The 71,739-nt window shown below is 46.5% G+C and overlaps 3 protein-coding genes across 4 annotated transcripts; 2 read left to right on the forward strand and 1 right to left on the reverse strand.

Moving 5' to 3' along the window:
- Window positions 1-29,549: 29,549 nt before the first annotated feature.
- LOC117863143 (uncharacterized) lies at window positions 29,550-33,521 on the forward strand. Its single transcript, XM_034746743.2, has 3 exons — window positions 29,550-30,439; window positions 32,920-32,976; window positions 33,096-33,521. Exons 1-3 carry the CDS (start codon window positions 29,609-29,611, stop codon window positions 33,129-33,131), a joined length of 924 nt encoding a protein of 307 aa, XP_034602634.1. The 5' UTR covers window positions 29,550-29,608; the 3' UTR covers window positions 33,132-33,521.
- Window positions 33,522-40,060: 6,539 nt separating this feature from the next.
- On the forward strand, window positions 40,061-43,675 carry LOC117847738 (protein MIS12 homolog). Of its 2 annotated transcripts, none has more exons than XM_034729014.2 (7): window positions 40,061-40,353; window positions 40,494-40,560; window positions 41,201-41,320; window positions 41,883-41,972; window positions 42,058-42,196; window positions 43,075-43,215; window positions 43,314-43,675. In XM_034729014.2, the coding sequence occupies exons 1-7, from the start codon at window positions 40,214-40,216 to the stop codon at window positions 43,370-43,372; spliced, it is 756 nt and encodes a 251-aa protein (XP_034584905.1). In that variant the 5' UTR covers window positions 40,061-40,213; the 3' UTR covers window positions 43,373-43,675. The 2 variants fall into 2 exon arrangements, with proteins under 2 accessions (XP_034584905.1, XP_034584914.1); XM_034729023.2 differs by having other exon boundaries at window positions 40,061-40,341.
- Window positions 43,676-44,576: 901 nt separating this feature from the next.
- Window positions 44,577-50,243, reverse strand: LOC117847751 (protein DEHYDRATION-INDUCED 19 homolog 4). Its single transcript, XM_034729032.1, has 5 exons — window positions 50,052-50,243; window positions 49,066-49,205; window positions 46,597-46,674; window positions 46,209-46,492; window positions 44,577-45,079 (listed from the first exon to the last, which is right to left on the reverse strand). Exons 1-5 carry the CDS (start codon window positions 50,149-50,151, stop codon window positions 44,968-44,970), a joined length of 714 nt encoding a protein of 237 aa, XP_034584923.1. The 5' UTR covers window positions 50,152-50,243; the 3' UTR covers window positions 44,577-44,967.
- Window positions 50,244-71,739: the final 21,496 nt, after the last annotated feature.

Below are 71,739 nucleotides of genomic sequence, written 5' to 3' on the forward strand. Positions count from 1 at the left end.
TTCGGACTAAAAAACGCAGGAGTAACCTATCAATGAGCCATTCAGATGTGCTTCGAAAAAAAACTACATCGCAATGTTGAAGCTTATGTGGACGACGTAGTCGTCAAAACAAGAAACCAGGAGGAACTCATCGCCGACTTGGAGGAAACTTTCTCCAGTCTACGAGCTTTCCGATGGAAACTCAATCCTACTAAATGCGTCTTCGGAGTACCTTCTGGCAAGTTACTCGGGTTCATCATTAGCCATCATGGCATTGAGGCCAACCCAGAGAAAATATCTGCCATTACAAACATGCACGCACCGGTGAGCATCAAGGATGTGCAGAAACTCACAGGCTGCATGGCAGCTCTCAATCGGTTCATCTCGAGACTTGGAGAACGGGGATTACCCTTCTTCAAGCTTCTCAAACGACAGGACAAGTTCAAATGGACAGAAGAGGCAGGAGACTTGGAGAACGGGGATTACCCTTCTTCAAGCTTCTCAAATGACAGGACAAGTTCAAATGGACAGAAGAGGCAGGAGACTTGGAGAACGGGGATTACCCTTCTTCAAGCTTCTCAAACGACAGGACAAGTTCAAATGGACAGAAGAGGCAGACAAGGCATTGGCGCAACTCAAAGACATTCTATCAAAGCCTCCTGTACTCACTGCTCCATCTCCAAACAAGGACTTGCTCCTATACATAGCAGCTACTACTCATGTCGTCAACACGGCGATAGTAGTTGAATGGTCTGAACCAGACCATGTTTACAAGGTCCAATGACCTATCTACTTCGTCAGTGAAGTACTCTCGGACTCCAAAACTCGGTACTCACCGATACAGAAACTCCTATACGCAATTCTGCTCACCTCTCGGAAACTGCGCCATTACTTTCAAGAACACAACATCATAGTCATTTCTAACTTCCCGCTCGGTGAAATTCTCCACAACAGAGATGCCACGAGTAGAATTTCCAAATGGGAAGTTGAACTAGGAGCTCTAACCTTGGACTTCAAACCAAGGACAACAATCAAGTCTCAGACTTTGGTCGACTTTGTGGCTAAATGGACTGAGAATCAGGTGCCAACACCAGTCGAGAGGCCAGAGCACTGGGTAATGTATTTCGACGGATCCCTCAAACTCGAAGGGGCCGGTGCAGGCATACTCCTCATCTCCCCAAAAGGAGACCAACTCAAGTACGTATTGCAAATCTTTTGGGAAGCATCAAACAATGAAGCTGAGTACAAAGCACTGCTACACGGCCTTCGTCTTGCAATCTCCCTCGGCATCAAAAGACTTCTGGTATACGACAACTCACTAGTCGTTATAAACCAAGTTAATGACGAGTGGGATCGAAACAAATACAACATGGACGCTTACTGCAAAGAAGTCCGCAAACTGGAAAACAAGTTCTCAGGCTTGGAATTTCATCACATCATCCACGACAACAACGTAGCCGCTGACGTGTTATCAAAAATGAGCTCAACTCGTACAGAAGTTCCAGCAGGAATTTTCGTACACGGGATAAAGACCGCGGCACTCATCACCCATCACCCGCGAGTTCCAGCGCGTACTCCGCTGGATCATGAGCTGCAAGATGAGGCGCGCGATGAAACCTCCTACGAGGATTCTTCTAGCATCGCGGCTATCCCTACGAGCGTTAGAGTCTGTGGAGGGAAGGTGGCCTCAACCTACGAGGAATCTTCTAGCACCGGTGTACTCTTTGAAGACTCTCTACACTCAAACAACAGCAACCGAAGGCAATCCATCGCTACTCAAAGCTTGATTCGGGTCGACCTCCAGGGCGGTCTATTTATAGCCAAGGGCTGCAACCATCAACCACCCAGGAGTTACTATGCGCCCGTGCTCGATGAGTCTGGACGATCTCTGACTGCCCACGTGAAAAGCATTCATGCCACAAAGTACAAAAGAGTACAGTACACCTGTGCACCTCCTATTCACCGAGTAACAAGGGTACTCGACTACATCGCGACTACTCAAACTCAGTCCTCAGAATAACTTCTGCCTACCCTGGTTTGTGCCCGTAGCAGATCCTTGTCTTGGGGGCCCTGTTGAAGTTCGGGGTTGGGCGATACAAAGCCTTACGGCAAGGGGTCAGGCGCATCCGACCCTGGGACCAAGGGTCGGGCGAGGCGGAATTTTCGTCATCAAAGGGTCGGGCGCGTCTGACCACGAGAACATGGGTCAGGCGAGACGGAGTAAACCGTTCCTTACCCATGACGGATCAGACCCACTTCAAAGAACAAAGTATGGACAAGTGTTCAACTCTCAGAAAAAATATCGTTCAAAGTACTCGGAAGTTTACAAGAGTACATAAAAATTCAAGGCTCCTACACAGATACAAATTCCAACATCTTCGACGCAATTGGCTCCGCCTCCTCGAGGTACTGCGCATAGGATTCCTCTGTGCAGTTACGAGCAACACCATCACCAGCCGCAGATAAATTTGTCCTCGGGTAGTATGACTTGACCATAGCAAGGACTTGTTTGCAAACAGCCTTGTAGGCCACCTTACCCGGAGCAACCTTCAAGCGCTCGACTAGTGATTGAGGTCCTGCGTCCTCCTCCAGAGGGGCAATGGCGTTCACCAAGTCTTGAGCGGCATCAGTTAACTCTTGGAGCTCACCTCAAAGTCTTCCTACAGTCTGGGCGTGGTCTCTACATGCCACCATGGCCATAGCAAGCATTACCCCATTCTGGATCTTCCTGTCCTGCTGATGCTCGCAGGCAACCTGTGCCTCCGTCAGCGCAGCCTGAAGATGTTCAGCTTCATCCACCACTCGATCGTGCGCATTTCTTCAATCAAGGAGTTGGCTACTCGCAGTAGCCTCCTTCCTCTTGAGTTCTGCAAAAACGGCCAAGTTCAAACACAACCGACTACAGTCGGACATACTCGGAACATCAAAAGAACTTACCTTGATACTTTTTATTTAAAGACTTGTAGCGGCTCTCCAACTTCTGCTGCAAGACTTCATGATCTGACCGTTCCACAGCAAAGGATTTCACTCCAGCTTCATGAACCTTCAAGGATTCAGTAAGCCGGGCACACTCCTGCTCCAATTGCTCGTTTCGTTCCTGAAGGGCCCGAGTGTTCCTTTGCGTCTGGTCATACAGACCCTGCAAAGCAACGCAGTCGGTCAAGTCCCTTAATTACTAAAATCTGTCAGACAAGCAAAGAAAACACACCTGGAAGCTTCAAAAAACATCGACAGCTCTCTGGAACTTTGACTCAGTCGGTAGCCCGAGTACTGGACCTTGAGTACTCTTCGTAAGATGAGGAGCTGCACCCAAGGAAGTACCTAAGAGATTAACATCAGTCACCTCAATACTAAGACTACAACACCAGAAACACGGTTACATACCTGGAGCAGCTGGTTCCTTAGATTTCTCCACATCCACCACAGCCAAAGCTCCGCCAGTGGATGCTGACAAGGTTATATTCCCATAACCCGAGGCAGCGGAGGGATCTTCCACCGAGCGGATCACTTCTTGGAGCATAGACATGGTAGCTCCAAGACGACTAGCATCAACTCCGGATACTTCTTCGACAATCAAATCCTCCAAAGGAGCAGAAAGAGTAGTCGAGGGACACGACTCTACTCCTACCTCCACAGGGATAGTCTCCTCCGCATCCCTACATCGAAATTTAAAGTCATCACATCACTTCAAGGAAGCTCAAAAATTCACACCAAGGATAAAAAACTCACCAAGTTGATCGTGGCAGCAATCGCACACGCTTCTTCTCGACAACAGGCCTGGAAAAAATAGGGTCAAGACTACAGCAAATTTAGACTAACAAAAAAGCAGCCTCTGCCGCTGTCTTCTCGCCAAGACCTGGAAAAAATAGGGTCAAGACTACAGCAAATTTAGATTAACAAAAAAATAGTTGGGACGAAAGCTCACCACTAGCAATCATGTTGGACAACAAAGACCCAGTAGCAACTACTGGCGATACCCCCTTCGCAACGTTCGCCCCCCCAGCAGGGAAAACCAAGACTGCCCGGTCAGGGACCGGCAGCGTAGCAGCCGATGGGGCCTGGACTGTCAGCTCAGGGGCTACTCCAGCATCTGCTGGTGGCACCTGCTCTGGCACCTTCTCAACAGATGCAACATCGGTGCCCGGAGCAGTCATGACTACTTCTTCAGAAGTAGCCTCATCATCACCAAGCATCGCGTCGTCAGCCTTTTTGAGATAGACAAGAGTGATCAAAAAGATTACAAGTTAAAATCCATCAACTACGAGTACACAGCTACATACATTGGTACCTTGAGACTTCTCGGGAGGAGAAGTCAAAGCAGACTTGGCAGCAGACCTCTTGCGGACCACTCGGCATTTCTTCATGGGAGGGGAGGGCTCATCCTCTGACTTTTCAACAACAAATTCTTCTTCTGATTGCGCTAGATAGCCAGCAAGAACTCGGGACTACAAAAACAAGTCGATATTCAAAAAAAATATCCCAAAAGTTCAAAAAGTACAAGTCAAGTGAAAGGACATACCACTTCTAGCTCGTACCAAGCATCATACTGATGAAGAGCTGAAGGAATAACTAGTACTCCTTGATAGTTTCTAAAGAACTTGGCCAGCAGCGCCTCCACATCATCGTCAGATATATCCTCAGCGGACATACGTGATGGATCATTAAATCCCGAGTACTCACCCCCCGAGTGAGCCCGTTTCTGAAGAGGCTGAACCCTTCTCCTCAGAAAGTTGGCCGCCACATTAACCCCTGTCAAACCGAGTGCTTTCAACTCGGTAATCTGATGCAGCAAATGGTCGAGCTCCGGGGTATCTTCAGGCTCGCTCACCCAATTCTCTGCATGCTTTGGCGCATGACCAGTAACCACCGGCAAGCGAGGGTTGTGGTTCCCAATGTAGAACCACCTCTTTTTCTACTCCCCATGGGAGTCAGTCAAATTGTAGTCAATATACGCGCCCGAGTTCCTGAGTTGGAACCCGGCACCACGAAAGACCTCTGTCCTAAGTGCACTAGGCTGAGGTTTATAGCGAAACAACTTCCTAAACAGTTCAAGGCTAGGAGGAACTCCCAAGTAAACTTCACAAAGGTGCACAAAAATTGCCATATGCAGTACACCATTGGGGTTAAAGTGTACAAGTTGCAGCTTGTAATAGTCGAGGATACCTCTGAAGAAGTCGGAAGTGGGCACTGCCAACCCTCTCTCCACAAAGTGTGCAAGCATCACCGTCTCATTCGGATGTTCCTCGAACTGCCACGCATTTGCAATAGCTGGGCGCCACTCGAGTACCTTCTTTGGCTGCAGAAGCTTGGCGTCGACTAGCGCCTGAACGGCCTCCTACTTCATCACAGAATGATGCCACGTCGCTCCAAGAGGCGGTGGCGCAGTCTAGTTCGTCGGCCCCACCTTCGGTGCCGGCAACACTGGCTCTTTCCCCTTCTTCGATTTCGCGTTCGTCGCCGCTGGAGCCTTGCCCTGAGCCTTCTCAGGTTTCTTCCCCATCTTCTTGGTGCGCATCCGCCGGCTTCAACCTCAGCAAAATACACTCAACCTCAAATCTCTCTCAAGGGAGCAGCAATGGCGGCGGTAGCGCTAGACAGTCACGGAGAGGAAAACAGGAACTGAAAGTTGGGGGAAGAAGAGAAACAGATCTGCTATGGTGGGGCGTAAACCTAACTGAAAAGGGGACCTCCGGTTATATCTCCACCACCTCCGGATTCCAAGCGTCAGTTACGCAACAGACAGGTTTTTACACAGATTAATTGCCTTAAACACCTAACGGCTACTCTTTTCAACGGGTCTTGACCACTTCAACGACAAAAAATCGCCTAAGTGCTCGGGGGCTGCGGGTACCATACTCGATGGTCAGAATTTTCTTTTTCAGATTGCCAAGAGTAAAATAGCCAAGAAGCAGGATTGACCCTAAGCCTGACTCTTCAACTCAACCTAAGGCTCGGGGGCTACTCCATATGGAGTGCGATTGTCATCGCACTACCATATAAAAAATTCTTGGAATAGAAGAGACTCAAAGGAGCAAGAAGAGTACCTTCCAGCCACGCGATAGTACTCGAGCACTTTGGACACCGCAACCTCTACAAAAGAACTACTCGTATAAATGCCCACAGTACTCAAGACTGCGGCGCACGACTACAAATTACTCGGGGGCTTGTCGGGCATACACCCTAGGCCCACGAGTAGACCTTGAACGGCCCACTAAGGGACGTACTCGGATGTGATCAGGACAAGGATAGGCTTATTGTTGGAGGTATGCCCTAGAGGCAATCATAGAGATGATGATATTCCATTTGTATCCATGATTTGTATGTTGTGTTCATTGAATATCCATTGAAGGCCACTTGAATTGATTTGCAATTATGTGAATTGTATGTGAAACTCTTTACTTGTATGGTTATTCTAAAGTTGTCCCTAGTCGGAGTTCATGTGAGGACACACATGAATATTAGACTAGCACATGTATTAGTCGATGACTATGTTTCACAAGTCATGGACATGGAGATGTTGAACTAATAATGTGGACACATGTGGAGACATGTGCTAGGACTGACCCAACACGAGAAGTAGTTCTCTCTTTAAAATAACATATACGCTTTGTCCTTAGACCTGAGATTGTCGCATGTATTCTAGATGTGGATCGACCTACTTAGGGGCTATCAAACGCTACGCCGTAACAGGGTAGTTATAAAGGTAGTTTTCGGGATTGTCAAGAAGCATGCTATGAGACATGGTCAATCAAGATGGGATTTGCCCCTCTCTGATTGAGAGTGATATCTCTGGGCCCCTCGAGTGATCGGATCCGAAAATGCATGGCCATGCTACGTACGGTTAAGAGTTAACCTACAAAGGGATTCCGAATCACAGGATCGAGAAAGAGCGGTCAGCTTGAAGCTAGACCAAATATCGTGAGGCAAAGGGAATAGCATGTATATTATGTTGTGATGGTTCGTCTGATATGATCTTCGTGTGCGTATAGGAGTTGGCACGTCTTGCTAGAGGCCGCTACCGACTATTGGGCCGAGTAGGAGTACTCGGGCCATGTCTATACGTATCCGAACCCATAGGGTCACACACTTAAGGGGCTGGAAGCCCAATTCGGATCTGATCCGAGTTGGATTAGGTTTAGAAGTACTAATGGGCCTCGGATCCAGAGGCCCGTCAGGAACCTCTATAAATAGAGGGGTGGGGGGCGCCCTAGGGTTTACACCATTTTGGCGAAACACACCTGCCGCGCCTCCCACGCCCTCGCCTGTTGCAACTCGCGGATCTAGCAGTCCGGCTTGCGACGCTTCCTCCCTGCACGTGTGGATACCTTGGAGGTGTTGCGCCTGCAGCACTTGGACGAGCCGCCGACGAGCCAACGACGAGCCGCGGTACCGGAGGCGATCTTGCTACACGTGGACGAGCTGCTGAGGAGCTGCTGGACGTGATCGACTACGTACGACTACGTTGATCGACTACGTACGACTACGTGATCGTCTTCACTGCATCGACGCATATCTACATCTTCCGCACCAGTAGTGCGTCGAGTGGTAATCCCGTGATCCTTATACGGCAGTTCTTCCTGGTTATACGCGGTAGAATTTTTGAATTGCGCTAGTGTAGCCTACCTCGTATCCCAACAGTGGTATCAAGAGCCGTAGCTGCTTAGTTTTGGATTCAGGATGTGTGCATATGGAGATATGCGAGTTTTCCGTTTGATCTATGTCCTGGTTTCGTGCCCTTGCTGCAATGGTAGTGTAACGACATACTCCTACCGGTCGGTTTCCGCCATCGGAGTTAAGTGATACACGTAAATCCAGTTGCAGTGAGCGAAGATCAATATGATTGGTCGAATCGAGATCCAGGGTCATACGCCAGGCGCATTAGATGTGCAATAGTAGATGGGATCTACTGCCGGGGTCGGGATTTTGCCGTATGCGTATGCTTCGGTAAATCAGCCGTAACTTTTCGGTACGATCTCGGATCGGGGCGATTTTTATATGAAAATTGATCTACAGAAAAAGTTACACATGAAATTCAACCGCTTCGCCGTTTTCGGCGAAATTAGATTTCCCAAATTCGGCTTGGAAGATGGAGTTTCGGGCATCCGAAGTTTGGAAGGTTAGGGCGCCTAACTCTGTTTTGCAGGATGTATGTATGTATCTTGTGATCAGTATGGCCCCCTTGTGTATGTGATGCATGTGTGTAACTCATTCGTGACCTGCGTGTCGCGCGTACGGCAACACGGCAGGAGCCATATGTGTTGTCACTTTATTGTATTTAATGGTCTGCGTACCAATCTATGATGATCCAAGCAACTATGTAATCTTCATTACTAGATTCTTTACTAGCTATTAGGTGTAATAGCATGCTCTAGTTCTTGGAGGACTCATCACCAGGAGGATGGCGCACATGGAACATGGAGATGGAGATCACCATGGTGAACAGGTTCTATGGAGATGGAGATCACCATATGAAAACGGGCCATACTGTGTCACAATTGTGTGAATGCTATTCTGTTTGTGTTTTACTTTCTGCATGCTGTGATGTTAGAAGTAGAACGATCCCTCGCAAAGTTTAAGTTAGTATGCCAACTAAAACTTGCACTGATAGAGTCGGAGTGCCCGATCTTTCGGTGAGTGGAGATAAATTCGACTTGGTGGAAGTAGACCCTCACGATCCGACTACGACGAGCGAACCCGAAGCGCCAATGCAATCGCTGAACCAACTCCCGATGGTTACCAACCTCGCCGGTGCGAGATCAGCCTGATCACGAAGATCGATTCCTGTCCGCAATCGAAGAACGAACAAGAAAAAGAGGCGAGCAATCTAAATATCACTCGAAGGTGGAGTTCTGAATCACACAAGGACAGCGCGTATTTGCGCGTGTTCAAGAGTAGCTAAAGCTAGATGTAAAACAAAACTCAAGTCGTAAACAAAAAGGACTCGGACTAAATAAAGGGGGCGCAGCCCCTGGAGTCCGAAGGGGTCACGCGCGCCCAACCCTAGGCGCCCCACCTGGGCTGCCCTGTTGGGCCATCTTCTTATTCCGATGGGCCTTCGTTCCTTAACAGCATGATGAAGTTTAATTCTCTCGCACGGGCTCGAGTGATTGGCCCAACTGGATGAGCAACTGTAGGCGCCTGAGGTGGAGGAGCAACTGAAGGCGCCTGAGGTGCTGCTGGTGTAGATGTACTCGTGGTGTCCTCATCATGCACCGTCCCATGCCTTGTACAATTAGTGGTGGGTCTATGAAATTAGGGTACCACTAGTTTTCCTTGACTAGATGGGTTTGTGTCAGACACTTACACGCATAAGGGTTGGTTTGCTTAACGAGGTCATCTTAACGGTTAAGGACCTTGGGGCATAACGGTTGGGCGCCGAGACATGGAGATGTCACCCAACAACAGGAGTCATATGTGATATGATTAGCAAAAGTTGCTTACCGATCTACCTTGTTTGCTAGCGGTGATGCTAAAGCTCACTAGTGGACTTGTTAGTTGTGGATCCTGAATCACTAAGTTTCAATAGAGGGATATTGATTTTAGTGGGAGTAGATTCTGTTAAAATAGTTTAATGTGATTTGCTCTATCATGGATACGTTTGTCTTAGTGTATTTTGCATTACTTTGTTGTAGATTAAATGGCACCTAGCAGCACTACACCGTTTGCTTTGCGTTCGGTCCTTGAAAAGGACAAGTTGAATGGAACAAATTACTCGGATTGGATCCGCAACCTGAGAATTGTTCTCAGGGCTGAGAAAAAGGAAGATGTTCTAGACAACCCACTACCAGAAGAACCTGCTGATGATGCACCCGCTGCTGCTAAGAATGCTTACAAGAAAGCATGTGTGCTAACCTCGAAGTAAGCTGCCTTATGCTTGCTTGCATGGAACCCGAGCTGCAGATGCAGTTCGAAACAAACCATGAGGCGCACGATATGATCGTGGCGCTTAGAGACATGTTCCAAACACAGGCCAGGACTGAAAGGTTCAATGTGTCTAAGGCCTTTGTTGAGAGCAAGCTAGCAGAAGGCGCAGCAGTAGGACCACACGTAATCAAGATGGTTGGTTACACTCAACGGTTAGAGAAGCTAGGCTTCCCACTGGGCCAAGAGTTGGCCACTGATTTCATTCTTTCGTCTCTTCCGCCTAGCTATGGGAACTTCATCTCAAACTACCATATGCATGGGACGGAGAAGAGTCTGAATGAGCTGTGTGGCATGCTTAAAACAGCAGAGGCTGACATCAAGAAAAACGCTAGTACCAGCCATGTGATGGCGATACAAAACAAGCCTAGCTTTAAGAAGAAGGGCAATTCTTGGAAGAAGAAGGGCAAGGCTGGAACGTCCAGGCCAAACCCACCGCCCAAGGTTAAAGCTGGACCTGGACCTGCTCCAGACAAAGAGTGCTTTTACTGTCATGAACTTGGTCACTGGAAGAGAAACTGCAAGCAGTACCTAGCTTCCTTGAAGAATGGCGGAAGTAAGAGTACTTCTACCTCAGGTACGCTTGTTGTTAATGTTATAGACAACATATTTCTCGCTGATACAATTATTAATTCTTGGGTATTTGATACCGGATCGGTTGCTCATATTTGCAATTCGATGCAGGGAATGATAAGAAGTAGAAGCGTGGAAAGAGGAGAAGTTGATTTCCGCGTGGGCAATAATGCAAGAGTTGCTGCTTTGACCGTCGGGACGATGCAACTCCACCTCCCGTCAGGATTTATTATGGAGTTGAATAATTGTTATTTTGTTCCTAGTTTAAGTCGAAACATTTTATCTCCTTCATGCTTGATGAAGGATGGTTATTTATTTGCGAGTGAAAACAATGGTTGTGTGATCTCTAAGAATAATATGTTTATGGCTTTTGCACCCATTGTGAATGGATTATTTGTTTTAAATCTTGATGGTTCACCTGTCTGTAATGTAAGTGCTAAAAGGCCTCGGCCTAATGATTTGAGTCCTACCTACTTGTGGCATTGTCGTTTGGGTCATATAAGTGAAAAGCGAATGAAGAAGCTCCATTCTGATGGACTTCTAACTTCGTTTGATTTTGAATCATACGAGACATGTGAGGCTTGCTTGCTAGGCAAGATGACCAAGACGCCTTTCACAGGATTTCCTGAGAGAGCAGTAGACTTGTTGGGACTCGTACATAGTGATGTATGCGGACCAATGAGCACGACGGCTAGAGGAGGATTCTAATACTTCATAACTTTCACTGATGATTTTAGTAGATATGGCTATGTCTACTTGATGAGGCACAAGTCTGAAACCTTTGAAAAGTTCAAGGAATTTCAGAATGAAGTTGAAAATCAGCATGGCAAGAAAATTAAGGCCTTACGATCTGATCGTGGAGGCGAGTATTTGAGCCACGAGTTTAGCAATCATCTAAAGAGTTGCGAAATTGTTCCACAACTTACGCCGCCTGGAACACCTCAGAGAAATGGTGTGTCCGAGCGACGTAATCGAACTTTGTTAGACATGGTTCGATCAATGATGAGCTAGTCGGACCTACCGTTGTCATTTTGGGGATACGCTCTAGAAACAGCAGCTTTCACACTTAATAGGGTACCATCTAAATCCGTAGTTAAGACACCATATGAGATATGGACTGGAAAGGTTCCTAGTTTGTCTTTTCTAAAGATTTGGGGATGTGAAGTGTTTGTCAAGCGACTTCACTCGGACAAGATCACACCCAAGTCGGATAAGTGCATTTTCGTGGGATATCCAAAGGAAACTTTGGGATATTATTTCTACAACCGATCAGAAGGCAAAGTGTTTGTCGCTCGGAACGGGGTTTTCCTAGAGAAAGAGTTTCTCAAAGGAGAAAAGAGTGGAAAGACAGTGCATCTTGAAGAAGTTCAAGATGAGCCGATCGGGCAAGAATCAATGAGTGATGCTAACGTAGCAGAACAAGTTGAGTAACCATAGCAAGAGAAGCACCGCCACAACCACGAAGGCCAGCAAGGCTCCGTGAAATGCGGGAAATATTATTGTTGGACAATGATGAGCCTGCGACATATGCAGAAGCAATGATGGACCCAGACTCCGAAAAATGGCAGAATGCCATGCAATCCGAAATAGAGTCCATGGGAGACAATCAAGTTTGGAACTTGGTTGACCCACCTGATGGTGTTAAAGCCATAGAGTGCAAGTGGATCTATAAGAAGAAAAAGGACATGGATGGAAATGTTCACATCTATAAAGCACGACTTGTCGCAAAAGGTTTTCGACAAGTTCAAGGAGTTGACTACGACGAGACCTTCTCGCCCGTAGTGATGCTTAAGTCCATTCAGATTATTCTAGCTATAGCTGCATATTTCGATTATGAGATATGGCAGATGGATGTCAAGACAGCTTTCCTGAATGGAAACCTAACTGAGGACGTGTATATGATACAGCCCGAGGGTTTTGTCGATCCGAAAAATGCTGGAAAGGTATGCAAGCTTCAGAGATCCATTTATGGATTGAAGCAAGCATCTAGGAGTTGGAACATTTATTTTGATGAAGTGGTTAAAGGGTTTGACTTCACCAAGAACGAAGAAGAGTCTTGTGTTTACAAGAAGGTTAGTGGGAGCTCTGTAGTATTTCTAATCTTATATGTGGATGACATATTACTGATTGGAAATAACATTCGTATGCTTGAGTCCATAAAGACTTCACTGAAAAATAGTTTTTCGATGAAGGACTTAGGGGAAGCGGCATATATTTTGGGCATTAAGATCTATAGAGATAGATCGAGAAGGCTTATAGGTTTAAGCCAAGATACTTACATTGACAAAGTGTTGAAGCGGTTCAGCATGGAAGAGGCAAAGAAAGGGTTCTTGCCTATGTCACATGGCATACATCTCAGCAAGACTCAGTGTCCTTCGACTGCTGATGAGCGGGATCGCATGAGTAGAGTGCCATATGCTTCGGCTATTGGATCTATCATGTATGCAATGATAAGTACTCGCCCAGATGTTTCATATGCGCTAAGTATGACAAGCAGACACCAATCTGATCCAGGTGAGAGTCACTGGACAGCGGTGAAAAACATTCTTAAGTACTTAAGAAGGACTAATGATATGTTCCTCGTCTATGGAGGTGAGGAGGAGCTCGTTGTAACAGGTTACACCGATGCTAGTTTCCAAACCGACAGAGATGATTCAAAGTCACAATCAGGATTTGTGTTCACGCTAAATGGTGGTGCTGTTAGTTGGAAGAGTTTCAAGCAGGAGACGGTGGCCGATTCTACGACAGAAGCCGAGTATATCGCGGCTTCGGAAGCCGCGAAGGAAGGTGTTTGGATAAGGAATTTCCTTATTGAGCTTGGTGTGTTCCCGAATGCATCCAGCCCATTGAATCTCTACTGTGATAACAATGGGGCAATTGCGCAAGCAAAGGAGCCAAGTAACCACCAGAAGAACAAACACGTAATGCGGCGATTTCATCTCATTCGAGACTTCGTTAACCGGGGTGAGATCAAGATATGCAAAATACACACAGATCTGAACATTTCTGATCCGTTGACAAAACTACTCCCGCAGGCTAAGCATGATGCGCATGTAAGAGCTATGGGTATTAGATACCTTCTAGATTGACTCTAGTGCAAGTGGGAGACTGTTGGAGGTATGCCCTAGAGGCAATCATAGAGATGATGATATTCCATTTGTATCCATGATTTGTATGTTGTGTTCATTGAATATCCATTGAAGGCCACTTGAATTGATTTGCAATTATGTGAATTGTATGTGAAACTCTTTACTTGTATGGTTATTCTAAAGTTGTCCCTAGTCAGAGTTCATGTGAGGACACACATGAATATTAGACTAGCACATGTATTAGTCGATGACTATGTTTCACAAGTCATGGACATGGAGATGTTGAACTAATAATGTGGACACATGTGGAGACATGTGCTAGGACTGACCCAACAAGAGAAGTAGTTCTCTCTTTATAAAGGTAGTTTTCGGGTTTGTCAAGAAGCATGCTATGAGACATGGTCAATCAAGATGGGATTTGCCCCTCTCTGATTGAGAGTGATATCTCTGGGCCCCTCGAGTGATCGGATCCGAAAATGCATGGCCATGCTACGTACGGTTAAGAGTTAACCTACAAAGGGATTCCGAATCACAGGATCGAGAAAGAGCGGTCAGCTTGAAGCTAGACCAAATATCGTGAGGCAAAGGGAATAGCATGTATATTATGTTGTGATGGTTCGTCTGATATGATCTTCGTGTGCGTATAGGAGTTGGCACGTCTTGCTAGAGGCCGCTACCGACTATTGGGCCGAGTAGGAGTACTCGGGCCATGTCTATGCGTATCCGAACCCATAGGGTCACACACTTAAGGGGCTGGAAGCCCAATTCGGATCTGATCCGAGTTGGATTAGGTTTAGAAGTACTAATGGGCCTCGGATCCAGAGGCCCGTCAGGAACCTTTATAAATAGAGGTGTGGGGGCGCCCTAGGGTTTACACCTTTTTGGCGAAACACACCTGCCGCGCCTCCCACGCCCTTGCCTGTTGCAACTCACGGATCTAGCAGTCCGGCTTGCGATGCTTCCTCCCTGCACGTGTGGATACCTTGGAGGTGTTGTGCCTGCAGCACTTGGACGAGCCGCCGACGAGCCGCCGACGAGCCAACGACGAGCCGCGGTACCGAAGGCGATCTTGCTGCACGTGGACGAGCTGCTGAGGAGCTGCTGGACGTGATCGACTACGTACGACTACGTTGATCGACTACGTACGACTACGTGATCGTCTTCACTGCATCGACGCATATCTACATCTTCCGCACCAGTAGTGCGTCGAGTGGTAATCCCGTGATCCTTATACGGCAGTTCTTCCTGGTTATACGCGGTAGAATTTTTGAATTGCGCTAGTGTAGCCTACCTCGTATCCCAACACTTATCCCACCTGGACTAGTCAAAGTATGCATATGGAAAACTACTCAGGCCATACCGAGTAGAACTCTGTAATTGTACTCGACTAGGACTCGGACTTGTAATCCTACCCTCCTGTGTATATAAGGGCGGGCAGGGACCCCTCTCAAATAGAACAACTCCAAGTGCATCTAAGATCAATACAAATAACTACACAGGACGTAGGGTATTGCACGATCTAGCGGCCCGAACCTGTCTAAATCGTGTTCCTTGCGTCACCATTGATTCCTTGATTCTTGACGACCCTTACCACATAAAAGCCCACCTAGGGTACCCCTAGGTGGGTTGCCGGTCTAAAACACCGACACCGATGCTAGTTTCCAAACCGACAGAGATGATTCAAAGTCACAATTAGGATTTGTGTTCACGCTAAACGGTGGTGCTATTAGCTGGAAGAGTTCCAAGCAAGAGACGGTGGCTGATTCTACGACAGAAGCTGAGTACATCGCGGCTTCAGAAGCCGCGAAGGAGGGTGTTTGGATAAGGAATTTCCTTATTGAGCCTTGTGTCCAGCCCATTGAATCTCTACTATGATAACAATGGGGCAATTGCGCAAGCAAAGGAGCCAAGGAACCACCAGAAGAACAAACACGTAATGCGACGATTTCATCTCATTCGAGACTTTGTTAATTGGGGTGAGATCAAGATATGCAAAATACACATGGATTTGAATATTCCAATCATTTGACAAAGCCACTCCCGCAGGCTAAGCATGATGCGCATGTAAGAGCTATGGGTATTAGATATCTTCTAGATTGACTCTAGTGAAAGTGGGAGAATGTTGGAAGTATGCCCTAGAGGCAATCATAGAGATGATGATATTCCATTTGTATCCATGATTTATATTGTGTTCCTTAAATATCCATTAAAGGCTACTTGAATTGATTTGCAATTATGTGAATTGTATGTGAAACTCTTTACTTGTGTAGTTATTTTAAAATATGTCCCTAGTCGGAGTTCATGTGAGGACACACATGAATATTAGACTAGTACATGTATTAGTTGATGACTATGTTTCACAAGTCATGGATATGGAGATGTCAAACTAATAATGTAGGCATATATGGAGACATGTGTTAGGATTGACCCAACACGAGAAGTGGTTCTCTCTTCACACAACGTGTACGCTTTGTCCTTAGACCTGAGACTGTCGCATGTACTCAAGATGTGGATCGACTTACTTAGGGGCTATCAAACGCTACACCGTAACAGGATAGTTAAAAAGGTAGTTTTCAGGTTTGTCAAGAAGCATGTTGTGAGGCATGGTCAATCAAGATGGGATTTGCCCCTCTCTGATTGAGAGAGATATCTCTGGGCCCCTCGAGTGATCGGATCAAGAAATGCATGATCATGCTACGTACGGTTAAGAGTTAACCGACAAAGGGATTTCGAGTCACAGGATCGAGAAAAAGTGGTTGGCTTGGAGCTAGACTAAATATATATCGTGAGGCAAAGGGAATAGCATGTGCATGATGTTGTGACAGTTCGTCTGATATGATCTTCGTGTGCGTATAGGAGTTAGCACGTCTTGCTAGAGGCCGCTGCTAACTATTGGCCGAGTAAGAGTACTCGGGCCATGTCTATACGCATATGAACCTATAGGGTCACACACTTAAGGAGCTAGAAGCTCAATTCGGATGTGATCTGAACTGGACTAGGTTTAGGAGTACTAATGGACCTCGGACCCAGAGGCCCGTTAGGAACCCCTATATATTGAGGGTAGGGGGCGCCCTAGGGTTCATCCTTTTTGCACTAGCAGCAGCCGCGCGCCTCCCACGCCCTCATCCTGTTGCAACTCGCGGACCTACCAGTCAAGCTTGCGACGGTTCCTCCCTGTACGTATGGATACCTTGGAGGTGTTGCACCTGCAGCACTTGGACGAGCTGCTGACGAGCCGATGATGAGCCGCGGCACGAGGAGGACCTCACTGCACGTGGACGAGCTGCTGAGAAGTTGCTGCACGTCGACGTGTTCGACTACGCTGATCAACTTCGCTGCCCCGACGCGATTCTACATATTTCGCACCTTTGCATCGAGTGGTAATCTCAAGATCCATAAAATTTTATTTTCCGCTAGCGTAACCTACATCGTATCCCAACAACAAGCCTCTCCGATTCACCCTCGTCCCCTTCCTGCATCTCCTCTCCGTTCCTCCATGGCACGCGCAACTAGGCCAGAGGCGCTTCCTCCGCCCATCCCCGGTACCCCACGGCTGCCGGCAGGCCAGAAGCACCTCTCACTTCCCTGCGGCTGCAGCATCCAGGGCACGGCTCTCTAATCTCAGCCTTCAATCATGCTGTGCACCTCTCAGTTCCAGCATCTACTACCGCTCGTGCGAGCTCCTCCGTGGCGCCGCACCTGCAGGGCACTGCCTACTTGTCCTCGTCCGGCGCGAGTTCTAGGCGTCAGCCATGCTGTGGCAGCCTGCCAGTTTAGGGTGTGAACCAGCGATTCGACCGGCTGGTGGTTTAGCACGAGGTCCTGTAAGCGGCGAAGTGAGCTGAGGGCATGGAGATGCAAACCTCCTCAATTTGCTATTTTAGTGTTACCGAAGCTCAAATCCAAATAATTCATCTTTTCTATTTGCTTGCTCTGGATTTCTTTGGGGCCGTCGAGATGCAATTCTATCGCAGGTGAGGCAGGAGAAGATGGCCTGGCGTGCAAGGACATGGCCTGCTAGATGTGCAGCACCATGAAGCTGACGATCGTGGAGGCTGATTCACTTGCGCACCGCCCAGATGAACTCGTCATCGCCTGATTCGCTTGCGGCGAGTAAGCGGCGCGGCAGGTGTGCTTGCGCTCCCGGAAGATCGAATGCGGGGGAGAGGGAGCCGGGCTCTATGTCTGGCCACAGGCTGGCTGGCATGGCTCGCCTCCACGGCCGTCGCGTCGCGGCCAGCTGCACAGAAGCTGATGCTGATGGCGAGGTGGAGGTGCCCGCGCACACGTCAGTGCAGCTGAGACCTAAGCGCTGGTGTAGGTAGGCCGCTAGCAAGGCTGCCGAGCAGGCGTTGTGACAGTGGGGCCGGTGTTGGCAAGGACGCCCAGCCAGGACAATAATGAAAGGCGGCGGCAATGGCGCAAGCAATCAGGAGATGGATAGGGAGGAGTGGAGAGATAGTAGAATAATACAAACGTATTTTAGATAGATTTGCATATATTTGCCAGTGTGGTGCTAAGGTGGCATGCCACGTCAGCGTTGGAAGCTTATTGACCTCGTTGTGGACTAGGATAGACGCTTTAGATAGATAGTTTGGGGACCCAAAAACGTATTTTAGAAGTTTAGGAACCTAGTTAACACATCATGACAAGTTTAGGAACTTGGGATGCATTTTACTCTTTTTTATTCTTACTAGCAAAATGCCTGTGCGTTGCTACGGTAAAAGATCAATTGTGTTTTATAAACTTATGATATTTTTATTTCCATCACTAAATTTTTATTGCACATGTTGGATGTCTACACATTTAATGAAAACCAAAAGAATTTTGACTTAATTATTTCCTTCAACTCAAATACCCATTAAATTAAAATATTTTTTATTCAAGCAAGAGAGTTGCTACAGAAAAAATATGTAACCATGTTGTACCATACAAAGCGACCATATTCCACATATATTCTGGCTTAGCAAACACTGTTGTTGTTCGAACATAGTGTATATGCGTTGGTAGACGCGGATCCATTTCTAAATGCAAGTAGCATAGCGTACAACCAGCCTGCATCGACACTGCTCAATATGCGTTAATTTTTATCTTCATGTGTATTTTTTCTACTCTAGTACATATTGGACTTCTAATAAATGTCATGGTTTTTCAAGCGACAAACGGTTCCTAAAGTTTGGAACTACGACCATTGCCATGTATGACAGTGGATGGCAAATGTCCCATGGGGTTTCCTTAATTTTACTCGTATAATCCGAAATGGTAGGAGTGCTTCTCGGGGAGAGGTCGAAGGATCAAATCCCTTCCATGCATTTTTTTGAGTTTTTACTTGTCTATTTAATTTCCAGCAGAGGTTTTCCTCGTGGGCATGCGCCGGTTTTTCCTGGTTTTGCATCCTATGCGCCGGTTCAAGTGTGTGGGGGGGAGCTGTTTTTCTTCCGTTTTCTACTGGTTCACCGTGACGGACAAGAATTTGATGGCGGAATCATTGCTCCCCCACCTCCTCTCCCCTCTCTCTCTCTCTCTCTCTCTCTCTCTCTCTCCCCTCCGCTGGATCCGGCCAGCCCCCACTCCCTCTCCCTCAGCTCCTCCTCCCTCTCCCCCAGTCGAGGCGGGCGGCGAGCGCAGGTTGGGCAGTGCAGCTAAGGTAGCTCGGGCGCAGCCAGGGCCGGGGCGGTGCGAGCGGCCGGGGCTGAGGTCGGGCGGCACGGCAGGGGCCGGGGAGGCGACTCTAGTGCGGTCGGGCGGGGCGGCCGTGGTGGGTGAGCAGCTGGGGCAGCCTCCTCGTTGGCTTCTCACCACTGGCGCTTCTAACTCCTCCGCCATGGGATGCGGACGCGTCCACCACCGACGCAGATGGGTGAAGGAAGATCCCACCGACATCGCATCTTCTTCTTCTACTCCCGTAGGCAGTTGCCACCTCCTGCTCCTTTGATCGCTTCGGCGAAGGGGACGCAGAGGAGGAGGCATAGGACCGGGAGGGTAGATGGGGGCGAAGGATGGAAGAGGCGCGACCGGGTGGAGGACGCCAGGATGGAGGTGCGACCGGAGAAGACGGCTCCGTCTCAATGTTGTAGATCTCGTGGATGGCATCGTGGAGCTTCCACCACGACTTGTTGAAGAACTTGGGATCGATCTCCACGCGGTGCCAAAAGGGCTCGATCTTCGTCCCCCGCTTCTATTTATACAGGTATAGCACAAGAACGCGACCTCGATTCCGATCCAAGTCGGTGAAGACATCGATCCCGACACGTCCGGCCTCAATACTAATCCGAGTCGGCGGCAACCTTGATTCCAAATCGGTAAGGACTTATGCAACATTGAGGGGCCGCCGCCACCACTGCCAGGTCTCGGTGCCGTGGCTGCCGGAGGCGCGGACAAGAAGACAGAGGCGGCCGCCACCAGCGCCAGGTCTCGGTGTCATGGCTGCCACCATGGTGAGGGTAGAGAGGGAGGGAAGGGGAAGAGGGAGGCGCGGGTGAGAAGACAGAGGCTGCCAGACATATGGCAGGGAGCCGCGGCATCAGCAGACGGTGAGAGAAAGGGAAGGGGAAACAGAAGGGGAGGTAGACGGGCGAAGGAGAAGACGTGCGGTGCGGACAGGTCTGTGTACAGAAAACAGATTAATGAATATGGACCCACATGTCTATGTACTAATTAATAATTAGGTCCACATGTCAACAAGATTAAGTTGGACCAAACTAAAAAAGTGGGCAGAAGCGTTCCTCACTTTAATAGATAAGATTTAACATGACTTTTGGCTAATGGATTTTCTTTTGGTTACTGCAGGTTCCAAATCACAACGGTGATTTAGTCTTTAGGTATTTTCCCTTCCCTCATCAAGACTTCTATTTATGGAGGATATATTTCAACTTGTTGGTGCACTGACTTCTCAACAACATTTGGGTAAATGTTTAGTGGACTCTATACATTGTGTAATGTGTACTGACAGACTAGCTGGAATGCTGTATGCTAAATTGTTAGATATCTACCATCTACTTTGTTTTACTAGTCAGCATTGAAACTGTAAAATTTAGTGATATTCCTAGCAAATTTGATATTCTGACTCTGGTAATGACATGTAGACTGCAGATCTGATGTTGCAGATTCATTAACTTCAATTCGCTTTGCTTGATGGGTAATTCAAAGAATTATTCAAAATCTCCACCCGTATTTATTAGTTAAAATTACGGTCTTGTAAATTCTTTTGAGACTTGACTTTTGTAACTTCAGTCAGCTAGTTCAAAACTACACATGTCGATTTTGTTGAATAGATCCATTGTCGATCAGTTCTATATGTTTTTCCCTTCCAGACATCTGATTGACCATTATGTTCCGATTACTATTACTGATAAGTGGAAGTCCTTGGCTGGAATATTTTATTCATCTTGTTGTGCAGGCAAAAAGATTTAAGATTAAGACATTTTCGGTGCCATTGAGCTAGACCAGTGAGCTATTGTGCTTTGTTCAAAGGATGGCTGCTTCCAAGCCCACCTCCTAGTTGTCATCGCTCGATCACTTTCTTTTCCACTAAGTGATTGCTTAGTGACCTTAACGTATGATCTAGGTTGTTTCCCTCTCGACTATGGATCTTAGCACCCCCAATTATTCTGTCTGTACTAAGGATGGCGGCCTGTGTTCGGAGTTTCCCTAGGGTTGGTAAAGCAAAATGGGAACCATCGACATCATACGCTCTACATAAATAAATTTCACTGAAAACCAGCTATATCTCATCTTGGTTTGCCTTTCACCCCTAGCCACAAGTCATCCCTTATTTTGCCACAATATCGTGGGTTCAGTCCTCCAAGGCATGTTAGAGCTCTCTTCAACCTACTCATGGCTAGATAGGAATAGAAGCTCTGTAAAATAGGAAGAACGTAAATCTTCCACCTTTGGATCATGTTCCGTTTTTCACCTGTAAATGTAAGTATGGCCAATGAATTAATGTATGATACTGTCGAATTAATGTATGATACTGTCTTCTGCGAATATAGGAATAGAAGCTCTCTCATAATGCTGTGGAGCCATGACATGGATATATGTCTTCTGCAAAATATAAAAATAGAAGCTCTATGTCATAATGCCCTGGGGCCATGACATGGATGCATGTGTGATCCTTCCATTAGCTAGCAATCTTTTCATACGTGCTGCTGATGTTGCCCATCAAGTCCCTCAATTTCTCTCGCTTAGAATCAGTAATGTTGATTTCTTGATTGAACGCATCAGGGCCATACATTTGTAACAAAGATCATATAGGGTGTTTGGATACTAGGTGCTAAACTTTAGTAGTGTCACATCGGATGTTCAGATGCTAATTAGGAGGACTAAATATGAACTAATTGCAAAACCCTGTACTAATTCGTGAGACGAATCTATTAAACCTAATTAATCTGTCATTAGCAAATGGTTACTGTAGTACCACATTATCAAATCATGGACTAATTAGGCTTAATAGATTCGTCTCGCGAATTAGACTCCATCTGTGCAATTAGTTTTGTAATTACCTATGTTTAATACTTCTAATTAGCATCAAAACATCCGATATGATAGGTGCTAAACTTTAGTGGGGTGTATCCAAACACCCCTATAGTCTGTAAAGATCCATCTGTTCCAAATTTGTTACAATTACCCCTATAGTCTGTAAAGATCCATCTGTTCCAAATTTGTTACAATTATAATGTTCTCGCCGTGCCGATGGAATACTTTTCACAGAAAGGATACTAATGGACGAGATGTTTCCTCCTGCTGTCCAAAAGCATCAATCTTGCTTATTGGCATCTTTCGCAACACGCTAAGACCTTATTCGTTTGAGATTCTCGGTAGTTTCGAATCATTGGTTTCTGGGATCTTCAATTTAGGAGCATTAAGCTTTTGGAGGTCTCAAGAATGATCAAAAGTGCCTAAAAGCTTAAACAAACAGAGGCTACGAATCTGTTTGGAAGGCGCCTAACCATGTTACGTACACCAGCGATCACGCCTAAGCCACATCGAATGAAAATCTTGTACGCCTCAGCTGAGGCGAGTGGCGGCGACAAAAAAAGAACGGGCCAACCATAAAATCTCTACGGCGCGCCTAAACGGCAGTGCCAGCCAAATGCTATGCAACTCGCGCGTGGTTATGTACGTGGCAAGTTACAGCGTGTGTAGATCAGTAGATGTGAAATAAACACAATCTAATGCTATCCGTATTCACATTCACCGCTCGCGAAGCTGAAGTCAAATCCGCCACACCTGAGGTGAGTTGCGGTGGCAAAAATGAACTAGATGATCGTGGCGTCTCAAACCATGGCACCTGCCAAATGCCATCGCAACATCCTGCGAATGTGGTGCAGTGAGTTATGCAACCAAACACATTCTAATACTATGTACATTCATATTTTTTGAAACGAACCAAGCAGGAGAGTCGCTGATATATACAGGGCCGAGCCGGCAAAAATCGAGACCCTATACCAAACTCTAAAATAAGGCCTACCTTCCAAAAAAATAGAACTTTAAATAAGATATATGATATATATCACAATAAAATATATCAAAAACCGTACCTATTCGACTTTTGCTTTCATAATCTTTAATTGAAGTACTTCATTCTTTTAGTATTCCTTGAAATGAAATCTTCAATGATATGCTCATAATCAATCTTCTCCAGTAATCCACTTTCAAGTGCTATTGTAGCCAAATCATTAAGTCTTTGTTGTGTCATTGTCGAACGCAAATATGACTTCAATAGTTTCAATTTTGAAAAGCTTCGCTCTGCTGATGCAACGGTCACAGGAATGGTCAACAGAATTCTATATGCAATACTTGCATTGGGAAAACAGTTATGCCGCTTTAGGAACTTTAGAATTTCAATAGGACCCATATTTTCTTTAGGAATGAAATCTTGAAGAAACTTTAACTCCACGTACAAATCATTGGCATCAACATCAGATTTTCCGTCTTTTGTAAGGACAGCCCCAAGATTATCACAAGAAGATTTCAAACTCGTGTCATCCAATGACTGTAATGTTTCAGAGGTAAATAGGAAACCAAAATTTTGTTGGTAACTCTGGTACTGTTCAAATCTTGTTGTAAGTGAGAAAATTGCTTGATCAACAACAAGTAAAAAATAGCTTATTCTAAATAGCTCCTCGGCAGACTATGTAGCAGCATTTGTGTCATCTAGGTTCTCATCAAAATGTTTCTTTCTTTTAATTTCTCTTCTTTTACAAAACGTTGTACCAATATCCATCTCAAGTGCAATCCCTTTGGCAATCTCTAATGCTTCTGAGAAACTAGTTTCCCTATAACCCTTGAAGAAAGAAATCAACCCTTCCACTTTCTCAATGGTAACATCAATAAGCATATCTTTTGCTTGCAAGTGTTTGCTTACTAAATTAACGGCATATAATACCTCATACCAAATGACGATTGCCACTATAAATTCATATTCTCCAAGTTCATTGTTTGCCAAGCCCTTAGCCTCACTTCTTGTTTTTGGATCATTATCAACATCAGATACCTGAAATTGAAAGGAAGAAAATATGTGTTATAGTTGGAGATAGCCAAAATAAGTACATCATTATCAAATATCAATACAACAATATTGGGTACCTGAAGTAGAGCCTCTCGAATGTCTGTGCACTGAAATCTTATAGATTTAACACTTTCAACGTGACTCTCCCAACGTGTAGCTGATACTGACTTGAGAGTCAATCGTGATATGTTATCTTTCAGAATCTGCCATTTCTTGGTAGAATTAGCAAAAGTTGTATAGATGCGCTAGATGATTCCAAAGAAATCCTTAGCTTTACCACAAGTCTTAGCCATATCACAAAGTGTTAAATTAAGGCTATGGCAACCACAAGCAGAATAGAAAGCACGAGGATTTACATCCAAAAGTTTCTTTTTTACCCCTTTATGTTTCCCTTTCATATTTGACCCATTATCATAACCTTGTCCTCTCACATCATCTATATCAAGACCAAGGAGCTTTAGTTCATTCTCTAGCACATCAAAAAGTCCTTGCCCAGTTGTATCATTGACATCCAAAAATCCTATAAAGGATTCTTCTACGCGAACATCACTTGAAGATGAGTCAACATATCTTATAATTAAAGACATTTGTTCTTGGTGGCTTACATCAGGAGTACAATCAAGTATGACAGAGAAGTATTTTGCACTCTTTAATAATTTCAGACTTAATAGCATAAGCAAGCAAATGTATCAACTCATTCTGAATCTTAAAATCAAGATAATGAGCTTGAGTTTCCTCACTTGTAATACGACGAACATGTTCTTGAATAATTGGGTCAAATTCAGCCAACATCTCTACCAATCCCAAGAAATTCCCATTGCTATCTTCATACATTTTGCTATTAGTCCCACAAAAAGCTAGATTATGCTTGGCATGAAATTTAACAATGCAAACAATTCTGAACAAAACTTTTCTCCAATGGTCCTTTTCTTTCTCGAGTTGTCATTGAGCACCTTTATCAATAGTTTGATCCTTTTGCAATCTACTATGCAACTCATAACAAGTTGTCATACTCAAAACATGATTTGGACTTATCTCATGCTCTTTAAGTCTAATACCAAGATGTATCCAATCATTAAACCCCCCATTTGCCAACTGACCTTTTCGATGGCCTTTTGTAAATAATTTACAACCAAAGCAAAATACCCTGTCAAGTTCCTTAGAATAGACAAGCCAATCTCTATCACAATGCTCCCCATTTGATAAAATTCTTGTATAGAATAGTGCAGAAAACCTTCTAAAATATCTATCCTTAGGACCTTTCGTAATTGATAAATCTCTTCTAGGGCCCTTTTGTGCTAAAATATCAATTTGTTTATGATCAAGGGAATCCCAATATCTAGGATCAAATATATCAGGCTGAAAGGAATCATTAACATCTGCAACAATATTGTCATCATTAACTTCCTCAACCCCAACAATATTTTCTATCTCTATCTGACCATCTGTAGGATCATTGTCATCATTATTATCAAGTGCAGCTCCCTGTCCCTGACCAAGTGATTGATTATTGCTGGACTCTTTTCTAACAAATTTATCCATAGCACCCTTTTGAGATTGAGTTAAATCCTCTATTCTTTATTTTTTCTTATGCTTTTGGTAACCAGATTCATACTTTCTAGACTGATTTGCAGAAGACATGACTACAACCTCAAATTGGAACACTAGATAATCCAGAACCAGAACAAAAATAACCGAACACCTAGATTAATCAATATTATATTATTCATCACCCATCAATATTGATTAAAATATTAAAAATTTATTGGATCAAATTAGTATACCTGGAGCGATCGATCACAATTGACAGACCGATTGACGAATACCGGTGTCGATCTCGATTCGTGACGCCGCACGGTACATGCCCACATGCAGGACGCAGCGGTAGTGGGTACTAGTGCACCGGAGTCTGGAGGCCGGAGCTGACAGACGGACACGAGTTGCGGCATGCGGCGGCTGCGCCACGAGCGAACAGGGCAGGGCACTAGGGCAGCGAGCCAGGCAACCAGCGATGGGCGACAAAGGGATATAGGCGAGGCGTCACGCCGTCACGGGACACAGTGACGGGCCACAATCTATAATCTATTCAATTTTTCACCTATCATCTATCGGAATTCGGATGGACTCCTGTCAAGCAGGCTGGCAGCCTGGCAGGGCGTCAGGTACTCAGGTTCCTAGAGTCATGGGCTCCTACAAAACAACAGGACTGTGAAACAATTATGCCCAGGCATGCTACTGCCTAATGCCTATACCTACAGAGGGTGCGCTCCTTGGGGGGCCCTCCAATTTTGGGGGCCCTGTTCATGTGCACCGCTCGCACATGCTCAGGCTCGGCCCTGGATATATATTAAAAAGAAGATGAAGTCCAGATTGGGCAATACAACCAAAGGAAAAACAACAACACTAATGGGTTGGATTGAGACGTCAACACGCGCCAAACAACCTCATCATAACACTCAAACTCAAAAATGACCAGTTGGATTGGGACATCAATACACGCCGACCTCAACTCATCTCAACAAACAGCTCCGGTCGGGTCAGATTGGGACATCGACACAAGTCGCACAATGCTATCGCTCAGCTCAACTCAAAGCTGCATTGCAACACCCGCTGCCAACGCTAGTACTTCCGCCGCAAACAATCTTAGCACATCACCAACTCAGCCACCGTTTCCGCCACCCGCCTCGAAGCTCTAAACTCTGCCTTCAATGGCCTCAACACCACCACTGCACCATCACACCACTGCCACACCATCTGAATTCTTCCTTTTTTTGTTTTTTCACTTTTTCTTTTTTCTTTTCCAAAAAATATAAAAATATCATTCGCATGGGTACTAAAGAAATCTAAAAATATCATCCACCACAGGTGAGTCGAGCTGCGGCGACAAAATAACATGGTCGACCGTGTCATCTCTACAGTACTCCTAAATCGTGCCACACGTTAAATAACACCGCAACATGTTGCGGTTGTGACGTGGCAAGATACCATGTGTAGGTGCAAACGTAGGGCCTGTTTGGCAGAGCTCCCGCTCTGAAAAAACAGCTCCAGATCCATAGATCCAGCTAGCTTCATCATAGAGCTGCTCCACCGTGGATCTGAGATCTCAAAAAGCATTTGGTACAGCTCCACTCTTATCTTTGTCTCACTAGCAATTTGGGCCCATGCATAAGAATAAAAAAAGAAAAAATGTCTTCGCCTACCGAGCGCCGCCACGCCGGTAGACCTGTCGCCCTCCTTCTCGCCTGCGGCCACCACCTCAGGCCGCGACGCCCACTATGGCCACGACGATGCCTCCCGCAGCTCCTGTTGCCGCTGCAGCCCACGCCACACGTCCTCCGCCTCCACCTCCGCGGGAAGCTCTTGCTCCTCTTCCTCTATTGCCACCACGCCGGTGCTCATGGCGCGGCAGTTGGCCCGGCACGGGGCGGCGGCGTGCTGGTGGCGACGTCGGCGGGGAGGCGGCAGCGGCGGCGGGAGCGTGGACAGCTGCTCCTGCTACTGCGCCACGGGCTTGTCGCTGTCGGAGTCCGAGCTCCACATCATCGCACCGACGGCTGCTCTTTCTCTCTCTAATCCGCGAGCATCTCCTCCTCTCGTAGAGGCACTGCGCCGTAGAGGATCTCCGGTGGGTGGGGTGGTGCTCCGACAACAGGGGTGAGCAGGGGCGGGCGGGGCTCTGGTAGGTGGGGTGAGCGGGGCTCCGGCGGGCAGAGGGGCAGGCGGTGCTCCGGCGGGGCAGAGAAGATGACGACGTAGCAGAGGAAGAGGAAGGACGACAGCGTTTTGCACGGAGAAGAAGAAAGAAGAAATAGAATGAACTGGTCATTTTCCACTAATGAGTGGCAGTAGTGGGTAATTTTCTTCAACTCCACCAAATTTGATTTCGTGGAGCACCCCCTGAGGTGCTCCACCAAATCCATGGATCTAGGGGTAGATCCACCGTTTTCGTAGAGCAGATCTGTGGTGGAGTTGCTGGATCTAAAATTGTTTGGCTGAAAAAATCTAGAGCGGAGCTATTTTTAAGGATCTGGAACTACGTGGAGCTCTGCCATGCCCTTAACATGTCTCAATGTTATGCTACTCAAGGAAGCCCATTGGGATAATGGCTAGTTCCAGTTAGGGATGAAGACGGACGGATAAAATCTTGTTTCCGACCGTCCATTTTTCTACATTGATCCTATATTTTTATCTATGCGAAAACGGGATGTGAAAATATGAGAACGGGATGGGAAACGAGATGAGGGTGACCAGGAGTAGGATGGAAACAGTTGAGGGTGTATCCCGCTCGTATTTGCGGGATCCTATTTTCAACCGGGATGATCCCGTATTCATCCCTTTTTATTTATACGGGATAGGTCCAACATCACAGTTCTTCGCTCCCTCAGGTCTGAGGCCTCGACCCAACATAGTTTGGATACGAGATACTAAACTTTAACAGTGTCATATCGGATGTTCGGATGCTAATTAGGAGAACTAAATATGAGCTAATTATAAAACTAATTGTAGAGCCCTGTGCTAATTCGCGAGATGAATCTATTAAGTCTAATTAATCCATCATTAGCAAATGGTTACTGTAGCACCACATTATCAAATCATGGACTAATTAAGCTTAATAGATTCGTCTCGCGAATTACACTCCATTTGTGTAATTAGTTTTATAATTAATCTATATTTAATACTCCTAATTAGCATCTAAACATCTAATGTGACGGGTGTTAAACTTTAACACCCAGGAGCCAAACAGGCCCTTAAGACGCCTACAATCAGTGAACGTGGTGGACGAGGGTCGAGCTTCGATGCCGACATCCGGCGCTGGAGCCTCAGAACCTGCGCATGCACGGGCAGCGGGGCAGGAGGCTCATGCGTGAGCAACTAGTGCTATATGTGATGATTATTTTTATTTTCAAAAGCATCTTGGGATGAATTCTGATACTGCTATTGCCTTGCGTGCTACTCGTATGCTAGCTTGGCAGCTTGCTCTCGGTTGCAGCGTATGCTAGCTTGGGAGCTTGCTCTCAGTTGCAGTGCATAGTGCTAGCGTGCTGCTCTACTGCTTGTGATTGTGGCATTGCAGCCTGTTGGCCTAGGCATCTTACAGGTTTATATTGATACAGTGTAGTTTGAAACGTGTCATCCCGGTGTATGATCCCGTTTCCGGTATTTTCATCCACATTTGTTCGTTTTCGTATACCTGTTTGTCTTGCTCCCCGTTTCGCTCCCGACTGTCCCGCTACCGGAGAAAAAATATGGGACAGAAGATGATTAAGGGGTTTTTCACTCATTGTCGTCCGTTTTCATCGCTGGTTCCAGTATTAGGTGTGGTGGTATCATTAATTGTGTGCATAATAGAAAAGGAGATTTTATTTGGAAAATCATAAAGACGGCAAATCAATGTGTGCAAAATCGCCCCCTTCCTTTTACTAATTTATTTCGCAGAGATGGGCCCCAGTTCCTTTCCTTCTTTTCGTCCTCTTCTTCAGTCGTCCCCCAGCCCCCACCGCCGTCGCAGCCGGAGGGGAGAGGACGGAAGGCAATGCCGTGCTGCCAGACGCTGCTCACCGCTGCCGCGGCCGCCGCCAGTAGCACGCCGGTATGGCTCCACCGGCTGCACGCCAAAGAGGGCCTTTCCTTCCCCTCCCACCTCAACATCGACGACCTTCTCTACGGGGGCCGACAGCCGCAGCCTCCCCCGCCCCTTACCCCGCCCGTGCCGCTGCCGCCTCCTTCCTCCAATCACCAAGCCAACCTCGCCGTAGTCGTCAGGGAGCCGCCTCCTAAGGTCGCCGCTAAGCCCAAGCAGCCGCAGCAGCAGCCCCGCCCACCGCGCAATCCCTCGCGACCAAACCCTAGCTCTACCAATTCCCCACAGCCGCCGCCGCCGCCGCCGCCGCAGCCGCAGCCGCAGCTCGCCGCCGTGATCTCCGACGTCTTCGCGGTCCCGTCCTCCGTGCCGCCGGGCACCCCGCCGCCCAAGGCCTTCCGCAAGCAGTCCCGGCCCCGCCCGAGGACTGACGACGACCAGCCGATCCCTGCTCTGCCTCCTCCGCCGCGCCCCCACAAGGACAAGAAGGAAAAGATCGCCACGGCCAAGAAGCGCCGCCGGGCGGAGCGCGCTGCGGAGGCCGACGGGGAGCGCACCAGCAGGACCGACGTCACCGTCATCGACACCAGTATCGACGGCTGGAAAGCCGCCAAAGTGCTTATCCGCAGGGGCGACATCTGGAAGGTCCGCGACAAGAAGCCCTCCGCGGTGTCTGAATTGGAGGATGCCATCGCCAAGGGCAAGAGGAGGGCTGGCCTTGTCTCCAAGCTGCAAAGAGATAAGGAGAAGGAGAAGCTTAAGGAGAAAGAAGCAACAACATCAGTGAGTACTCTTTATGCCCATGCTAGTGCCCTGTAGTATCAGTATCTCTATTGTGCTGCTTGACCTGCCTCTCCCTGGAAACTCACATCTAGCTATGTGATAGGGTTGCTTGTAGAGATTCTGATTTTTACAGAAATGTAGGATGCCACTAGTGACAAAGATAAGAAATGAAGGATTTTTTATATTCTTTTAGTAAACAAATGCAGCCCCCCTAGTTCCATTTATATGAAACCAATGCAGTATTTTAAGTTTCTGGCCCAATACTGTCAAGCAGATTATGTTCAAACTGGGTACTCAGCTGATTTGCTACCCAAACAACAGCCACCTAGGGCCTAGCAGCCGAAATTGGATTATTGATATATCTAGAACTCATGCCGATAGTGCTCATATTACCACACGCACTGGATTTAGACACAGGACCATGACTTCAACATCAATCTTTTGCTTTGATGCATCTTTCCACATAATCCTTGGAATTTCCTTCTTCTGCTTCCGCAATGCATCTTCAGCAACATGGTATGATCGCATTTTGCCCCCATTCAATAGCAACCTGAACTGCACTCCAGATCTCTCCATCTCTGTTCAAACTTGTCCCTGAAAATATAACCACTCGCAGTTTCCATTAGCTTCATATGGCAGCAGAAGTAACTATATCGAGACAACACTTTTATTGTCACTATTCAACTATTCAACACCTAGATTAAAAATCTGTCCCTAAAGATTTGTCAAACGTGTCTGCAGTAAACAACCAGACATTAAGCACCATGTAGCCAAAAAATAAATGATGGATGCACTTAATCTCTCCATAAAATAAGCAAGTTATCAGATGCTTCTGTTCTCTCAGCATATCCCTGGTAAGCAGTTTATTTTAGCCAGAAAAAAATGAAAACACTGATCTTTGGAGGCACAGTCAATTTCCACAGTGCTGGAATATACACATCTTTCACTTCAGCAAAAAGTAATACAACATACAGGGATTGCTCATTGTACTGTTTTGTTAAGGTTCACATTGTATTTTTATTTGGTTTTCCTTCTTGAGTTGAAGTGTACCTGTTGATTTACTTTCTTGGGTTAAGTATTGTTGTTTTGATGATCCAGGGAGTGAGTTGATGAAGTTGGGTGCAATCTGTTATTGTATTATGTTTTGTATTGCCATTGCGTGTCTGTGTCAGCATGACAGTATGCATCCTTAACTATGACCATTTGTGCCTGCAGACATAGATGAAAGCATGCATCTAGGTGTAGAAATATCCACCTAGGATAGCTTGGTTGTTTCATTATATGCTATATGTGGAGAAAAAAGTATATCAACTGTGTTGGGAATACATCCTCCTACACAATGCAGTGGTGGCTGCTGAGGGGTGGGATGAGATCACATGGATCTTGATTATGGTTAGGTTCAAGTATGGGTAATATCATATGGCACTGTTAATTGTTGTTGATCATGGAATCAGATGTTTATTATAGTTTTTTTATGAAGAATGTTCGTTATAGTTGGATGTGTTCTCCTGTAGTAGGGATAACCGGATAGGTGGGTTCACATGGCAGATTCTAATGTATCTTCTCTCATTAGATAAACCTGGTTTGTTGGTTTCAGGATCTACTAAAGTACACATGTGCACACCAGTCTCTGTCTCATTGTAGATCAAAGGAGGCCACCTACCATGTTATGCTTTTACAACATTTGTTCACCAATTGAAAAGCACTACCGTGTGCCATGCAGTTTTCAAGGGAAAAGAAACAGGGCAAAGTTTAGCAATATAACCCGTACCTTTTCCTCATGTTTTGCTTTAGGGACGATATATTAGAATCACGCGGAACAAGTTGGATACTACTTTTAATCACATTACGTATTATAATAGAAAACCTAATTGAACAACACATGTTCGTGAGATTTTCCAGCTACTTGAACAAGCATGATTGGATTAAAAAGAGTACAAATCAATAGTGGTACTCGCTAGTGGTGTGTGTTGCTTATTATCAGGTTTCAGTGCCATTACTAACTTGAACTCATGATCACCCATTCCCCATGTGAGTTTCTTGCCGCCAAGGGCATATGCACGTTCAATAACAGTATGGTTGTTAACATTTGAATTGACTGATTTTTTATTCTGTTATGGGACATAAACTGCAGTTCTTTGACATGATAAAATTTTCCCGTTGGTCATAAAAAAGAGTGTCGTTTTGAATGTTTGCGGATTTTGAAATTCTGTTATTAATATCTTGATGAGTATTTGCATATTTGTTTTGGATGGTATATTAATAATGTTGTGGTTTTACTGTGTTTTGCAATCACATTATCATTGGTTTTAGTGGTCAAAGACCATGTTGAGGTCCAAACAACACTTTTCTGTGACCAAAGGCCATTGTTTCAAGCATATTACCATCCGTTAGAAATGTTGGGTGGATTGTAAAATATAACCAGGCAGTCATGCATAGCATGTTTCACTAAAGCTTTGTATGGTTGTGTCCTACTCCAGGGATACATTCAAGCTGGTAGTGGAGATGTGACAAAAGAATCAGATGACTCCGACAAGGTAAACCTGATGAATTCATCTCTGATGTGAAGGGTGCTTTTCTGTTCTAACACAAAATTAAATAAGTCATGCTGTTATGGATATGCTAAATAAGTTTTTTATTACATCCTGCTCTGCAGGTGTTAGTTGTTCACCAGAGCCAGAAGGCCAAATAGAGGCAAGAAAAATGGGTCAAGACAGCCCAATAGGTGACTTGAGAGGGAATTGGGAACAAGACATGGACAACATTGTCATTACATTGCAATTAACATATTCAGTTTGATTAATGTCCTATTGATCCTTTTTTTGTGTCTTGATCTCATCCTATTAGAAATTTGAAATTCCAATCGCGAACATGGGATGTTCTGGAGCTGGTAGGATATAATGTTTATAGATGAACCCTCGCGAGTTTTCCATTTTCCCCCTTTTGTAGAGAAATGTCATGGTCATCAAAATGTTATTGTTGGCTGTTGTTGGAGTTGATGGGCGTCTGATTCAATTGGTCTGTTTGCGTGTACTGCAACTTGGTTGGGTACTGTAAATGTAATGTTCATATTGGTTGCTCAGTTGCTGTACACGTTTGGTTGGCTGTTGTTGGAGTTGATGGGCGTCTGATTCAATTGGCCTGTTTGCTTGTTTGGTTCCGACCCTTAGGCTAGGCAGCTGGCTCCAGGCAACAATCCCAGCCCCAGGCGTCCGAAATTGATGGCCTGGGTTCGCTGCCTGGACCAGGCAGCTTGGCCAGGGTCACAATCAAACAGGCCGGTCTCAAGGTTCCTGTAGGGTTTCAATGGTTGACCAAACGGTCAATGCTGTTGCAATGTCATGAATGTAGTCGAATGTAGTCGCGGTAGCTTGATGCAGAATGTAGTCGCGCGTCTAATTTTTTAGGCGTAAAAGGAATGTTCTCTTGAGTGTTGATATCCTGGTATCCTCTCTTTCGTCACATGAATGCTCCATATGTTATCATTCCAGGAGTACCGAACAACACGAGCATTTGATGTATGCAAATCCTTCAGTCCATCTAAGGATAGAGCTCCATCTTATTCTGATTCTCTATAGAAGATTCTCTAAAAGAAGTGATTCTGTGGCTGAAAATGATTCTCTTTGATTCTAACATAAACTCTTAAAATCATGAAGGAGAATCACTTCACAGAATGAGGAGAAGCTACTTTCAGCTCCTAGCCTCTTAGTTCATTTCATAGAATCACTTCTCTCTGAAAAACTATTTGGTAGAGGTTCTGCTGGATTTAGCAGAGAATCAGCTTTGGAAGCTCTACCAAACGTACCCTAACACTACATGACTGGCCTGAGTGAACTAGTTCAATTTGATGAATCAAAGTTGCCAAATGAGGTTTGAATGGGCGCTCCTATCTATCTTGTGGAAGATAGATAGGAAATCATCTTCCAGCCCACCTCAGCCCATTATCCCCTTCCTTCTTCTTCCCCGGCGACACCCTACCCCCGCCACCTTCTCCACCACCCCCGCCGGCGGCTGTCGCGCCGCCCGCCCGCCATCCACCACCACCCTCCACCCCACCCTTCCTAACCCGACGCCGCTCATGACCCCCACCGCCGGCCACCGCCCACCGGGTGTTTAGCCCCAACCGGCAGGCCGAACCACCGCCACCGCCAGGCCTACCGCCGCCGACGGCCTCCTCCTCCTTCTCTAAGGTCGGTGGCCATTAGAACCCCCAAAACCTGAACCCTTAATCCTAACCCTAAGTCCGCCAGTCTCGACCACCGCCTGCGCCCGGCTGCGACCTCGCCATCGAGCCGCCCCCACCCACCTCCCACCCCTCCGGCAAGCTACCCTTCCCCAATCTCCCCCGACAGCGGCGGCGAGAGATTGTGTGGGAGACGAGGGAGACAGGGGAGGTGAAGGAGGATGAAGGAGATCGTGCGGCCCACAGAAGGCGCACGAATTTCAAACATCGGAAGATTCCGGAAGATGGATATGTTTTTCGGGTTTCAATTCATCTGCAATTCAGGGGGTGTTTGGCAGCACTCCACCTTTCAGAAATCAGCTCCACTCTACCAGCTCCACACTTTTGCAGCTCCACTCCACCAACTCCAGAAAAATATGGAGTTGTTGAACGTGTTTGGCATATTGTTGTGCTCCAGCTCCAGGAATATGAGTTTTTGGTGGGAATGTTCTATTCTGCCCTTGGTGGTTGGATCGGTTGAGTTTTTAGCATGGTTTATATTTTTTTTCCGCTGCTACAGTAAAACCAGGCCATCAGTACCGTTCGTAGGTGTTTTTGAGTTTTTTTCCTGCTGCTACAGTAAATAGCGTACAGTACTTTCTTCAGGGTTTTTTCCCATGGCAAAAAATATTGAACCAAATAACGTTGTACCGAATGAAAGGTCGAAACAAATACGGTACAAAATCAATCTTTCCAATACAAACTAGTTCCAAGTAAGAGAGAGTGCGGTGGCTAGCTCATCACGAAAGACATCCATAGTTGGCGCGTTGAGTGCGGAAGTCGACCCATCTGACGCCGCTTGCAAAACTGCATATTTGTTATATCTTTCCGGTATTGTAGGAACAAAATTAGGATCATGATCAAACCGAGCAAAGTCTTCATCTTGACTTCCATACTCACGAATGAAATTGTGAAGGACCATGGTAGCCACAACAATCATCTTTTGCTTGTACATGGGATATGGTGGCATCTTCCAAAGAATTTGCCACTTCATTTTTAATAGTCCAAAAGATCGCTCAATCACATTGCGGATAGATGAGTGAACCCTATTGAACCTTTCCATAGGCGTCTTAGGTTCAATACCTCTATGCCATTCCGGTAAATGATACCTTTCACCCTTGTAAGGAGCGAGGTAGCCAGAATGATTAGGATATCCCGCATCCACAACGTAGTATTTGCGTATGTTCACAAAAAAATAATATGAGTTATGGATTAATGCTACATGTTAATCACATTCATATATCAAATTGAACACATGTTACCTTGTGGAGGATGTGGAAAAAATTCTTCATCCACTCTGAGTGCATTGTACAACACACTTGTATCATGCATAGCTCCAGGTTATCCCGTGGAAACATAAGTGAAACGCATGTCAAAGTCGCATACCGCTAGTACATTTTGAGTGGCTACCCCGGTCTTTCCAATATATCTCACTTGCTCATCAGGTGAAAGAGCAACACGGATATGAGTGCCATCAAGTGCACCAATGCAATCTTTGAAATGTGGATATGCGCGTTTGTCATCTCTTATCCTTTTATGGACTATGGGGAAGTTGGGATTCTTTGGTCGAATGAAATCTTTCGCCATAGCCATCAAAGCATTTAGCACCTCATCAAATTTTCTACTAATAGTTTCGCCAGAATGCTTAAATCTATTTTGAGCTCTCCTATTAGACTCGTTTCCAGCACATGTGTATAGGAACATAGCAAACATCTCTTTTGTGCTAATGTGCATAGAAGGTCACAGCCCATACCTTCCCACCAACACACCATGAAGATCCAAGAAGATTTCATTGTTCATACGTAGTTGTCTATGACATTCTCCAGGACTTTTCATTGTCTCTAGCAGCCATCCTGTTCCACTTACACCAGATATCCTTGGTGGGTTTTTAACAAGGTAAAGGTTAGCATATATTTGTGCAATTTTTGCAGCACCCAACATAAGATTCCAAAAGACCTCGCTTTCATCATTGGAGTCATCACTATCGCTCTCACTTTCCTACAGATAAGAGATCATATGACATATAAAATAAAATAAGTACTTGGCATTAAAATAACACTTAAGGTTGAATGACAATACTTCAGTCCAACAAGTAATTAAAAATTGAAATAACACTGCAGTTTCAATAATAATAGTTCATACGAACAAAAAAGAATTATTAAAATGACACAATTCCTCAATTGCCATACTTGGCATTGTACTTTCTGCGAAGCCAATTAAATCTAATCTCGTTTGTTGGCAGGGTCATGAATATTTCCCTTTGGTCCTTCTTCACAAACAACTCTGTGGCGATATAATGCTCATCTGTATCATATCCTATCCCACATTCCAACACAAGGTCCATGACTTGTTGCACAGTTACTTCAACCAATTTTTTAGATGTAAAAGAGGAAGCGGACTCAGCAATCTTGGTTACTTGTTCCTGAATAACTTGTGCTGTTCCAGTTCTTTGTTTCTTTGCTGGTGGAATTCTTTTGTTTGCTAACAAAATAGTAGGAGAAGGAGTAACCTCTTGGACCTCATCTGTTTCATCCCAAGTAACTCCGTCATCGTCACAATCATCAGGGACATCATGAACCTCATTCACATGTCCGTTGTCAACATCCTCTTGTGTTGGTGGTATGATGGAATTAGAGCTCATAGGATTCCAATAATCGCTTTCATCATTAGTTATGTCAGCAAACATCACTGTCAAGTCCTCCTCATTTTGCAACGGTTTTTTTCGAAACTTGCCGCAACCTGGAATCTCCTGCAAGGACATCATCGTTATTTACAAAAAAAATGACATGAACCTATTGCTTAACAGAAATAAAATAGTTTCGGAACTCACCGCCCTTGCCTTCTTCCACCACTCATCATCCATATCAATCACACCTCTTGCTCTGTCCCATCCCGCACCCGTTTGCTTCCTCATTAATTTCTTCCAAGTCGTTAAATCGGTCTTTAACTTATCCCACTTGTTCTTCATTTGCCGCTTGGTCAAACGAATTGCAGTGAGGTTGAAAAATTCATTGCTGACCTCATCATAGCCTACTGAGTTCAAATGAGTGTTCGGTCTATTTCCTTTCTTAACTTGTTTGGTAAATAACGAACATATGATCGTCGTGTTTGCATCAGTCCATTCAATTGAATCACCCTGAATAACATATGACAGTCCATTGAAGTACAAGCATTCAAAGTAATCTGACCTTGTTGATAAAACCACAATTGTTATTCAGTCACAATCCATATAACATGCAATCCATATAACTCTTCTAGCGGTACAAATACCTTGCCTATCGGAGGTGCTCATAGGAGAGTTTAGCATGCACCACATGATGTCTAGCAGACTAGCAACTAAATACACCCTATGTTTCATATGTGATAGGTTCAGAAAATCTGGTTAATCTGGTCAGAAATAGCTAACCTTGACTCATTCTGAATACCATTAGTGTAGCTACTCAAAAGGATTTATAATCACAAGATTACTATATACAAATGGTCCCAAGTAGAATTCGATTCCTACCAGATTGCACTTATGGCTTAATGGAATTCCTTCTGGATAACAGGCAAGTATGCATACAAGTTTGCTACCACACATTACAAGTACCCGAATGAATATATGACTCAACTGTCCTGAAACTAAAAAAAAAAATAATTCTCAGACTACAAAGCCATTTCATGAGCAATGATTTCCAAGAAAAGATGATGTGACTGCTCAACAAAATTGATGTGGTCCCTCCAAATCTTGAGCCAACCCATTCATCTAGACCTGCACCAATAGTTTATACGAACTGAACCCATCTTGCTTATTCAGGAAGGAAAAAGCCTTCCAAGTCTCAACCAAACACATAGCATAATGATCATATTTAGAAGGAATGGTCAATTGGGCCTTAACAACAACTACAGGTAGATGCTAACTTTACCGTAGCATTTCACCTTCGCACTAAATCCCGACAGAAAAAGTGGGAAATAAATGGGACCGTTCCGGAGTCGACAATTGAATTAACATCTATTAGCGCAGCAAGTGTTCTTTTCAAAACTAGAAGGCTTGAGATCGATAAGATCAATCAAGTAAAACGATCAACAAACTGTGCGCTTGATCACTGAGCCTATTATGCAAAGCAACAGGGATGAACTTTGACACGACGGAAAATTAAAAGTAACTCAGTAGATTCTACCATAAGCCTTTCACTCCTGATCCAGCTATCCAAATTGACTTTACAAGCATATTTCTATCTTGCAGCTGAAAGATGACAAACAATTATACAAGTATCACTGGCTACATGAGTTAGTTTTTCCATTACCGTGTCAGGAGCGTTTCTCTTTGATGCCTTCTCGCTGCCATACCCGGCGCCACAGCCACGGCCACGGCCGCCACCCTGGCCAACACGGCCACGGCCTTGGCCGCCACCCCTGAAATTGCCAACACGGTCACGACCTCGTCCGCTGACGGCCAGACCTTGGTCACCATCATCCTGGCCCCGAAATCACCCCTGGACGGATCTTGCTCCATGCCTGATGCCTCCCTCGTCGCGCTGGTCACGCCGCCCACAACGGCCGGGCCGCCCCTCGGCGCGCCGGCCAGACCGGCGGGGGCCGCCAGGGACGCGCCGCCCAGGCCGGTGGGGGCCACCCTCGGCGCGGTGGCTAGGCCGGCGGGGGCCGCCAGCGACGCGCTGCCCAGGCCGGCAGGGGCCGCTCTCGGCGCGGCAAGGCCGGCGGGTGCCGCCTGCGGCGCGGCGGCCAGGCCGGCGGGCCCTTCCATCTCCGCGGCGCCCAGGCCGGCGGGGGGGGCTCCCTCGGCGCGGCGCCCAGGCCGGCGGGCGTCTCCCTCGATGCGCCGCCTAGTCCGGCACCTCCGTCCCCGTCCATCTCGCCGGAAGAGTCGCCGCCGGCGGATCGACGGAGGCGCAAGGTCGGGCGCATGCAGATGAGTAGCGGATGGGTCTGGTGTTCTATTTTCTTTTGACCAGAATCGAAGGGGTACTGTGTAACGGATGGCATGATGGGTAAATAACTACGAACTCCACGACGAGGTCTGTATTCAAGATTTTTGGAGCACCCCTTGAGGTACTCCACCAAAAACGTGGATCTACCCCCCCTGTTCCACGTTTTTCCTAGAGCCGGAATTGCTGGAGCCGAACATGTTTGGATGCGATTTTTTTGGAGTTGGTGGAGTGAAGTGATTTTTGGTGAAGTGAATGTGCTTCCAAACAGGCCCTCAGTCAGGCAAATAAAAAGCACTGCAAAACGCACCAGCGAAGCAAGCCCAAGACAAACCATGAAAAAGGACCTTGGACGGACGGGCGGGGAATTTGATGTCACGGGCTGGGACGCGTTCCATAGGATTTAGCCCATGAACAGAATCAGGCCTAGTTAGGACAGCCCGCGAGGCTCATCCACTTTCTTCTTCTGAACAAGGCACATCAAGAAGAAAGCGGCTGTGACCAGCGAGAAATTTGAAACCCTCGACCGGGCTCCGGCGGCCGGCGGCCGACGACCATCCCGGCTCCGATCCGCTGCCTCCCACCAGCCAAGAGCTCAGAAGACTCGGAAGTAGGAGAGCGACGATGGAAGAAGGCGATGAGAGCGCGCCAAGAGCGGGGGCGGAGGCGGAGGCGGCGCTGGGGCTGAGCCCGCAGCTCTTCGTCGACGAGGTTCTCGACAGAATCGCCGACATCAGCGCCGAGGCCTTCGAGTACTGCCTCCAGTTACGCTCTCTCCGGATCCTTCTCTCGCGGATCCCCGCCTCGATTTCCCTTTTCGTTTCGGTACTCTCTCTACCCGCTTGGCCGCCGACCGGCAGGCAGCTTTTTAACATGCCATTTTCCTGTCGCTTTTCTTCTCCAGTGAAGCGGCCGCACCAGGGGTCCTCGGCGCCGCCACAGCGGCCCAGAAAGCCGCGGAGATCCAGCGGGTAAGTGACTGGCTCCCGCAACATGATTCGATACAGCCCAAATCGCGGATTAGATTTGGGGATGGATGGATAGTTAACTGCCTGTCCTCAGCTGATTCATGTTCCTGTCTTGTGAATTCCACTGCGCCAGAATTCATATCACAACTTTACCTCAAAAAAAGAATTCATATCACAACCACATGTCCTCAGATAGCGTTCCTTTCCCACTAAGCCACTTTTGTTTGACTTGATTGTTCTTATGTAGTGGAGATCACTAGCTGACCTGTTGCAAGCTACGGTGTTTCAGTATCTGCTTGTTTACAGTGCTGTATGGCAAAGAAAGACAGGACCAGGAAAGCATGGCTTCATTAAGTATATTATGAACTTTATATGGTGCACTAGCCTTCCAATTGCAGGATTGCACTTAGCTGCTTTGACGCTTCAAATGTTTTAGGCAGTTAACTTTTGTACTTCATGTTCCACAACATGCATTAATTTCTTTAACATATAATTTGTTTTACTTAGGCTGCCATTCATTATCATCTCTTCTCTTGTAAAAGGCTTTTGATAGCATTCTTAATCACGTAAACTCTTATTGCATTATTTTATGAACCAGCAGGACCATATTGATAAGTAGAAGTGTGTTTTTTTTTGTCTGTAGGGATTAAATGGCATTCGCCATGTTGTAAAGAATGCACTGGATAAGAGAATGACCAACTGGGAGAAATACTGCTTCGAACATTGCTTCAATATACCTGAAGGTTTTATGGTGCCTGAAGATGTACGTACCTTATATTCCAAAGTAACAGATTTGTCTCAAACATGTTAAATTTAGCATTGATCTTCTGTAGCAACATTTCAATTGTGTTCATCATTCCTCATTCATTATAGATGAAGGGGAACAGAAAAACCCTGTTTATGAAGGTTCATAGTTTAGAAATCTGTTATGAGTTTATTGGTGTAAACACTCAACTACAGAAGCCCACATACTCTTGTGCAGTCATAAAAGCCAAGAGGTCGTGCATTCAATATTGACATTTTACTAAACTGCTGAAATACTTGAGTTTTTGTTAACATAGTTTCTCTCATAGACTTGTGAATTTGATGTTGTTGAAACCAGTGTTTCTGGTGAATGCAACAATTGTAATACCATTGTTTCCATTGATCTGAAAATTATCTATATATGTGGAATATCGGTTTAGCTTAACTTTGTGCTAGATTGCAGTAACTACAAAATAAGCCTTTGATTCCAACTGTGCTTTCTTTCACATTCACTTCACTTCCTCACCTCACAAGATATGGTAATGCGGATGAGTATATATGATCTTCTTTTCTTTCATCAGGATAATTCCTGTGCAAAAGATTCACACAAAGATGGGACTAATTCATATTTGGATGTCGAACTTGACTCCATAAGGAGAAAGCTCGAAAGTGTAAGCACCTTAGTTCTGATTTAGCTTATGATATATTTATTCCTGTAATGTTTGCTAGTGTTTCTCACCTTTTTTTTTCTGTCAGGCTAACAAGGAATCTGAAAATCTTCAAAGAGAGATGTCTTCATTAGAAAATCAAACTACGTACAAAAGAAAACTTGATTCTGCTATTGCTGAGATACAAAAGTTGTTTGATGACAAATTTGTGCAGGAAAATTTTGAAGGTATGACATTATATTCAGTAGTTTAACCCAAAAAAGGAAGCAGAGAATGGTACAATATTTGATCAATTCTTATTACAGTTATCAGTTCTGTCCAGTATTTCCAGAGATAGTTGAACTTTTCTGTTGTTCACCAAAGTTAGCATGTGAAATATTAGTTTTTCTTTTTGATAAAATTGGAAAACTATTATGTACACAGTAAGGTGTTACGGGATCCATTGTCTTGTCTACCTGATCAGAGCTCCAAACTGCTCAATTGTTTATTGGACATTACTTATTGAGGAGGATGTTATCCTTATACCTTAGAGAAGTGGTGCTGTCTTCTGCGTGTCATTTATTTATTTATTTGAGAACAGGCCTTCATGCTAATGATTTCCCTTCACCAACTTGTTTGACAATTTGATACCACATGCAATTCTTTCGCAATGCTGGTGCCTAGCAGCTTGGTGTCATTTTTTTCGGAGGGACCAAGACATGTTAGGGAACCAGTATTCTTTTCCTCCACATAGTTGTTTCACATTGAAAGACAATAGAGCACTGAGACATGGTGACTACTGTTCCTTTATACTGAAGAAAGACCATTGCACGAAGTTTTTCACTCCATGCGTTACCTTTAGCAAGAAAACTGGTAAAAAAAAACTTGTGAACCTAAATTGTGGATTCTGTCACTTCTGTCATTTGAATGTTTCCTAGTCTTTTATTTCATGTAACACCTCGATATTGTTGCGGTATTGTTGTAGAATGTGTGACATCAATTACAAAGTTTACATGGACCTTTAATCTGGATAGAACATATCTACCCTTTTATCAATTCAATCTCCAGTCAATCTAGTTAGCCCTGGTTCAGAAAGTATGAATAGTCAACTGTGCTGAACCTGCAGATCTTGCAAAGGCGATACCAGTATTGCAGCAGAAAATAATAGGTATGAAAAAGAAAAGAACCGAGACTGGGAACTTGATAGATCAACAGGTTTGGAACACGAATGGTCTGAGAGACAGTAAGCGTCAAGCATTGGGTAACGGTACTGTCACCACTTCCCACATTGCCTCTTCAGTTCTTCCGTGCATAGAACTATACTGTGTGTTTATATGCCATTGACCAAGAACTTGCCCCTCTCAGGTTTTACTGCATGCACCGAAGACATTCAAGGGATTGTCAATATCTTACAGAACAAGTAGCTTAAGGTGTTGTGCAGCCTATGCCATATCAGGATGTCAACTATTGGTTGCATTTGCATTACAGTATCAGCTACTCTTTAACTTGTCTAGCCATCTTCTTGCTAGCTGCCTGTTTGTGACACTGAACTGCGTTATGGTGATGGGAGACTTCCTGTATAAGCTAGGGCTGCTATGTTGTGTAGATATGGTGTATTGGGTATTTTAGGTAATGCATCAGTGAGACTTCTTGGATCATTGTGTTTTTTTGAAGTAATTCTTGGATCATTGTGTTGATCATGAAAGTTTCTCTTTTTTTGGGCTTAATTTGTGTCACCTCTGCAAGTTTGCCTTGTTAAGTTGCTATCCTACGTTGTGATCAGAGGTATAGATTGTTGCGACGGTACATTAATGTGTCCTGGTGGAAGCAGCTAGCTGTGATGTCGGTGCATTCTGAGTTGTAGGTTACATATAGTAGGAACAATTTGTCTGATTAATACTGCTGTTAGTGCATATGAATTCTGAGTTGTGACAGTTACAATAAGTCTCAGTTCTTATCGCCTGAATATAATGCTCCACAAATTATCTGCTCAGATATATGAAACAACTCGTTAGGTTAGGGGGCTTGGATCCGCGTTCGGCAAGGAAGGATTCATTTCCTACATTTTTAGATGGAATAACAATATTGCAGCCTCTATCCGTGGATGGGCACAGCTGCTCTCATCACCAGTCCAGATTGAGGAACTTGCCCTTGGATCTGCGGTTAGTGCATCCTCCAACCAGAGATCCCAAATTCCTGGCCACCCCATCTACATGAGGCCCTAAAACTCTTTACTTCAACTACTCCCTCCGTCCCACTTAGATATCTAGAAAAGTCAAAACAACTGATATCTAGAAAAGTCAAACAACTAATAGTTTGGGATGGAGGAGGAAGTATTGATTAAAGAGAAGGTATTATTCAATTAGTCTTGAAAAAAAGTACTTTCATGATATATTAAGTTTATACGACTTTGTGTTGCCAAGTCAATCCAAAACATAGTGTTAGAAGTTGCATTCGAGACCAATTGTGAAAAACATCATACATTTACGAATGGAAGTTGACTTATGACAGCAGACATTTGCAAAGACAGCTCATTCTGATAGCGATAAAAGAGGCTCCAAAACATTGCCACATGGATTTTATCGACTTGTCACTCGCATCCTGTGGAATTTGTTGAAAGAAACGAACTTAAAGGATTTGGCAGACAGATTTCATACGCATATACCAAAGTTGGAAAGCCAACATTCAAATGTCCATAGTAATAATCAAATTAGACAGGGTACGACACCTGCAGCACAGAATGAAATACAATGAAAAAAACATTAAGACTCTACTATAAGAACACTAGTCAATAGCCTAGCAGTCTGAATTTGATCTGGAAAACAAAGGTTCAGAGCTGCTTCCATAACATATAAGAGGCCCTCCGCATCTTCAGTTTATCGTCGAGCTTCATGGAATCAGGTACCAGCCTCAGTCGGATGAACAACTTCGAGATACCGAAGATTATTAGCTCATTATTCATCCAGATAAATGAGTGGGCAAAAGGCCCACATGATTCAGGTGCATGAGCTCTGTTCTGCTAGTCATCGAAAAGGGTAGTGACAAGGATATGCTGTACAAAGGCTGATCTCACTGCTGCTCGCCTCCTCCTCTGCTCCCTCTCTTCATGACTAAGGTTGGAATCAGCAGCACTACAAGAAGAAATTGCATTAATGCAGCTCTCTCTATTGGAGTTTAAAATCCTATCGTAGTAATGTATTTCATCTATGTAGACATAACTGATGATCCATGGTGTTTTAACAAGCCTATAAGATTTGATAGTGTGCATAATCTACACAACCCAAAGCAATATGCAATTATGGTACAGTTTTAACATGCCTACAAGATTTGATTGTGTGCATACTTGATTTATTGACATCCTCTACAGTTTGAAAAGCATAACTTCAGGGCTGGATGAGAGCCAGCAGCGCTGGATGTGGTACAGGACTTACAGCGCCCATTGTTTCCCAACATTGGACATTCGCATTGGTCATTCGATATGAAGCAAACTTAATTCCACAACGGAAGAACAGTATAATTAAACAGGTCTCATAAATTTACACTCCAGACATGCTTATTCGACCTTAAACTTATATGTAGAAAGGGGGATTAAGCTTATCAGAGAAGCTCTATAAGTAAGCTAATCATTCAGCACGGAACAAATTGCAGCGCAGAACATGAACTTGCATGGTAGGTGCAAATAAGGTATTAACGTGATGGGAGCTAGGATATATCACTAATCTTGGTTTGGTGTGCATATTTAGTGCAAAAGCAATGGTGCCAGCATGCACCAATCTGGATTCCATCGTGGCAGTGGGCTCATAATCTATAAGCACGCAAACTTGGCATACAGAACGGGCTGGATTTAACAAAATAGCTTCTCCAAAGACGTTTAGTTCATAATCTATAAGCACAATAACTTGGCATATAGAATGTATCCAGTCTGTGCTAAGTTCTAGTCTAATCAGAAAAGGAAGTAAAGAGCTAACTAGGTAGCTATTAAGCTGACTCTAACCCACATATAACAGCAATCTTAATGTGGATGATTCAAGCAGCTTTAAGCTAAGTGTTCATAAACAGGTTTTATCTTTTGTGGCTTAGCAATCAACATTAAGATTGCTACATAACAAAGGAGGCTTTGTCTTTTGTGGCTTAGCATTTTCATTCAAAGGAGGCTAAAAGAAACTTCACCTGACATAGAAACCCAAAAAACAGCCACATAACATGCAGAAGTACAGCAAACTACTAGTGATAAGAGGCAGGAAAGGAATTGGATTGTACCTTATCTTCCAAGTCTTTGAAGGTAGTGATCTTTTAAACCAACTATTTTCGACCACAGCAGGAGCAGAAGATTTTGACGTTTCTTCTGCTTCTGTTGAAGATAAATTTAAAACTAACGACGATAGCAGTGAATCAGTGACTGAACTAGATGTATTGGTACTGCTGCTTCGACCGCTATTTCCAAGAAGCACCTTTAAGTAGGTCTCCTGAAGATCTCTCCCTGCGTAGGAGAGAGTGTGGTTGCCAGTACCAGCAACTCTACGTAACCTGTGATGTCTTTGCAGGTGCATATTATTAAGGAGACAAAGGAAAGTTACAGTTCAAGAAACACTTCCACAACACCAATGCAAACTGCCTATAAAGACATAATCATCTAAGAAAAGGATATTTTAAACAGGTAGCCATGCTGAAGAGTTATATGATCCAACAAGTCTTTTGAAATCCTGGCTGAGCAAACTGGGCAAGCCTACGGAGAGTATAAAAGTGAGGTTAGGAACTGTACAATATATTACATATATAATGGATGCAATGGGCTGAGCTGTTCATAATGCCAATAGCTAGCTTCCGTGCTTATGGTGTATAAGCCCCACAAAAAAACTGTGGTTTTTGGCCACAAACTTATGGTGCATAAGCCCCTCAGGCAAAAACAGAATCTAGTTTTGGCAGAAGGCCAACAACCTTGTGGGCATGTCTTGCTCATTTTTTTTTTCTCGAACGTCGTGGGAGATCTGCATGTCATTCCATTAAAGAAGAGTATAGCACCACTCGCACACATGACTATTCGTACACACAAACAGACACAACACTCACGCCCCCTAGAGACTTAGTTCATATTCATGCCACAGAAAATAAAAGGACACAACCAAGGAGACATTGCCAAGAAACCCTTGAGCAACTTTTTAAGGTCTCAGGTTCTGACGGCACACCACAATGCGATAGAGCAAATCTGATGCAACCTACGTAGAAAGCACCATAGGCCAATTTGCTTGAGTAGAAGATGGTGGGGTGTGAATTAGGGAAGAGGCAATGTGTCAAGCCCACCTTATTCCCCTACATAAGCTGAAGCTTTGTGTCCATCAGTTTGGCCACAACTTCAGCTTATGCTTAGAATAAGCCACATATGGGATTTTCCAAGATACACTCAACTTTGAAAGACAATGAAAAAAAATGTTACTTCTAATATATGATTAAAAACAGTCCTTGCCCAACAAAAAGAAAACAGTCTATAGTACCATTAAGCGAATGCTAGATCAAACAAATAAGCAATTGGAGGAAGTGTGCTCTACATGGGAATCACTTAGACAAGCTGTATGCATGCTAGCTATCAAGTATACCAAACATCTGCTAAATTCAAGTTTTCATAAATTGAATAAATATTCGCATAGTGCACCTTATTATATGTTCATGAGCAGATAGGCAGGCAGTCCAAGATTTTACAGCACCTCAGCCAGTTTTAGCTCCACTCAAGTTCAGAAGACCTTAATTGTCACATGTTCGAAGGCATCTTTTATTCTTTTCTTTGAATATTTCAGTACTACCGAGAAGAATAGAAAACTTGCCGGCACACCCACATTTTGTGACTTTAATGACTGAGTGCTTTATGTACTCTAAGCACCCAATTTGCAAAACCTAATTGGCTAGTTGCAACGAAATGAATCTAATCCCATAAAGCCATTTCTTATGTCAAAACTCAAAACAAAGCAAATATTGGTGGACATAAAAAATTGGCAAGTGCCATTGAACAAACTTCCCCCATGGACATTAAACCTGTATGATGGGTTAAACCTTCCCCTGTGTGATACAGTATGGTGGTGGCAGTGCTTAGAGATGTGGAGAAAGAAAGGTTCACTGCAACAAGGGAGCTGCATTTAGCCAAATAACCAAAAACAGTGTAAGCAACACGTCACTATTTTCTAGCAGGTCAAACAGGAATGTGATGGATGATTGTGTTTATTTTGGAACTATCACTCACTTAAACTACTTATGCGAGTGTGGGTGTGGATGGGTGCCTGGGGCTCTGTACACATTGGTGGGGAGTTATGCTCAAGAGTGTCACAAGGAAAATCTAACTCACGGTACAGAGTATATAAGCTCATGACTTATACACATAGGTACTTGTATAAAGCAGCTTCTAAGTCCTTGCTGAATGCCATTCAGACACTAGATAAACACCATCCATTGCCTACCAACAATGAACATAGCCCCCATAGTATAGTTCCTATAAGAAACTAATGTGCCTTGCCTAATTTCCTGGATGCAATTATGTGTATTACCTAATTTAAACCTTACGGTAGAACAGTGCAACTATGTTTAAAGCTTGACATCATCTAAAGCACTAGAGTTATCGTGATTCATGGGGTATTTACATGCACTCAATCAAGTTCGCGGACAGATGAGCTCAGGTTCATTGAGTAAGCTTGCAGGTGATGTAAATATTGTCAAGACCATGCTATTTCAGTGCTTATTAGTTTCATCATCTAAGGATGAGAAGCATTACTTTGAATAAAAATATGAACTAATATTCTGATGTGAACACATAAGAAACATATTTTGTTCAAATTATATTAAACAAACATTAAATAGAACAACCAACAATACAGTGCCCAATAACAATTTGTGGACAAAACAAACCATATGGATATGCAGCATAAATAACTGGTAGCTAAATATGACCATATTTATAGCACAACCATGGAAAACCACCTATACTTCTTAGTTCTTGGATCTCGCACAGAATGTTACTAGTACAGATTTGACTTGCTTTCAATCTAAATTTCCCTGTAAACGTTCAATCTACATTTCCTTGTAAACATACCAAATAAAAGAAGCACACACAATTCGAAGGAACTGAACTTACCACAACTTTAGACTCAAAAGGGTGCTCATCCTCCAAATGGGTACAAAGAGATGTAATGTCATGATCTTCATAGCAGTAAGGACATGAGAAGTCTGAGCGTCCCTCGTCCTCAGGTTCAATATCATCATAACCAAACCGCTCTGCAAGTGTATTATTTATCAATATAAACAAAGTAATAAAAAAACAGGTTTACAGAAAGTACAATAAGGAAAAATAAAAATGAAGATTGCATCTTTTTTTTAGATAAAGACCATTTCTGGAAGATTACACTTTCATCTCAAAGGATTAGAAGAATCGATGCTAGGAACTTAAATGTACAACAGAGTTTAGGATTCTGCAATCCAATCCAATCACTAATTCAACGGAATGGTTTCTGTGTTTTGTGTCGAAGTGTCATAGACACAGTTCTCCGAAATATACATCAGGTAGATTTATTGCATACTTTTCTGAGATTTAACCTTGTCATCTGTAGATTGCTGAGAGCTATGACAACTGAACTGTGCCTTTCATATAAATCTTGTATTAAAAGGATTGTAACATTTCACATACCAAGCAATTTAGTTCGAGCCTCAACCTTTTAGATAAATGTAATAATTCTCGCATAAAGGAGGAGAATTGAAATGCTGAACGAGAAGTTTATTTATATGAGCTTAATTTTCCGGTCGTAGAAGTCAAGCTATATCCAAAATCTTCTCTATGTTTCCCGTACCTACGCCCCCAAATGTAACAGAAATGGAACGGAACTGAGACGCATTTCTGCTGCAAATCGAACCTTTCTTAGGTGGTCACCGCGTAAATCCAATAAAAATCGCTCAAATTAATAGCTATTAACCGGTCAGGACGGAAACTTCCGATCCCTCAAGAGGGGAATCGAGATTCAACAAAGAAGCCGCGCCAACGGTGCAGCCCAATCTGGAAAATTTTGCCCCGTCGGAACAATCGCCAGGGTCTTTTCTATGCCGGATGAACAAACGAGGAGGAGGTACCGTGATGGGACGCCGGGGTGGCGTGCTGGCGCTGCGCGCGCTGCAGGGCGAACTGCCGTTTGGCGGCCATGAGGCGCGAGATCCAGAGGTCGGAATCCATGGTGGCTGCAGGCTCCCCCTCCTGGCCTCTCCGACCCCTTCCCTCTCTCTTCCCCCTCAACTCGGTAGACGGCAGGCACCACCAACTAAAATTAATTAAAAAACATTTCTTTTTTATTTGATGGTGATTTCTCCTGTTTTTTTATGTAGGAAGGGTGTTCTTCCTGTAATAAAGAGAGGAGACCTGGTGGAACCGTGGTGGTTGGGACCACGCGTCAGAAGTCAGAACCTGCATAGTTGTTTATCTTTTTTGGATTTGGAGCTCCGGATTATTGATTAATTGGATATGTGCTATTATAATTCCCACGTTTTTTAGCCACACCATTATTATTCGCATAACAGGAGTGATGCCATTACAAAATTACATTTACTTGAGATATACCATTATGTATGTATCGGACGATGTCACGCTCACCTGCAAGCGCAAAGAATATCTTCAACAGAATTGCTATCCCACATTCCAAACTTGACAAGTCTGCTAGAAAAATTACGGTTCAACAAAGTTGCTAAGCGGATGATTATCCCATCCGACTCGCCAAATGCTCCTCCACGCTGTCACAACTTTGACCCGTTGAAGGAGTCATCAATATTGTGCTAACTCAAGAGGAGGGTCATCTGTACCATCCTGAAGTTCGAGATTGTTGGTATTTCTTATGCTCTATTTGGCATAGCTCAAACTCCACAGATTTTTGCTCCACTTCACAACTCCAGCTCGAGCATGCTCCACGTGAAGTTGGAGCTATCTAGGAGGTGTGTTTGGCTAGCAGGGTGCCCATGGCTCTAGAAAGAGGGCTTTGAGAGGTGAATTGCCATTCTTGCCCCCCAACTCGTGACCCCACCTGTCATCCTCTGGTTCCCATCTTCTTCTTCCTTAGGTAGCCATGCACCTCGCATGAGACAGACCTCCCCGCGCTGCCACTAGGCCCTTGCTGAGCAAGCACGGGGGTGCGGCCCATGGGATGGTAGCGTGGCTGGGGCGCGGTTGCGCCGGACGGGTGGCCGACGTCGTGGGATGACGGCGCAACAAGGTGTGGAGGCCTTGCTCGGGTCCGCTACATATTCTCGAGGCGAAAACAGGTGCATGGCGGCCCTTCTCAGCTCCGCAGCATGACGACCCCCTACAGGCAGCGAGCAGTGTTGGGAGGAGGAGCGGTGGTTAGACTGGAAGGATAAGGAGAGGGAGATAGGAGGGTGGGGGATGGAGGTGGTGAAGGGCCTCTTGGCTGGCGGGGGAGGCGGCGGCGACGGGTAGGAGAAGTGTCAGGTGTATGGGGGGAGACATCGGGTGGATAAGGTTGGAGGCGTCGGGTGTAGAGGAAATAGGAGCGAACCATTTTTTGTGTAATCAGCGGCAGTGGTTGGTAATTACCTTCCAACTCCACGTCTAGGTTCATTTCGAAGGGGTTTGGAGTTGGGAAAGAGGTGCTCTAAGAAAATGAACTAGAGCTCCACCAACTCCATGGAGTTGGGCTGCTCTAGAAAATAGTGGAGTTGGGGTGTTTGGCTGGCTCCACCCAACTCCGGCCTGGAGTTTGGAGTTGGAGCCATGCCAAACTAAGCCTTAGTCCAAACCTCTCTCTCATCTCTCCCTTTTCCTTTCTCTCAAGGCAACCTCTTCCTGGCCTACTATTGATGGTCGTTAAGTACCAAATATGACCATCAATATACTCAAGAATAAATGAGGATTGACATTTCTTACACGCATATTTAGTTTCGAATAATGTAGTTCCACTTGTCCTTGAGAATATTTGGTTGCAGGTGAAATAACATAAAAGGATGGAGAAAGAACACTCTATGGATCCAAAAAACACACTCCCAACTAATGGGAGGTTGCCATGTGTGCATCCCATGGATTGAAGGGCCCCAAACTATCACAACCACCTTAATCCACCGGATAACACACACAACCACCATTGGGACCCACATGTTAGACTACCACGCGAAGGAGGTTGCACGAGAGGCCACTAGGGGTTCGGCCGAATCCTTGGATCGGCTAAACAACCTCTGGCTCCTCTGCTGATCAGCTTCCATGTGGCGACGGTTGACGGACCCCCTACGTTGGTTATGGGATATTCCCTAAAGATTCCTTGGCAGAACCACCTCTTGGAGCCTATAAATAAAAAGGCACCCCTTCCATTCTTACACACACCACAAGTTGAATCACTCTCTCCCTCTTAGTTTCCAAGTTAGTGGAGTTAGGCTAGAGTAGCTCTACTTCAGGTTCCAGGTCTCCTAGGAGTCTAGGGTATGGCTCTTGTATCTTACTTTCCTAGGTTGACTTTATTCTATTCAAAGTATACATCTTTTTTATATAGTGTTGTGCTTGGTTCTTATATGCATGAGTTAGATATATACCCTTGCTATGTTGATGTGCTAGGCTTATACGCTCGTATGCTAGTCGTATACACTTGCTATCGTAGTATAGGCTTATATACTCTTATGTATCCCTTGAGACCATACTTCGATACATACTCTGTGTGCGTATATACCTTGTATAGCTTAGTTGATCTATGCTACGACATCGGTTCAATGGCCATATTTATGGCGGCTTCATTCATAGTCACAATAGCTCGAGATGGCTGGAGTGTTGTTATCAATGCAAGCATGATGCTTGGATTGCTTAGCTTCATTGGATATGAGTTTACCCCACGGGCCGAGGGATAGGCGGCAGGTGGTGATAGCCCTGTTCGTCCTTCGTAATATCCCATGTTCGGGTATGTTGTAGGAGTTCGAAAATTAGCAGTAACTTTGTCGGGTGGAACCGACACATTACTGTCTCCTCGTGTGTGCCTGGGTGCATGGCCTGAGTCCTATACTATGTATGTTATGCATGTATGATCTGTGTAATATATAGGAAGTACATATGAACCTAGAGCTAACTCTTTGTCCTTCTCCCTAGCTTAGTTATCTTGAGATGATTCTTATGTGTGTCACACTACTTATCTATTATTATCTTACCCCTACCTTGAGTATTGTCTCTATCCATCTATGGTATACTCATATGCGTAGTAAACTCTTTTGACCTACCCGCCTTCCTTTGGAAAATACAATACCCTTGGGAATATCTTGGGTGAAATGCTACAATGGTATATCCGTGCGCTAGCGGATTTATTCATGATCGTTAATATATCAACACCTACTACCTCTCCGCCCTGGCCCAACTCCTCCAACCCAACACCATGGTGCCTCTACTAAACGAATGAAGCCCACCAGGTGCACAATTACGGAAGCACCTTGCCAAAACCCGCCTTCCTTCCCTCACCAATAGGCGGGACCAACTCATCATCCTCAGCTCCCTCCTCCCTTTTCCCCGACCCTTGCCTCCGTCTTGCATGTAGGCAAAGTCGCCCCTACAACATTTCAAATTCCTGATGCCCCACCATGATCCTCGCCACTCTGGACCCATCCCGCCCTTATCGCTCCTCCACCACCATCCACAAGCCTGTCAAGGTGCTTAACCTAAGCCAAGCCACTTCCTCACCCGCACATCATGGCCAACGATTCTACCACCAAATTTCTGGCTACCTACTCCATATCAAGGCCCGGCATGGGGCACTCACCTCCCCTTTTGCCTCCATGCATGTTGCTGCACCCTTGTCGCCAGTTAATCGGAGCAAAAGCCCCACCAGGTAAGCTACTCTGCATCACGATCGATCTTCATCGTGAGACTCCCTCTCACACTCCATTGCTTCCTATTGCACATGCAGGGTCAATAGGAAGGCCACCCCGGCACCAAGAAGTGACAACTTGAGGCCCTAAACCCTTTTCTCGCATGCATCATGACCATTGTCCGCCCCATGCTGTCGTTCGTCGTCTCTGCCATGGAATCGATGTTACACACAAAAGGGAGGCATATAGCTTATGCACCACAAATTTCCAACGACCCGCCATCGCCAGCCCATTTGTGCCATCTGCTCTACCTTTTTCGGTGACCAAAGCTGAGCAGTGCACTGCTTGCTAGCAAGCCATACCAGCACGATAAACCTAGATTAGATCCTTAGATACCCCTTTGTGTTTTAAATCCAAGCCATCCATCCAGGTGTAACGATTGAGCTCTCTAATGAACATCGTTAAGATCAGCAAGATCATTAGTCTTATTGAGCTGATGAATTAGCAGCTTTCATAGAAAAAAAAGATCACAATGACCTTAAGGAGTTAAACTGCTGTTTACATCCTAAACCACGTTTTTGCACAACAAATTTAAGTTTCACCAACAAGAAAGTTGTCCAACTGGTTAAATACCAGCAACCTTGGTTCTCAGCTTTTGTTTTTCCTTAGCCAACCAGAGCTCTAAATCTGTGAGACAAGTTCAACCTTGGAGCCTTTTTACTACAATCCGTTGCGATCTTGATCTAACTTCTTTTGGCAAAGTTGTGCATGGGTTCAAGGACAGAAACTTGTTAAAGGGTTCAATTGGCGCGCGGTTCAAATTTTTGGAGAAGAGTTGCAAAGCAAGTAACTTCTCTGTTCTCTTCGCGCCCCAAACCAGAGCACCCTACGTGACATCGTCGCGTGGCACGCCACCACCGGTAGCTTGCCGGCAACCAACCCGCAGCCGTGACGCGACGGGGTAGTGCTAGCACTGCCCAATCGCGCCAGCAGGCCATCCCTCCTCTCTGTTCCGAATTCTCAGCGCCTAATCCCGCTCCACCTCTCCCCTCTCCGCGAACACCACACCGTCGAAACTCACCGGCGCATGCCTTTGCCCAGTAACCAGCGTGACATGACCACACGCGCGTGCAGACCTAGCAGATCCGCGTGCCCGGCAAACCCGCTTTGCCCCCAGCCCCAAATCCTTGCTGCCCAACCAGGGCAAGATTATGTCCGAGCTCGCCAATGGAGGCGCCGACTAATCACCACCGCAACAGAGCACTTCCTTCTCCCTCAATCTTATCCTCTCACCTGCTCGAGCTCGTTTCCTTCCTCCGAACACTTCCACGCATCTATAAAAAGGTACCGAAGCCTCTTATCGGAGTTCCCTTCGCCACCACCGCCTTTGCCGCACTACCTGCTCTGTTTTTCTCCACCGCACTCATCACCGCACTTGGAGCTGCCACTCTGGCCAGCCCCGTGCAGCGACTCCTTCACCGTTAGCTTCGCCTTGGTCGCTTGGAGCTCGTCGACCCGTTCGATTCGAAGAGCTTGCCGCCCTGCTTAAGGAGCCTCTGAGGTCCATGTCTCACTGGATCGCCGCCACCAGTTTCCGGGACGTCGACCTGAGCCGTCGTTGTTCCTCGTGCTGCCTCGGCTTGTTTCTTCCCGACCCCGAGACCTCGTCAGTAGGACCGGAGGTGAGCTGCCGACCCCTTTCCAGCTCTTCCCGACCCTGAATCGTCCGCAAAAGCGACCGGACCTTGTCCGTCTCGCCCAAGTGCTGTCCGCCTCGCCCGAGTGTTGTCCGCCTCGCCCGAGGGCTCGGTTGTGTCTTTTCTTTTGACCGAGGGTATCTGTGCTAAATTCCGTGGACTTCTCTGTGTTAAATCTGAGGATCCTGGTACAGTTATTCCTTAAGTCTAAGGGTCAGATCGTAAGTTTTTCCTGATCCGACTCTTTTAACTTGAATTAAATCGACAGAAACTTTGAAATTACATCTTAAATCGAGGAAAAATCAGAAAAATGTGAAATCACTTTGGTTGGAATCCTCGTTCTGAGTAGAATCCAATAAAGTAGGTTTCGCACCTTTTCCTGTAGTTTTGCTACAGTTTTGGATTTAAATCCTTGCAAATACTATTGAAATCACCGTCTAAGTGTCTTACCCTTTCATTGCATCTCGTGTAGAACTGAGCATTACCGATGGCACCTACAAGCTGCATCAAGTGCTTGACAAGGACCCTGCTGCAGAGCTACTCCAAGCCGGAGCAGAGCCCGTTGTTGAACCCGCCGTAGGCCCTCAATCTAACTTAGCGTGTGAAGGCAAGCCCCGGAGCATAACCCCGTTTTTCTAAACTTGTGCATGCCTTCTGTTGTTAATGTTTGTACATTTACATTTACAGGAGTTGTTTGGAACTCTAGTTGCATGATCCTAGGTTCCTTTGTTCTGAATACTAGTATGATAGGATCTCGAGTAGCTGCTTTGCTTAAATAGGACTCGGTAAAAGTCGAGTAATTTCCTGTCACTCGCGAGTTATAGGAGTTGCTTGCTTTCTTTATGCAACAACCGTAAGGACGATGGACGGGGCAGGACCTTGTCAATGGTTTTGGTGGTCGGTGGATGTGGCGGATCCACTTCGGATTTACTTGGTTAAACATGATTAGGCCGCATGATACGCGACGCTCATGCCTAAACCGAGTAAACACGAAGTGCCGTCGGATTTCATCCGATTTAACCACTTGAACAGGACCAATTAGCAGACCCACACGAAGGTGAGCGGTTCCAGAGAATACAACAAGTCCACCGAGTTAACAAATTAACCATTTAGTTCGACCATAAAACAACATCAGAGTATATAGATTCAGAAGGAAAACAACAAAAGGTAAAACCACTAGCGGAAGCTAATTCGTCGGGGTCGGACATCCTAGGTGAGGCCAACCGGGACATCAGTGATCCCTCTCCTCGCCGTCCGAGGAGGGATCCCACTCAACCGTCCAACCCGGAGGGAGTTGGGGCGGCCAAGTACCAGCAGAGGGAGGCTCAGAGGCAGCAACTTCACCTGAAAAAGAAGAGCCACAACAAGGCTGAGCTACTAAGCCCAACAAGACTTAACCGACAGGGAGTACGCTACTCCACCTCTTCTAGACATGCAAGGCTTTTTGGCTGAGGGGTTTGTTTGCTAAAAGCGCTAGGCGTATCCCCACTTTCAAGTTTTAGCTCCGGTTCTAAGTTCATTATCCGGTCTAGGTTTGCAATCTATTCTAAACAAACATAGAACCAACCAAAGGTATATACATCATCAACAAAACCATGTCATCATCAGATTCCTTATTTACTCAGGGTGACATAGCGATCAAGCAATCTCAAACTGTGAGAGGCAGACGAATCGATTCGAGTTTCTTAACCATGCATGGCGAACCTAATCTCACGACATCCGCGCACCGCAAGGGTCGCTTCTTGTGTCGTCCGTCCCCATCAATTCCTAGGCGCGTGTCAGGTCAAAAATTCCCTTGGCATGCAATGCTCCACAGTCCCGGCCTCCACCGTACTGTGACCGCACTTGCACCCACATGATGCACCATGGGAACCTCGTTCCAGGGACAGCAGGGGTATAAGCCACGCCCTAGTTCAATCAGGTACTAGGCTTCCCCATCATAAACTAGGTATGAGATTAGTACTTTCAAACACTTGATCATGAACACCACCACTGTCGGGCCTTAGCAAGTTTCATAGACAGACGGGGCGATCAACCGACCACCAAAGAGTTACCCAAAACCCTGCCCCATCCATCGTCCTTATAGTTGTAACAGAAGAGAAACAACCAACTCCTACAACTCGCGAGTGACAGGAAATCACTCGGCTTTTACCGTTTCCTATTTAAGCAAAGCATCTACCCGGTCCAACAGCTAGTGTTCAGATCAAGGGAGCTAAGTTATGCATCTATGGTTCCAAACAACTCCTATACGTAAATGCACAAGCATGTTAAAGAAGGCATGTGCAAGTTTGGTAAAACATGGGGAATTCATGCATCCGGGGCTTGCGTTCGAGCAAGGAGGAGGGAAACTGCTCTTTTGCTTGGGCGGCTTCGGCTTCTGGAGGCAGGAGCTCAGCTACACCTTCGTCTTCTAACGCAGCTCTACACGAATGCAATGCATTGGTTAGCATTTAGACGGTTATTTCAACAGCAACACTTGCAAGTTTGAGCCCAGAAACTTGCGGCAATTTACAGGAGAGTGGGGAGGTTCAATGGAGTCGATGGAGATCAAGGTATAAGGGTCGGATGGGGAGGAACTTATGATCTGACCCTTAATCTAGAGGAATAGATGAGCTAGGGGTCCTCAGACTTAACGCTGAAAGGTTCCCAAGTTTTATACATACACCCTCGGTTCAAGAAAAAGATACAGCCGAGCCCTCGGGCGAGGCGGAGAAGGGTAGGCGGAACAGACAGGGTCGGGTGAGACGGAACCGGGGTCGAGCGGATAGGAGGGGTCGGATGAGGCGAACAAGGGTCGGTAGCTTACCTTCGTCTTACAGAGGAGGCTTTGGGCGGAAGGACTAAGGGCTTGGGACAACGGCGAGGATGTTCGGCGGTATTCCGGCGGCGGCGGTGCTTCTTGTGGATCACAAGCAAGCTCTTGGGCAGCACTGAAAGCAGTAGCTGGTGGATTGGGGAAAGGTGGTGTTTGAGCAGAGAGGAGAGTTCCTCAGACTTAGGTGGTGGCGCTGTGAGCACGAACAGTGAGTAAGAGAGAAGGCAGCGATGGCAAGGGGAACTCCGGCGGGGCTCCGGCATTCCATTTTATAGCTGCGCGGAAGAGGGAAGGGGGAGCGGCGCGAAGGCCGGGGAAGAAGCGATGGAGTGCTCTACCGGGGCGGCGATTGAGCGACGAGGGCGGTGGAGCAGGACTTCGGGGATGACACCGGCGGTCATTGGGCACTGACGTCAAGGCGGCGCAGGTGCGGGTTTGCCGGTGGTTGAGATTTGGCGAAGGTGGGCGTCGTCGTGCGGTGGAACTGATGGAAGTGACCGGGAAAACGGCGCTAGAAACGAGGTCGCACAGGTGAGAAGACAGGCGGCTGCGGTCGCGTGAGCGAGCGCGGAGCAACAGATTGTTGGGGCGGCTTCTGACAAGGCGGGAAAAGGAGCTGTCGCTACCGCGGTCTGGGTTGGCGGATGAGGAATCGTCGCGTAGCGAGGACCAGGGCGGCGCGACTGTGGAGAGGTGACGGAGAAGACGGGCGGCATCGGGCTCTGCAGTCGGGATCTGGCGATGTGATGATGGGCGCGGGCGGCGAGGTGCTGCAGAAAGGGTGTGTAGCCTTTACCTCCTTGGCTGGAAAGAAAACCGGGGAAGTGCTTGTTCAAGTACTCTTCTGTTTCCCACGTCGCTTCATCCTCCGTGTGGTTCCTCCAGAGGATCTTGTACATTTTGATCACTTGGCGTCGGGTATGCCTCTCTTTTTGGTCAAGGACCTTGGCTGGATACTCTGCATAGGTTAGGTCAGGCTCGATTTGAAGCTGCTCCTGTTCTAAGATCTCGGTTTGGACTTGGACACATTTCTTCAGTTGAGATACATGGAAAACGTCATGTATGGCCAATAGCTGTTCTGGGAGTTGGATCCGATAGGCAACGGGTCCACAAATTTCCACAACTTCATATGGGCCAATGTAACGGGGAGCCAATTTCCCTTTCACTCCAAACCGTTGCACTCCTCTGGTTGGGGAAACTCGAAGATACACATAATCACCAATGTCAAACTGCAGGGGCCTTCTTCGCCTGTCGGAGTAACTCTTCTGTCGAGATTGGACAGCCTTGGGATTTGCTTGAATTACCTTCACTTGCTCTTCGGCTTCTACCACTAAGTCAGGGCCATAAACTTGTCTCTCTCCCGCTTGGGACCAGTTCAATGGTGTCCGGCATCTCCATCCGTACAATGCTTCAAACGGTGCCATCTTCAAACTGGCTTGGTAGCTATTGTTGTAGGAGAACTCCGCCAATGGCAGGCACTTGTCCCAGTTTCTGTCATAGTGGATGACAGAAGCTCTTAACATGTCTTCAAGGATCTGATTGACTCTCTCGGTTTGACCGTCGGTTTGAGGATGATAGGTTGAGCTACGGATGAGTTTGGTGCCCATGGATGCTTGTAGCTGTTCCCAAAAACGTGCTACAAACTGAATTCCTCGATCAGAGATGATGGTCTTAGGCACACCGTGTAGGGAAACTATGCAGTCGAGGTACAGCTCTGCATACTGCTTGACTATGTGGGTGGTGTGGACAGGAAGGAAGTGGGCGGTCTTGGTCAGACGGTCCACTATAACCCAAATGGAATCATGTTGCTGCGATGAAAGAGGCAGTCCAACAATGAAATCCATGCTGATGTCTTCCCATTTCCAAGAGGGAATAGGTAGGGGCTGTAAAGTACCTGCTACCTTTAGATAAATGGCCTTGACGCGTTGGTAGGTGTCACACTCTGAAACGTACCGGGCAATTTCCTGTTTCATTCCGCTCCACCAGAAAGTTTGGCGTAGATCATGGTACATCTTATTACTGCCTGGGTGGATTGAGAACTTGGAGAGGTGAGCTTCATCTAGGATCTGCTTCCTCAAGTTGGGGTCAGCCAGTACAACCAGTCGATTTCCATAATATACTTTTCCAGTTTCACTCTGTCAAAACTGCTTATACCTTTCATCCTTCAAGGAAATCTTCTTGGTGATCCGCTTTACTTCCTCATCCTCCACTTGTGCTGACCTTATTTGGTCTTCCAAAATAGAGTCAAGGGCGATGTGGCTGAGGGTTCCATGGGAAACAATTTCCAAATTGAGTTTTCCCATTTCATGACACAGAGTCTCGGTGGAGGTTGTTGCCAACAAGCAGTTGCAACAGGGCTTGCGGCTAAGAGCATCGGCCACCACATTGGCCTTGCCGGGGTGATAGTGTACTTCCAAATCATAATCCTTTATCAACTCTAACCATCTTCTTTGGCGCATGTTGAGGTCGGCTTGGGTGAAGATATACTTGAGGCTCTTGTGGTCGGTGTAGATGTTGCAGCGGGTGCCCATCAGATAATGTCGCCATATCTTTAAGGCATGGATCACTGCTGCCAACTCAAGATCATGGGTCGGGTAGTTTAGCTCATGAGGTCGTAACTCCCGTGAGGCATAGGTAATGACTCGGTTGTCTTGCATAAGAACATATCCAAGTCCAGTGCCAGAGGCGTCACAGTACACGTCAAACGACCTAGAGGGGTCGGGTTGGGCCAAAACTGGGGCTGTGGTCAGCAAGCGCTTTAAGGTTTTGAAGGCTTCTTCACATTTGTCGTTCCACACAAATCTGACCTCTTTCTTCAACAACTCTGTCATCGGCTTAGCTATCTTGGAGAAGTCCGGTATGAAACGCCGATAGTAGCCTGCCAGTCCAAGGAAACTTCGGATCTAGTGCACTGAGGCAGGAGGCTTCCAGTCCATGACTTCCTGTACCTTGCTGGGGTCGATGGCTATGCCATTCTTAGAGATAGTGTGTCCCAAGAACTTGACACTATCTAACCAGAATTCACATTTGGAGAACTTGGCATAGAGCTGATGGTCTTTCAGCCGTTGGAGAACTACGCGAAGATGGTTGGCATGTTCTTCTTCGCTCTTCGAGTACACCAGGATATCATCAATGAAAACCACTACAAACTTGTCCAACTCGGGCATGAACACCGAGTTCATGAGGTACATGAAGTATGCGGGTGCTTTGGTGAGTCCAAAAGACATGACCAGGTACTCATAGAGTCCATATCTTGTGGAGAAGGCAGTCTTAGGGATGTCACAGGGTCGGATCTTGATTTGGTGATAACCTGAACGAAGATCAATCTTGGAGAACACTCTAGCTCCAGCTAACTGATCAAACAAGACATCAATGCGGGGGAGTGGGTACTTGTTCTTGATAGTCACCGCATTGAGAGGTCGGTAGTCTACACACATGCGTAGGTTGCCATCCTTCTTCTTTACAAACAGTGTCGGGCAACCCCAGGGTGATGCACTGGGTCGGATGAAACCTTTTTCCAATAGATCATGCAACTGGGTCTTCAACTCGGCCAGCTTAGTTGGTGGCATCCGATAGGGTCTTTTGGAGATGGGAGCGGTGCCGGGGATCAACTCTATGGCAAACTCCACGTCTCTATCAGGCAGCATGCCGGGCAAGTCCTCTGGGAACACATCCGGGTACTTAGAGACAACAGGGAGGCTTTCTAGCCGGGCTTGCGATAGAGGGTACGCACAGGGAAGTGCGGACTTAGGAGGGTTCAAGAACAGGGTGGAACTGTCATGAAAGGGCGAGTTGATGTGGAGGGTTCGGGCAGCTGGGTCTAGACCCACTTGGTGCCTGGTCATCCAATCCATTCCAAGAATGATATCTATTCCTTCCAGGTCAAGGATGATAAGATTTTCCTTAAAAAGGTTTTGGCCTAGCTGAATAGGCACATTGACACTCATCCTATCAGAGGTGATTATTCCACCCGGGGTGGATATTCTAAAAGACCCTCTGGTTTGGCATTCTTGTAACCCACACTTGTCACGGGTCTTTCTCCCGATAAAACTATGTGAAGCTCCCGAGTCAAACAAAACCAAAGCTGAAAAACTGTGAATCAGAAAGGTACCCGTCATTATCGGCGCACCTTCAGGAAGCTCTGCTGCGTGGGTGAAGTTCAGTCGACCTTAGCGAACTTGCACCTTGGGCCTCTTCCCTTTGTTGAGCGTTGCATTGCTTTGTCCTGGGTGCGGGCTCTGATTTCTGGGGCAGTCCTTGGCGAAATGCCCCACATCGCCACAGGCAAAACAGCGGTTACCCGTTGCAGGGCGTGGGGGTGGCGGCAGGGTTGGCCGGGGCGCCTGTGGTTGGAAACCAAGAAAACGGGGCGCTGCTGCTGGCGGGGGTCGGGCAATCCACCTTCCCGACTGCTGGGGTCGGCTGGGCTCCTGGGGTGGAACCATTCTGAAACGCTGCGCAGGTGGGCTGGGCGTTGGCAGTAGGGCTTTCCTCTCCCTCTCGGCTGCCAGAGCCTTCATGCAGTCCTCTTGTGAGATGGCCAGGTTGACCAACTCATTGTACGTATCCACCCCTATCGGGTTTAACCTTTCTCTGAGCTCCAAGCTCAGCCCTCTGCGGAATCTGTCCCGCTTCTTCTCGTCAGTATCCGCGTGATATCCAGCATAACGACACAGATCGTTGAAGGCTTGAGCGTAGTGCAACACATCTCGGTTTCCCTGGTGAAGAGTCAGGAATTCATTGAGCTTGCGCTCCAGGAGACCCTCCGGAATGTGGTGTGCTCTGAACGTTGTCTTGAGCTCGTTCCAGCTGATGACATGGTCTGCTGGCAACATGGCGTGGTAGTGATCCCACCATAGCCGGGCGGAACCACGTAACTGCTGGGCTGCAACCGGGCCTTATTGTGGTCGGGACACTGGGCGGTGAGAAGCTCGAACTTGGATTCGATGGTGTGAACCCAGGCGTCTGCATCGAGCGGGTCTTGAGTCTTCTGGAACAATGGGGGCTATGTTCCCAAGAAGTCTTCATAACGAGCAACATGAGGTTGCTGCTGAGCCCTTCCACCATGGGGCTGCTCCTGTTGTTGCCCTTGTACCAGATGTCTCAGCAGCTCGGTCTGAGCCGCTAAGATTGCCTCTAGTGGAGACGGGGGTGGGGGTGGGGGAAGATCCTGTCTTTGCTCGCTGCTGCCGGGCACAGAGCCAGATCTGGTGCGATGCGCCATCTGCAAGAGTTAACATTCCATTAAATTCATAATCTTAGAAGTACTCCAACAGATGGGAACGCACAAGTTAAATTCTCCAATGCAACTCTTGCCGATAATGAAACACTCGGCCTCATAAGGGAGATACACTCTTCCCATTGAAATCTTAGTTAGCATTTATCCTAGCCCCGTACACGACTTTGGGCGAACCATACCCAGACTCCAGGAATTCCCTTACATCTGAACTTAAGCCAAGGGGTCGGGCTAGGCGAGCATCCCGAGAAAAGGGGTCGGCAAAACGATCCACACAAAAAGGGGTCGGGCGAGGCGGAGAACTGCCTTGAAGGGTTGGGCGCATCTAATCTCGCGACCCGGGGTCGGCCAAACTTGAATAGACCCACAGAAAACAGCGTGTGTGGTCGCAGCACAAACTCACATGGTCTAACATTCCAACATTTTGCAAAGAGTCAAAGGTCAAACTCAGGATCTGATTTCATTGGGATCTTTTTACAAAGGTGTTCTAAACATAAGGAGTACTCGACTCAAGGCTAACCTATTACAGGACTATCCAAAATTTAGGCTGCCGAGGAGTACAACAAAAGAATGGGTTCCCTGCAACTCTCCATCTATGAGGGAACACTTTGAGTGGGAGAAGGGGCGTCGTCCTCTTCAATGTCCATGCTGGACGCTTCCTCAGCCTCCTCAGGGTCTTCTTGAGCTTCCAGCTGCATCTGGAGGGCATGCATGTCATCGAGCTCGGCGTGATGCTCGTCCAAATGAGCATTAGCAACCGCCAGCTCCATTTCTACTTCCATCTTTTCCTCTGATAGCTCGATCATGCCGTCCACCAAGTCGGCTACTTCTCCGTCAAGCTCAGAGATTCGGTCCTGCATGTCATGGACCTGAATGCCTCGTTGGATGAGTTGATATGTTTGGCCCACCATGTCTCTTCTGGCGGCCTGGAGGTGTCCTTGGGTATCCACAGCGATCCGAGCAAGGATAGTCATGGCCCGTCCTTGGAGCTCGATCAGCTGATATAGGGCTGACATGCATCGGATATTGGTGGAGATGGTGACCATTGAGTAGGAGGTGGCCAACACCTCGATATTACTGACGCGGTCGAGCCACGCTGGGTCCAACCGGTTCCTGGCAGGGAACAGGCCGATGGGGTCTAGGGTGACCTCCAGTGGGTGCAGCTGACAGAATTGAGTGAGGAGTTGAAGAGCAGCTGACTCCCAGGTGTCTTCCAAGGTAAGGCCGTATGCTGAGATTCCAAACGAGGGCTAGTCGGGCCGCACAGGAGGGGGAGGTACTACTGCCTGCACGTTGCATGTTTGGACGCCTCGCTCCAGGTACAACCGTCCCGCATACAAGGGTGGAGACTTGTACCCGAACCACTTCAAGGTGTCCCACAAGATAGCGGGAAAACCCACAAAGTGCAGACACGTCGAATGGAAGGTGCCATCCGCGCCATACAGGACATGTCCTGGGGCGGCCATCTGGAACCAAGAACCAAAACAACGTGAGACGAACTCTACAGGTCAGGGGTCGGACAGAAAAAAAAGCATCCGGATTTTAACCGAAAACAAGCTGGAAGAAACTAGAAATCCTTAGAACCGAAGAAGAGCCTTTCCGAGCAAGGTTGCTTTTGAGGAGGGTGACTTTACAGATTCTTAGCTTATGTCGCATGCACGACCTACCTCGTTCTTAACCAAAATAACTGTCAAAGCTTGGTCTTACGCAGTTAGTGCCGGTGGCAAGGCAACCAGTACGTCTCTCCCTATAGTAACAAGTCGGTTCTAGCAACGTTTCCTAAGCAATCGCGGGTAGTGTACCTGCAGAAAACACAACCACATGAACCTTTCGTGCCAGCACCCATGAAAGCGTTCCCAAACATTACCGTTCACTATAGGAATGGCACCCATGCGTTCAAGGCTGCATGGACAGCACTCAACCGTGGAAATAGGTCCCCTTGGAATGGAACCGTATAACCCTTCGCATACTCGTGATGTGGAACCAGCACACGTATAATAGACGTGGCGAACAATCATGATGATAGGCTCGTTGGAATCGAACCATACCAACCTTCGTATGGATTACATACGGAACCTGCGCACGTATGATACACGTGGGCGAAACAACCGCGATGATAGGGTCCTTTGAATAGAACTCCCTATCAACCATCGCATACTCGTGATGCGGAACTCGGCACATGTATAATACACGTGGCGAAGTGCTGGAAGGGTTAGCAAGATAACCAAATAAATATTAGCCATCTAAAACAACCCCAAAATCCCCTAGGGCCCCTCGTACTAAAGTCATCCTTAACGATTGTACGAGATATTTTTCAAAGAGTTTCTTGCAACTTTTATCTTTTAAAGAAGTGTGTTAGGGCCTGTTGTGTTCTCTGTCTTGCTAAACCGGCTCTGGTACCAGCTGTGGTGGATCCACTTCGGATTTACTTGGTTAAACATGATTAGGCCGCATGATACGCGACGCTCATGCCTAAACCGAGTAAACACGAAGTGCCGTCGGATTTCATCCGATTTAACCACTTGAACAGGACCAATTAGCAGACCCACACGAAGGTGAGCGGTTCCAGAGAATACAACAAGTCCACCGAGTTAACAAATTAACCATTTAGTTCGACCATAAAACAACATCAGAGTATATAGATTCAGAAGGAAAACAACAAAAGGTAAAACCACTAGCGGAAGCTAATTCGTCGGGGTCGGACATCCCAGGTGAGGCCAACCGGGACATCAGTGATCCCTCTCCTCGCCGTCCGAGGAGGGATTCCACTCAACCGTCCAACCCGGAGGGAGTTGGGGCGGCCAAGTACCAGCAGAGGGAGGCTCAGAGGTAGCAACTTCACCTGAAAAAGAAGAGCCACAACAAGGCTGAGCTACTAAGCTCAACAAGACTTAACCGACAGGGAGTACGCTACTCCACCTCTTCTAGACATGCAAGGCTTTTTGGCTGAGGGGTTTGTTTGCCAAAAGCGCTAGGCGTATCCCCACTTTCAAGTTTTAGCTCCGGTTCTAAGTTCATTATCCGGTCTAGGTTTGCAATCTATTCTAAACAAACATAGAACCAACCAAAGGTATATACATCATCAACAAAACCATGTCATCATCAGATTCCTTATTTACTCAGGGTGACATAGCGATCAAGCAATCTCAAACTGTGAGAGGCAGACGAATCGATTCGAGTTTCTTAACCATGCATGGCGAACCTATTCTCACGACATCCGCGCACCGCAAGGGTCGCTTCCTGTGTCGGCCGTCCCCATCAATTCCCAGGCGCGTGTCAGGTCCAAACTTCCCTTGGCATGCAATGCTCTACAGTCCCAGCCTCCACCGTACTGTGACCGCACTTGCACCCACATGATGCACCATGGGAACCTCGTTCCAGGGACAACAGGGGTATAAGCCACGCCCTAGTTCAATCAGGTACTAGGCTTCCCCATCCCATACTAGGTATGAGATTAGTACTTTCAAACACTTGATCATGAACACCACCACTGTCGGGCCTTAGCAAGTTTCATAGACAGACGGGGCAATCAACCGACCACCAAAGAGTTACCCAAAACCCTGCCCCGTCCATCGTCCTTATAGTTGTAACAGAAGAGAAACAACCAACTCCTACAACTTGCGAGTGACAGGAAATCACTCGGCTTTTACCGTTTCCTATTTAAGCAAAGCATCTACCCGGTCCAACAGCTAGTTATGCATCTATGGTTCCAAACAACTCCTATACGTAAATGCACAAGCATGTTAAAGAAGGCATGCGCAAGTTTGGTAAAACATGGGGAATTCATGCATCCGGGGCTTGCCTTCGAGCAAGGAGGAGGGAAACTGCTCTTCTGCTTGGGCGGCTTCGGCTTCTGGAGGCAGGAGCTCAGCTACACCTTCATCTTCTGACGCAGCTCTACACAAATGCAATGCATTGGTTAGCATTTAGACGGTTATTTCAATAGCAACACTTGCAAGTTTGAGCCCAGAAACTTGCGGCAATTTACAGGAGAGTGGGGAGGTTCAATGGAGTCGATGGAGATCAAGGTATAAGGGTCGGATGGGAAGGAACTTATGATCTGACCCTTAATCTAGAGGAATAGATGAGCTAGGGGTCCTCAGACTTAACACTGAAAGGTTCCCAAGTTTTATACATACACCCTCGGTTCAAGAAAAAGATACAGTTGAGCCCTCGGGCGAGGCGGAGAAGGGTAGGCGGAACAGACAGGGTTGGGCGAGACGGAACCGGGGTCGGGCGGATAGGAGGGGTCGGACGAGGCGAACAAGGGTCGGCAGCTTACCTTCATCTTACAGAGGAGGCTTTGGGCGGAAGGACTAAGGGCTTGGGACAGCGGCGAGGATGTCCGGCGGTATTCCGACGGCGGAGGTGCTTCTTGTGGATCACAAGCAAGCTCTTGGGCAGCACTGAAAGCAGTGGCTGGTGGATTGGGGAAAGGTGGTGTTTGAGCAGAGAGGAGAGTTCCTCAGACTTAGGTGGTGGCGCTGTGAGCACGAACAGTGAGTAAGAGAGAAGGCAGCGATGGCAAGGGGAACTCCGGCGGGGCTCCGGCATTCCATTTTATAGCTGCGTGGAAGAGGGAAGGAGGAGCGGCGCGAAGGCCGGGGAAGAAGCGATGGAGTGCTCTGCCGGGGCGGCGATTGAGCGATGAGGGCGGTGGAGCAGGACTTCGGGGATGACACCGGTGGTCATTGGGCACTGACGTCAGGACGGCGCAGGCGCGGGTTTGCCGGTGGTTGAGATTTGGCGGAGGTGGGCGTCGTCGTGCGGTGGATCTGATGGAAGTGACTGGGAAAATAGCGCTAGAAGCGAGGTCGCACAGGTGAGAAGATAGGCGGCTGTGGTCACGCAAGCGAGCGCAGAGCAACAGATTGTCGGGCGGCTTCTGACAAGGCGGGAAAAGGAGCTATCGCTGCCGTGGTCTGGATTGGTGGATGAGGAATCGTCGCATAGCGAGGACCGGGGCGGCGCGACTGTGGAGAGGTGACGGAGAAGATGGGCGGCATCGGGCTCTGCAGTCGGGATCTGGCGATGTGATGATGGGCGCGGGTGGCGAGGTGCTGCAGAAAGGGTAGCAGAGGATCTTCCGCCGCGATTGGGGAAGGGGGCGCGAGAATCCATTCGGTCGTGGCTGGCGACGAGGCGGAGCGGCGGGCGTCGGAGGAGTTGAGCCACGCGGCTGGGGAACTCTGAAGTGGACATGCAACTCGAGTGCGCCTGTCGTGGGAGATCTGAGAGAAAGATCTCGTGGGTCCACCGATCAGTCTTGGTGGTCCACGGCTCGAACTGAAGGGCGACGTTGTGGGATGGCTTAGGAAGATCCGACGGTGGGTTGGGGGTCGGCGGGGTCGGAACGGGGAAAACACGGTGAGGGGTCGGATCGAATGGGTCGGGAGATCTGGAGGTTGAACACTTAGGCTTGGAAAACTGAGACAGGTGATAAGGGACTCGGATTAAGATTGACGCAAAGGATTTTTATCCGAGGCCGTTACAGTGGATTGCCCCGTCTGTTTAAATGAATTTGACTAAGGTCGAGATGTGCTAGTGTTCATGATCAAGTGTTTGAACAGTACTATTCTCATACCTAGTATGTGATGGGGAAGCCTAGTACCTGATTGAACTGGCAAGTGACTTATACCCCTACTGTACTTGGAATGTAGTTCTTATGGTGCATCATGTGGGTGCAAGTGCAGTCACAGTACGGTAGAGACTGGGACTGTGGAGCATTGCATGCCAAAGGCGGTTTGGACCTGGCACGCGCCTGGGAATTGATGGGGACGGTGGACAAGTGAAGCTATCCTTTGTGGTTAGCGGATGTCGTGGGATTATTTCCACCATGCATGGTTAAAACTCGGATCAATTCATCTGCCTCTCACAGCTTGAGACTACTTGATCTACACTGAGTAAGAAGAGGACATGTTGATATATTAATGCTGATGTTTTCTATTAATTGTCTGTATAACCATGCTTGTTCAGTATGAGTTGCAAATGTAGAATGGTTAATGAACTAGAACTCATGGCTAAAATGTTGAAAGTAAGGACCCACCACTATTCGCTTTGGCAAAACAACCCCTCTGGCCAAACAGCCTGCATGACTAGGTGTTGGTGGATTAGTACCACCGGCGGGTAAGTCTTGTTGAGCATAGTCGCTCAGCCTTGTTGTGGCTTATTTTTTCAGGTTTTGTTGTGGAAGAAGGTACCGCTTGGCCCTCCCAGCTTCCTTTGGGATAGACGGTCGAGTGGGCTTCCTCCTGAGACGGCGAGGATTGAGGTTACTGATGTCGTGACCAGCTTCGTCACGGTGTCGGGCGTCGATGTTTAGTTACCGTTGTTTATTTCCGCTGCTGAGCACTTTGCAAACTTGTGTTGAATTTCGAACTCTTTGTTGTAATAAACTTATGCACTTGTTAAAAAAAATGGACTGTTGTAATCTCTGCAACCGCTCACTCTTGGGTGAGTCTGCTTTCGCGATCCTGTAGTGTGGTTTCATCGGAAAGAGTCCGACAGACGACCAAATTGGCTTGATTAAGGTGCACGATCGCATGTCAGGTGACTTAAGCGTGCTTTAGCCGAGTTAATTTGGGCGGTATCAGAGCGTTGCAAGCGTGACAGAGAAAGCAAGAGACCCTAAAATGTTTTTCAAAAAAATAAAACTTGCAAGAACCACAACTGGTATCAGAGCTTTGCAAGCGTGACAGAGAAAGCAACATACCCTAAAATGTTTTTCAAAAAAATAAAACTTGCAAGAAATGGGTTTGAAAATCTCGTATGATCGTTAAGGATGAGCTTAGTACGAGAAGCCTTAGGGGATTTTGGAGTTATTTTTAGGTGGCTAGTATTATTGGTTATTTAAGCTAACTTCCAGCACTTTTGGCCACATGTATCATACATGAGCAAGTTCCGCATTGCGAATATGCGAAGGGTGGTAACTTCTATTCAAGTAGAGCCTATCATCATGGTTGTTTCACCGACGTGTTTTCATACGTGCGCACGGTTCCGTATGTTAATCATACGAAGGGGTATACGACTCTATTCAACGGAGTCTATATCAGATTGTTCGTCCACGTCTATTATACATGTGCATGATCCCGCATCACGAGAATGCGAAGGGGTGTATGGTTCTATTCCACAGAACTTACATCAGGTTGTTGCGCTGTCCATGCAGCGTTAAACGCATGAGTGCTGTTCCTATAGTGGACGGTAATGTTTGGGGACGCTTTTGTGAGTGCTGGCACAAAAGGTTCAGTTATGTTGAGGTTTTTTCTGCAGGTACTCTAACCGCGCTTGCGTTAAGATAAGAGTAGTGTCCGACTAGCTACTATAGTGAGAGACATATGTGTTGCCTTGCCACCGGCACTAACATCGTAAGTCCCAAAGCTTTTTGGGCAATTTCTTTCAAGTTGTGAGGACGTGTTCGGTTTGCATACATCTTAACCTCAGAACACAAACTAAGAGATGAGAAGAAATCAACCTCCCTCACGCCTAAACCATTCACATAATGCTCACAAGTTGTCAGCCTTTCCCCTCTTAAGTAGTCTTGTTGTGGGTTTTGTTTCTCCTCGGTTGTTTATCACCTCTAGAAACTTTGTATACGAGAGTTGTGCCCAATCTCTTGGTTAAGTTGTTGGTAAAATGTGAGGAGTTTTCCTTCAGTAAGTTGGGTGATACACCAACGGTTTGCAGTCTTAGTCGGTTTCAGTTTCTGGTTGAGTAATAGTTGAAGTTGTACCTTCCCAACCCTCCAACTAGTCTTCTGTTGGGAACCACTTTGAGCAAGCTTTCGAATTATGTGACTAATGGAAGAAAATGCCTTGCAGATGGCGCATGGCACATGTTCTAGATCACTCCCGGCCGGTGCTAGGGAGGAACAACTTCCCCCACCACCCCAGGCACCGCCTACCTTGGAGGCACTTCTGGCCGCTCAGACTGAACTCTTGCGACATCTTGTCCAAGGGCAACAGCAACCGCCACAGCCTCATGGAGGAAGGGCTCAGCAGCAGCCCCACATTACTCGCTACGAGGATTTCCTGGGCACTCAGCCCCTGACCTTCCACAAGTTGGACGATCCTCTTGACGCGGATGCATGGGTTCGCACAATTGAGTCCAAGTTTGAACTTCTCATCGCTCTATGTCTAGATTAGAACAAAGCACGGTTTGCGGCGCAGCAGCTGTGTGGTTCCGCTCGTCTTTGGTGGGACCATTATAGTGCCATGCTGCCGGCTAACCATGTTG

This window comes from Setaria viridis, chromosome 1, assembly GCF_005286985.2.
Source record: "Setaria viridis chromosome 1, Setaria_viridis_v4.0, whole genome shotgun sequence".
In the NCBI taxonomy this organism is placed as follows: domain Eukaryota; kingdom Viridiplantae; phylum Streptophyta; class Magnoliopsida; order Poales; family Poaceae; genus Setaria; species Setaria viridis.

Bases quoted from the DNA above. Each gene is read 5' to 3' on its own strand.
- LOC117863143 (XM_034746743.2), top strand. From the start codon at position 29,609: ATGCCGTGCTGCCAGACGCTGCTCACCGCTGCCGCGGCCGCCGCCAGT. The intron at 30,440-32,919 runs GTGAGTACTCTT...GTCCTACTCCAG, and splicing joins AGAAAGAAGCAACAACATCA to GGATACATTCAAGCTGGTAG. The intron at 32,977-33,095 runs GTAAACCTGATG...CCTGCTCTGCAG, and splicing joins AATCAGATGACTCCGACAAG to GTGTTAGTTGTTCACCAGAG.
- LOC117847738 (XM_034729014.2), top strand. From the start codon at position 40,214: ATGGAAGAAGGCGATGAGAGCGCGCCAAGAGCGGGGGCGGAGGCGGAG. The intron at 40,354-40,493 runs GTTACGCTCTCT...TTTCTTCTCCAG, and splicing joins GCCTTCGAGTACTGCCTCCA to TGAAGCGGCCGCACCAGGGG. The intron at 43,216-43,313 runs GTACTGTCACCA...TGCCCCTCTCAG, and splicing joins GCGTCAAGCATTGGGTAACG to GTTTTACTGCATGCACCGAA.
- LOC117847751 (XM_034729032.1), bottom strand. From the start codon at position 50,151: ATGGATTCCGACCTCTGGATCTCGCGCCTCATGGCCGCCAAACGGCAG. The intron at 46,675-49,065 runs GTAAGTTCAGTT...TACTCTCCGTAG, and splicing joins CTTTTGAGTCTAAAGTTGTG to GCTTGCCCAGTTTGCTCAGC. The intron at 46,493-46,596 runs ATATCCTTTTCT...AATAATATGCAC, and splicing joins AGCATGGCTACCTGTTTAAA to CTGCAAAGACATCACAGGTT.